The sequence below is a fragment of the Podarcis vaucheri genome (assembly GCF_965113315.1).
Source record: "Podarcis vaucheri genome assembly, chromosome: 2".
Classification (NCBI taxonomy): Eukaryota; Metazoa; Chordata; class Lepidosauria; order Squamata; family Lacertidae; genus Podarcis; species Podarcis vaucheri.
The window spans coordinates 100,989,278-101,061,366 of record NC_138760.1 but is presented as its reverse complement, the minus strand read 5'-3'; the positions used below and the strand labels follow the sequence as shown (position 1 = coordinate 101,061,366).

Below are 72,089 nucleotides of genomic sequence, written 5' to 3'. Positions count from 1 at the left end.
TTGGTATGAAACTGACACTTCTCCAGTTTCACCCACAGCCGGTTGTCTAGCAGCCTGCGCAACACTTCCCTGACGTCTCTCACATGCTGCTCCTCATTCTCAGAATACACCAACACGTCATCCAGGAAGGCCACACAATTCTTGTAAAGCAAAGGCCCTAGTACGTGGTTCATCAGCGATTGAAAGCACGCTGAGCCTGCTTGTAATCCAAATGGCATGACGAGATATTCAAATGCCCCCAAAGGGGTGAACATGGTGGTTTTCCATTCATCCCCTTTCCTTATACGTATCAGATTGTACGCCCCCCCTTAGGTCCAGCTTGGTAAAAATCTTTCCCTTCCGCACCCTGTTCAAAATGTCATCTATTCTAGGCATGGGAAAGGCCAATGGTTCTGACACTGCGTTTAAGGCCCTGAAATCACACACAAGTCTCGGCTTGTCCGTGTTTTTTTTATCCACAAAAAACACGGGACTACCTCCCACTGCCCTTGACTCTCTGATGAAACCCCTCTTCAGGTTCTTGTCAATGAATTCTCGTAACTCCTGCATTTCTCTGTCTGACATGGCATACAACTTGCCTGCGGGGAGCTGCGCCCCAGGCAGTAAATTGATTTGACAATCAAAGGGTCTATGCGGGGGTAGTTGGTCAGCTTCCCTTTCGCTGAACACATCGCTGAGATCTGCGTATTGTCGTGGTACCTTCACCTTCTCCGTTACTTCCGTCCCTGCTAGGGTAGCTTGGGCTCCTGCTGAACCCTTTCCCTCCCTGCAGTGTTCTAAGCAATGTGCAGAACCAAAGGAGACCACTCTCTGATGCCAGCCCACCAGTGGATCATGTAACGCCAGCCAGCTCATCCCCAAAATAATGGGAGCCCCTCCCAAGGTGGCCACATTAAACGCTATCAGTTCCGTGTGCCTTGCCACCCTCATTGTCATTGGGACGGTCTGCAAGCTGACTTCCCCTCCCAACAGCTCCCTGCCATTGATCGTGGTCACCTGTAGGGGGTTGCTTAAAGGGATCGTCTGTATCTGGTGTTCAGCTGCAAACTCCTTGCTCATGAAATTGCAGGAGCTGCCTGAGTCCAACAGCGCCTTAATCTTCAGAGGGTATCCGTTTTGCAACTCTAGTGACACCTCTATCACTAGGGCAGGTTTGGGAGGTTCTGGCGTGGGCACTTTCACTGCTCTTTGGCCTGGCTGCTGTGCCCCGACGGTGGCAGCCAGGCGTTGGCTTTTACTTGCTCCGATATCTCTTCCACTCCTCCCTCAACAGCTCCCACCATTCCTTGCCATTCCTTCCTCTGGGGGCAGACTCTGGCAAAGTGACCTGGCTGTTGGCAGAGATAGCATTTCCGGGCGCCTTTTCCCTCCTTCCTACCCCCTTCGCTGGGCTTTGAAACTGCGCGCGCGCGCGCTGTTCCGATTTCCATCGGCTCTGCCGGCGGGAAAGCTGGCTCAGGAATGTCTGGAATGCGGAACTCCTTCCAACGTTCCCCTTTACCTTCCCGCCTCTCCAAAGCTCTTGCCTCCTGGCGTGCTCCTATGGTCAGCGCAGATTTGGTCAGCTGATCCATAGACACCGCCCTGGGGCTCCGGGACAGTTCGTCTTTCACAGCCGAAGAAAGACCTTCTTCAAATAGCATCTGAATGGGTGCCGCCGATAAGTCCCACCCCAATCTGTGAACCAGCATGGTAAACTCAGTCCAGTACTCACGGACAGATCGGCTTCCCTGCTTGCAAGCCATTAGCTGTCTGCGCACCACTCCCTCCTCAATATCGCTGGAAAACATGATATCCATTGCACGAAAGAACTTCATAGTGTCCTTTAGGATGTCATTGTGCGTTGCCATCAGGGGTCTAACCCAGTCCCTCGCCCCCCTCTCAAGATGCCCAATCACGAAAGCAACTCGCGATTCCTCATCAGGGAACTCATCAAACTGCACATTAAGGGCATATTGCATCTCTGTCCTAAAGGCATGGTAGTCCTTGGGGTCCCCCCCAAACTTCTGCACCAATCCTGGTACCTTTCTGGTGAACTGGGTGGCTCTCCCCTTCTTGTCTGCATCCTGAGCCCTTCTCTCCTCAAGCCTCGCCGTCTGCAGCGCAAGTTGGATTTCCAACGCTCGGTATCTTTCTTCCAAGCTTGGACCAGCTCCAACCCCTGCTCCTTCGGTTCCGGCTGGGTCGCTCATGATGCCTTCTCCTGCAAAGGCAGCGTACAGAGACTGTCGGAATGCTGTGATGGGATGATTAGCTGCTTGTGCGTAAAATCGTGCTCCCTCAGAGTTTGTGCCACTCCACAAACCTCTGTGTGTGACAGAGCTCCTCAAACATGTCTGCCCTAGTCACTCGTAGATTCCGACAGTGGTTGTTTGCGGAAGCGCTTCCAGCAAAGAAGCTCCTTAACGGAAACGCGTCTTCTGGACTCACGACGTGGCAGCTTCCGGCGAAGAATGGGTCTCCCTATGGGAGCTTCTGACACCTCCCCGCTGTTCTCGCTGGACGTGTCCCTGATCCCTCCCTCTTCCCTGCTAGTTCCTGCTTTAGCTGCTGCGTCTCTCTCCGCATTCATGAGACCTTCCTCCAGAGACCCATCTCTCCCCCTGCTGGTCCCTGCTTTCGCTGCTGACTCCCTCCCAACCTCTGTGAGCCCTTCTACCAACTGTCCCTCCGATGGCAGTTCCCTGACAGACCATATTCAATGTTTTTGTTGTTGGAACTGCAAGATGCACGCTATAAATTTGGATGAGTTGGGCAAGCAGCTTGCAGAGTTGTGCTGAGAAAGGAAAGATATTGAGCAGAGGAATGTGTATCTTGGAACGGGGGAAAAGGAACAACATGGGGAAGAGCAGAATACCCGGTTTTGTAGGATAGCTAGATGGAGGAGAGCACCTATGCTCACATTTGCTATTGTGACTTCAGAGTAGTCGGAGATCGGGAACTTAACTTGTGGCCCTCCAGAAGTTCATGGATCATGGAAGGGATCCAGCAACTCCCTGCACTGCAGGTATAGATAGCTGGGATCAAACTTGCAACCTTGGCGTTGCCAGCACCATGCTCTAACCAGCTGAGCTATCCAGCTGTTGTTCCAGAAAACATGACCAACGGTCAGGGGTTGTGAGTTGTAATCCAAGAATATCTAGAGAGCCACAGATTCCCCCCTCCAAAAAAAGAGATATTCTAGGCAAGCAAAGCCGTGTGTGTGTGTGTGTGTGTGTGTGTGTAATATTGGCCCAGTGACCCTGCGCCCCAGAGCACCAACCAAGTAGATGGCACAGGTTGGTAGTGATAGGTTGTTGCTATGCCCTTGTTCTCAGTAAGGTGATAAACCTGTGTCTGGTGTGTTCCACCTTTAATGTATGAGCCCAGAAGTGATGCTTTATTGGATGATCCTCTATACCAAAAAATAGTAACCCTGCACATAGAAGACCAGCATGTCAGAGAAAAGGCTAGCTTGGAATGCATTTTCACCAACAGCTAGATTTCTACATGCAGGGATTTTTATTGTATATTTTTTAATGAGGAGTCTTTATCTGAAGTGAGATACCCAGATACAGTTTTTCCACCCCGGTGTCTCCTTGCCCAAAAGAGTACATGAGGATGGACTGGAGAATTAGAAAGGCTCTAATTTAACTCCTCTCACATTATTTACACCTCCTTGGGGAAGCTCATCTCGTAGTTTGAAAACCGCTGACCCAGATCGAACCATCCATTTCCCCCATGTATCTATTAACTATATTTCATTTCCAAGGCAGCCTGCGTCTTAATTCTGCTAATAGTATATCTTATTTTTCTCCTAGTCAGTGCTAATACATGATACACATGTATCACTTTGTTTCTGTTGCAACCTATGGTCAATACAAAATGAATTGCTACAACTGCATTCATCAGGATGAGATTTAAAGCTGCTAAATTGTACGGGGTGCACACAGCACTCCATTTACCCTGGGCGGAATTGCTACAACAAGCTGCCTGTATTGGACAAGTTATGGTCACTGGAGATGTAAATAAATTGCTTAGATGAGCCTTTTTTCTCATTACACCATTGCATCTTCTATCATTATATTCCATGTTTCTGTATACAGTTCATAGATGTGGGAGACAGCATTAAAAACAGTGACAAGAGAAGAAAAACTGTTAACAGTTGTGTTCAGTGACTTCTTACCTTGGAGAAGTCCCCCGCCAGGTAAGAATCAACGTGAACATCCAAGAGTGAGCGATAGCTGATGCTAATGTCTGCACTCAAAGCTACCAGAGCTGGGGAGGAAAGGACACATTATTCAACTTTTGTGACAAACACAACATTTCTGCTCTTCATGCAAAGACTGGACTAGCTCCATGCCCTTTGTCAATTTGCCATTGACTACTAAGGACTTGTACAAATAGCCAAATAACACTAGTCTAGATGACTCTATTTCTGTTCTATTTTTGTCTGAGCATTGGTCCATAACTATTAGTGTTGACAGACTAACTCTGGCATCTGATTAGAAAAGGTTTCTGCTAGTTAGGGTTGCTGTAGGTGAAACATCAAAAGAAATAGAAAATCCATAAATTTGGTTTATACGTAACATTTACTAGGATATATTACGACAAAGCAAGCTCATATACATGGAAAGAACAAGAAAATAAACCATTTCAGACTTCCGGAGGCGGCGCGAAGCAAGCAATGGCGGTCCTCTTTGCGCTGCGAAGAGGGGCTCCGCAGAAAAGGGTCGTTCGCTGCGGCAAAGCGACGACCCACTAAGAAAAACCACGAGCAGAGTGAGCTCGTGGCCGTGGGATCCGGCGGGCACCTAGAGCGACCCCCAAAACGAAGAAGGGACCCCGTAAGGGGCTCCGGAAGCGCGGAGGGGAAGCGGTGCTGTGGATTCATCGCTCTTTCTGCGGGAGTGAAGCCGCGCGGCTGTTGCGGATGAGCGCCGACCTTTCTTCCTTTTACATTGGATACAAACCAACTACTCGTGAGTAAGATTTACTCAAAATTGGATTACAAATTTATGAATTTGGCTGAAAGCGGGAGGCGAGAAAAAGGAAGTCCGTCTCCCGAGGATGCTAGTGATCAAAAGCAAAGATTTGACAAGCTGGAAGCAGTGCGGAGAGATTTTAAAGTGAGACATCATACGTTCGGAAAAGTCGGAAACTGAAGCAGGCAAGTTACTTTTATTTCCTTGCTATTTTCTGTACCTTAGTTGGGGACTTTCTCCTCTGCTGGACTTTTCTAAATTCTAAAGACTTTAAAACCCCCAGTCCCGGACTTGCAGTGGGACAAAAGGCTACTTTGCGGATACACTTATAAATTTGAAATGGACACTTAGAGGCATTACTGTTGGATACAATTAAACAACTGTACTTTGCACCCTTTAAGAAACTTATGGCAACACTGTGAGAGCTCTGCTAGAGGGAAAAGGTCTTTTCCAAGGATCATCGTTAATTTACTTAACTTAAGGAACTTTAATGGCGTCTGAAATTTTGTTTCTTCTTCCCTGAATTGCAACATTACTCCCTCTAGTGGAACTTGGGACTTACAATTTCCTGAGAACCAACTTTGCTTTGTCTTTCTGTGGTTAGATTGTTTACGCTTGCGCCTGCCTTTCTCATGAAACTTTTGACAGTCTGACCTTGAATCCAAAGACAGGTGTGGAATGAGCGACAGGGTAAAAACAAGAGCTGCGTCGAAGGCAGGGAAAGGCAAACTGACACAAACAACCCTGTTTTCTCAGGGACGTAGATCTTCAGTCCCTGCTGTTTTACAGACTGCACCCTCGCCAACAACACCAGCTGAAGAAGCTGAACAACCAATAGGTGAGGATATGGCATCTGGAGGATCTAACACTCTTTTAGAGGAAATGTTACAACAATTCGCAATTTTGAACAAAAAAGTGGATGATCAAACTGCAAAAATTGACTTAGCCACATCTTCAATTACCAAACTTTCGGAACAGGTGGCCAAGCATTCACAAGATATTGGAAATTTAAACGACGTAACATCTGAAAATCGAAAATTGGCGGAGGCTGCGATTGGAAAAGCAGAGGCTGCAGCCAAAGGAGTGGAGGAACTGAAAGGAGAGGTAAGACCGCTCCACAAACATATTACAGACCAGCAGGCCTACCTGTCTTTGGTGGAACTGCGAAACAGGGAAAATAACCTGAGATTACGCTCTATCCCAGAGATTGAGAAAGAGGATTTGACCGGCTTTTTAACGGCAGAATTTTCCAAATTCTGGGGTATAAACCAAGACACAGATTTCAAAATAACGACTGCATTTAGATTGGGAAGAGTCGTTGGGAAGGACAGGCCTAGAGACTGTTTGATTATTTTAAGGACTAAACAGGAGAGAGACAAGCTACTTGATTTACACTTCAATAAAGCACTTGTGATCCAGGATAGAAGAGCACAAATTTACAAAGATATCCCTAAACAATTACTGGATCTAAGAGCCAACTACACTGACCTAACTGGACTTTTGAGAGGTAACGGAATACTTTACAGGTGGGAGTTCCCACAAGGTGTCTTATTTAAATACAAAGGAAAGAAGATAAAAATCAAAACGAAAGAGGATTGCCAGAAGTTCCTACACGATCACGGAGAAGACCTACAGAAAGGAGCAGCTATTTGGCCACCACCAGAGTTAGGGAAAGAGTTACCACCTTCGGACTCGGACAAAAAAGAGGACACCCCACAAGAGTAACAACAGATTGATACAAGATGTCTCTGCAGCTGTATAGTTGGAACATTAATGGCGCGAATTCCCCAGAAAAACGCAAACGGATCTTCCACATCCTAAAGAAAGAGAATTTGGATATAATTTGTTTGCAAGAAACCCATGTGACAAGGGTACACAGGAAGGTGTTAATAAATAAAAGATTAGGCCAAGAATTCATCTCATCAGACAGAGTCAAGAAGAGAGGCGTGGTGATTTACGCCAAAGAGACTCTTTCACCGAAATTTTTGTTTAAAGATGAACAAGGAAGAATCCTGGCTATTGAGATTTCGACCCAAGGAGAGAAAATTTTGATATTAGGAATTTATGCACCAAACGAGGGGAAATCAGAATTTTATAAGAAGCTGCATGAGACATTATTGGACTATCTGGACTATTCTAACATCATTATGATGGGAGATATGAATGGGGTTGTCTCTACTTTTATGGATAAGTCACAGAACCAGAATTTGACTAAAGATGGAAGACTACCAAAAACTTTCTTTGAATTAACTGACAATATGGATTTAATTGACTCATGGAGGACGAGAAACCCCCTAGGTAAAGAAGGAACTTTCTTTTCTGAGGCCCACCTGTCATGGACAAGGATCGACCAAATTTGGACAACTAGAGGGCTGGCACCTAAGACCACAAAAATAGAAATCTGCCCAAAGACTTGCTCCGACCATAACGCTTTGAAAATGGAAATGAGATTTACTACTGCCGACTCCTTCAGATGGAAAATGAATGACAACCTGCTAAGAGATCAAGAGATTGTAAAGAAGGCCCAAAAAGCTTTAAAGGACTATTTTGAAATCAACTTGAACACCTCGGTGGAAAAAAGAACAATCTGGGACGCGAGCAAAGCTGTTATGAGAGGGTTTCTGATACAACAGAATACGATTAAGAAAAAACTCTGGAATGGTAAAAAAGACAAGATATTGGAGAAGATAAGAGACGGCGAGAAAAAATTAAGATTAAACCCAAAATCCAAAGAGACTTTAAGAGAAATTAAATTCCACCAGTCACAATATGCGCAACTGATTAACCAAGAAGTGGAATGGAGAATTAAACAAATGAAACAAAGATCATTTGAATCGGCGAATAAATGTGGGAAACTGCTAGCTTGGCAGTTGAAAAAGAGACAAAAATTAAACTATGTTACCAATCTAGAAGTTGAAGGAAAGAACATTCAGAAACCGGGAGAAATTAGAAAGTGTTTCCAGAAATATTTTAAAAAGCTGTATACACAAGGACCCGAGGATGTAACCGAGATAGAACAATTTTTGAAAGAAAATGGTCTTCCAGAAATATCTCAAGAGAAGAGATCAACCTTGAATTGTAAAATAACACAACAAGAAATCGAGGATGCCATTCAGAATATGCAGCTGGGCAAATCTCCAGGACCTGATGGACTCACCTCCAAGTATTATAGGACGTTAAAAGACTATTTGATACAACCACTAGAGGAGGTTTGTAACCAGATTATGGGGGGAGGGAAGGCACCAGATACGTGGAAAGAAGCATTCATCACATTGATACCTAAAGTGGAAACTGAAAAGACTCAACTTAAGAACTACCGTCCCATCTCACTCCTAAATGTGGATTATAAAATATTTGCGGATATTCTGGCCAACAGATTAAAAAAAGTATTAAATGAGATAATCCATAAAGACCAGGCCGGCTTTCTCCCAGGCAGACATTTGTTTGACAATACCAGGAACATTATTGATATCTTGGAACTTTTACAAACAAATATTAACACCAAAGCAGTATTGATCTTTATTGATGCGGAGAAGGCCTTTGATAACATTTCCTGGAAATTTATGAAGAAAAATTTGGAAGGGATGGGAGTGGGAAGGGGGTTTGAGAATGGAATAGAAGCAATCTATTCAGAACAAAAAGCTAAGTTGATAGTGAACAATGTGGTGACAGAAGAACTTCATATTGAAAAAGGAACACGACAGGGATGCCCCCTATCCCCCTTATTGTTTATTTCAGTCCTGGAGGTTTTGCTGAACATGTTAAGGGAGGATCGGCAGGTACAAGGAATACGGGTCGGAGCGAAACAATATAAACTGAAAGCATTTGCAGATGACCTGGTTTTAACACTACAGGAGCCAGAACCCAGTACAAAAAGAGTTTTAGAACTGATCCAGAAATTTGGTCGGGTGGCGGGTTTTAAGTTGAACAAGCAAAAAACTAAAGTCTTAGGGAAAAACTTGACGGCCATGGAAACAGAAGGGTTTCAGAAAGAGACAGAACTAAATATTGTTAAGAAAGTGAAATACCTGGGGGTCAATCTGTCTTCCAAGAATTTGAATCTATTTAAAGATAATTATGAGAAATGTTGGTTAGAAGTTAAAAAAGATTTAGAAATTTGGTCAAGACTGAAATTATCCTTGTTAGGCCGAATTGCAGCTATAAAGATGAACGTTTTGCCAAAGATGTTGTTTTTGTTTCAAGCCTTGCAGATTGTGGACAGAGTGGAATGCTTTGGAAAGTGGCAGAAGGACATTTCTAGGTTTGTCTGGCAGGGCAAAAAGCCCCGAATAAAGTTTAAGATATTAACTGATGCAAAAGAGAGAGGGGGGTTTGCCCTGCTGGACTTAAGGCTATACTATGAAGCGGCAGCCTTCTGCTGGATGAAAGATTGGATTCTATTAGAAAACACTGATGTCCTAGATCTGGAAGGCTTCAACAATTCGTTAGGTTGGCATGCGTACTTGTGGTATGACAAGGGTAAATCATATGGAATGTTTAAAAACCATATTGTCAGAAAAGCAATATATATGGTCTGGAAAAAATACAAAGACTTATTGGAAAGCAAAACTCCGAGGTGGATCTCACCAATAGAGGCCAAAGCTCGGAAAACAACCAATATGGAGGCTTATTGGCCGAAATATTGGGAAATAATAGAAAATATTGAAGGTAACTGGAGATTGCAGAGCTTTGAAAAACTAAAGGATAAGGTGCAAAATTGGCTGCATTATGCCCAAATTAATGAGGTTTTTAAGCTAGACAAAAAAACAGGTTTCCAGGTGGAAAAATCGAAACTTGAGACAGAGTTGCTTGAACCAAAGACCAAGTTATTATCGAGAATGTATAACTTGCTGCTTAAATGGAACACTCAAGATGAGACAGTTAAACCAGCAATGATAAAATGGGCTCAGGACATTGGTTATAATATTATGTCTGATGACTGGGAAAGGTTATGGACCACCGGTATGAAGTTTACTGCATGTAATGCTTTGAAAGAAAACATTATGAAAATGGTATACAGGTGGTACATGACCCCGGTTAAGCTAGCTAAGATTTACCATTTGTCCGATAACAAATGTTGGAAATGTAAGGAAGCTGAGGGAACATTCTTTCACCTCTGGTGGACCTGCCCAAGACTGAAGGCCTTCTGGGAAATGATCTATAATGAGTTAAAAAAGGTGTTTAAGTACACTTTTCCCAAGAAACCAGAGGCCTTCCTTCTGGGCATTGTCGGCCAGAAGGTGTCTAAAAAGGATAGAACTTTTTTTATGTACGCTACAACAGCAGCAAGAATTCTTATCGCTAAGCATTGGAAGATCCAAGATTTGCCCACACTGGAGGACTGGCACACGCAACTGATGAACTACATGGAATTAGCCGAGATGACTGCAAGGATTCGAGACTTGGGAGAAGAAGCAATGGAGGAGGACTGGAAAAAATTTAAAGACTATTTGCAAAAGTATTATAAGTTATATGAAACATAAGATGTCGTGTGATTGGGAATCTAGCTCCAGTAACAAAACTTAATTATTTATGAAATTTGACAAGATTTATGAAAGAATCAAGGTTTAAATGGGTAAAAACGATATTATGGTATATTGCTCAGAGTATATATTGATCAAGAGATTTAAATTTAAACTGTAATTGAAAATAGAAAGAAACATACGAAATAAGGATATAATTTGCTGATAAATTTATTGTTAAGAAATGCATTCTGCGAGGGATGGGGGAAGTCCAATGGAAATTTGAAATGAGTTATTGAAATGGTCGTGTTTTTCTTTTTCCTTTTTTTCTGGTCTTTTTTTTTTTCTTACTTTTTGATCTCTTTGTTATTTTTGTAAAAAATGTAATAAAAATTATTATAAAAAAAAAAGAAAAAAGAAAATAAACCATTTCATAGACCTGGTGAAACCTTCCAAAGGATTAAACAAGCATATAAATATATTGCATTTTGTGTTGTCTTTTTTTATAGGCCTCATTAAAAAGTCGCAAACATAAACATACACTAGGGGCTTAGACCTTGCCATACCTCTGTGACTCACCTGGATCACTCATTTGGGCGGTCCATCTGCTTGCCTTTCTTCCCTCTGGTTCCTACCTCACTTTGCCCTGGGCTTCCCACCTGCATCTCCACCCTCCTCACCACACCTGTATGTCTTCTCCATTCTTCAGTTCCCTCCTCACCTCACCTAGAGCTGCCTCTCCCTCCAGATCCCTCCTCCTCTCCTTACCTGGGCTGCCCACCCAATGGTCTAGCTCAGGGGGGGTAGGCAACCTAAGGCCTGTGGGCCGAATGCGGCCCAATCGGCTTCCTAATCCAGCCCACGGATGGTCTGGGAATTAGTCTGTTTTTACACAAGTAGAATGTGTCCTTTTATTTAAAATGCATCTCTGGGTTATTTGTGGGGCCTGCCTGGTGTTTTTACATGAGTAGAATGTGTGCTTTTATTTAAAATGCATCTCTGGGTTATTTGTGGGGCATAGGAATTCGTTCATCCCCCCCCCAAAAGAAAATATAGTCCGTCCCACCACATTGTCTGAGGGACAGTGGACCAGCCCACAGCTGAAAAAGGTTGCTGACCCCTGGTCTAGCTACTAGCAGCTTCTCACCCTGTAGTTTGCAGCGCCACCTGTCTGTGGCCAAGCAAACTGCAATGTGATGGCATCCTTAGAATTTTATATATTATAGATATCTGTTCTGAACCACAGGCCCAAGGGATAGCAAAGAAAGATGTCAAAAACAGCAGAATTGTGTAAGCTTAAATCACAATGTGCAGAGCCTCATTGCCTTTACAGACGCAGGGCGGACACTGCAACAGTGAGTGTCAAATCACCCCCAGAAATCAAGCCACAGAATGATCTCATCAGTTCTGACCTTTGGAAAGTCCCATTGTCAGCCTGAGAACTTTTCAGATTCTTAATAATAGCTGCTGCAGTAGCTAGCATCCTTGCTGGGCTGACGCATGTGAGTTTGGTAACCCGCAAGGAGATTGATGGGGCCTTAATCCTTACTTTTCAAATGTGGCTCATGGATCATGACTGAAACTGGGCCTCAAAAAAGAAGATGAAAAAAATGATCACAGAATACGGCTGGTTGCTAGGTACTCGTTGGGTTTTGGTCATGAATGTGAATCGCTGGGCTCCAAGCAGTGAAACATGGATGCATTATGGGATGCCAAGTAAAGAAGAGTGCTAACTTATCACAGTGTGTCAATTGCAAATCCCCCAAACAGGAACCTCCTCAAAACAAATGCTAAAGTACTATGTACTTTTGTGCCAGGAACCCTACTTTTGTGCCCTCGTAAGCATGTATTGACAATATCCAGCTGGTGTTCAAAGTCTTGGAGTAGGGTAGTGAAGAGGCCATGATTAGAGGTGGCAGGTGGGAATAAACATCATAGAATCATAGAATCATAGAATCATAGAGTTGGAAGAGACCACAAGGGCCATCGAGTCCAACCCCCTGCCAAGCAGGAAACACCATCAGAGCACTCCTGACATATGGTTGTCAAGCCTCTGCTTAAAGACCTCCAAAGTAGGAGACTCCACCACACTCCTTGGCAGCAAATTCCACCGTCGAACAGCTCTTACTGTCAGGAAGTTCTTCCTAATGTTTAGGTGGAATCTTCTTTCTTGTAGTTTGGCTCCATTGCTCCGTGTCCGCTTCTCTGGAGCAGCAGAAAACAACCTTTCTCCCTCCTCTATGTGACATCCTTTTATATATTTGAACATGGCTATCATATCACCCCTTAACCTCCTCTTCTCCAGGCTAAACATGCCCAGCTCCCTTAGCCGTTCCTCATAAGGCATCGTTTCCAGGCCTTTGACCATTTTGGTTGCCCTCCTCTGGACACGTTCCAGTTTGTCAGTGTCCTTCTTGAATTGTGGTGCCCAGAACTGGACACAGTACTCCAGGTGTGGTCTGACCAGAGCAGAATACAGTGGCACTATTACTTCCCTTGATCTAGATGCTATACTCCTATTGATGCAGCCCAGAATTGCATTGGCTTTTTTAGCTGCCGCGTCACACTGTTGGCTCATGTCAAGTTTGTGGTCAACCAAGACTCCTAGATCCTTTTCACATCCTTTTCACTGCTTGGAGCCCAGCTAGCAGTGAGATGCTAAGGTGAACCAAAATTGTATTGCTGGCTAAGTTCAAAGAATGATTAAAGGTGTGTTTGCTATCACTTCCATCATCTTTTCTACACAGCATCATAATGGCAGCCTAGTTGTCCAACATCTTCTGAGGATGTGGCTCCATCATGACTTCTGCCCCAAACAGACACAATTCTCAGCATGCAGTTGTTGGTGAGGGCTTAATATCTCCACACGGCCACCACTTTTTGGGAAAAGAATAAAATATATTGCTGCCATAGGCAGACCTCTTTCAGTCCATTGAAGGAGTTAATGAAACCCAGACAGATCTACGGCATGCATGCCTAACATTGTTCATTGTTTGCTGTTGGGTTTTTATTGAGATTTAATGCCTACTTTAATATTTACCGTATTTTTCACTCTATAACACGCTCCCAACCATAACACGCACGTAGTTTTTAGAGGAGGAAAACAAGAAAAAAATATTCTAAATGAAACAGTGGATGTATGATTTTTGTGGTTCATGCTGTGGCCACAGACATGTGATCTGATGGTGAATTTGAGGTGACCCAGTGCAAAAATCCTGAGGATCCATGTGGATCCGTGCTTTGTAACCACGTTTTAAGTGGGGAGGGAAGGAAAAGCACTCAAGGGACAAGGAGCAGCGTGGGGTGTGTGGAGAAGGAGCTTTTCGGGGAGCTGAGCGGGGAAGAGGGAGGGAAAGAGCACCGTTGCTTTAAAGGTATACTTGAGGTATTTGCCCTGTGCCTGGGTTTTTTTTCCATTTAACAGTTTGCAGCCTTTTCCTTCCGCTCCTTGTTTTGATGCAGAATAGATTTGAGCAAGTGAGGAGGACTTGGATTGCAGGGGATTCGCCATTAGCTGTGTAAAAGCGCTCCTCCTTGCAGCCTGAGTGATAAGCAGCCACCAGCAGCAATAGAATGGAGCACAAAATAGAGATAGGGGAACTAGGACCCAGACAATGCTCAAATCTATCCTGCCTGAAAACAAGCTGCTCTGTCCCAGCGGATCAGCTGAGTCGTGGGGGATTTGCGAAGTTTTCCCCTCTCCCTCATCCCCAGCCTTTTTTTTTTACTTCCTGGTTTTCACTGCGTGGCTCAGAGCTAGAGGTTGCTTTTATTTTGCTGCTGGTTGCTTAAATTTTATCTTTCCTGCTGTCCCTCTGCAGCCTCATTGCTCTGTTTAGAGAGCGCGCAGACCTTTGCTAGCGTCTGTCCCTCCTCCGTGTCCGCTTTGCTGCCATGGCTCTCCTTCCCTCCCTCCTCCCCTGCTCCAGGTCGCTTTAAAGCAAGCAAAGCGAGAGCCTCATAGAGCGTGTAAACGGCTCCCGCTTTGCTTGACTGACGGCAGCCATGGCTCCGATCCGTGCATTCGCTCCGTAACACGCACAAGCATTTTCCCTTACTTTCTAGGAGCAAAAAAGTGAATGTTTTGGAGTGAAAATTACGGTATTTGATTTTAGATGTTTCTAACATTTTATTCTGTGAACCACTTTGGCATCGTTGGATGAGAAGCTGTCTAATATACAATTATAAATAAATACATACTAAATAATCAGAAAGAAAAACCAGGCAGTCCCTGTTGGCCCTGGAGAGATTTGAAGACACAAAGAGGAATGCTGAGGGAGATTGCGAAGGGCGATGCAGGTAACTGCTGGCCCCTCCAGTGGAGCTTTCTTCACCCATATTTATGGAGCAGAGGACTCTGGTGAGTGGGAAAGTGCCCTTTTTTGCTTTCTTTGCTCCTGAAATATCTCTGTACAGAGCAGCGGTTTCAAGAAACAACCAAAACCCTTCACAGCTAGCATTCCTTTCATTCTTCCCCCAAATAATCCCGGGAACTGTAGTTCACCCTCATAGAGTTACAATTCCCATAATCATAAACAAACTACAGTTCATTGGATTCTTTGGGGAAACCCATGTGCCTTAAATAAAGTGTTTGAATACTCCTTTGCCTTTACAGAGCTTGAGCAGTTCCGTTCTCTGTTTTCCCATACCCTCCATTATATTTTATTTTATCCCTTCTTCCCACCCCCATTCCCAACAAATATCTTATAATTCTGTGTCTCTGCCCTCAGTCATAGATACAGTATAGGTTAAAATCCTAACTTCACTGACCTCGAACTAAGCACCACTGAATTCAATAGTGCTTCCTTTCAAAGTAGACATGGTTAGATGTCTGCTGTTAAATGACACATAAACAGTAAAGGTAGCCATGGTAGTTCATAAGGGGGTTGGTTTAAATCCACAGTTGGGCAATACATTTTTTGGGACCAACCAAAATTTCACAAAAGAGGGACAAACTTTCACGTTTTCCATAACTTTTCATAAGGCAAGATGTTACAGAAGGTACAAAAATTAGGTTGAGGTTATAGTTGTGAGGTTCAGCTTGTAGACTCCATTTCAGGTTGGAGATTGGAAGCTGAGCAAATCCCTCGCAGGTGCTAGAGATATCAGGTAACACCTGGGGTTCTGAGATCAAGAAGCAAAGGCTGCTCCCCATTTCTGAGAATTAAAAGTCTGGTTTGTGGTTGTCCACATAGTTTGCCCACATTCTGGTTCCAAACCTTCCTCAAGGCAGAGATGAGAAATCCAGGATTTTTGCATAGGTGTAACTAGGGCAAGCATGTAGTCCTCAGGCAAATGGCAGAAGCAAAGTCCTTGTCTTTGATGGTTAATGGGAGTTCCCAGAGAAGGTGAGTTATCTTAATATTATTTTGTCTTTATAGGCTCAATTGCTGTCAACATTCCCTTCCTGGGCTATTTCTTTTTTATTATTTAAATCTTTTTGTTTTAATTTGTGCAGGGATGCTTTCAAATATGCCGAAACTATTATTTGTGGGTGTGCCCATTTTACTTCCAGATCTTTATTCAACTTAGCTATAGTGGGAATACTGCTAAAAAGGTGCTGGTTAATATGACAGTTACAAAACCTGGTTTTATTTTTTTTAATTAGGTGGGGGAAAGCCTGTAATTTCATAATGTTCTCATATACAAAAGTATTCCCACTCCATGGTCTGAACTAAGCAAATCTTTAATTCACTAACATTTTTATAATACATTTTTGTACCCTGGACAGCAATTGTTCCTCTCCTTATTGGACATTACTGAAGCATAATATGCGCTGTCACCCAGAAGAATGCGAAAGATGGATGAGCCTTGTCAGTTACTTCATGGAATGACAAATTGGCTCTGCCCTCCTGAAAACTGGGGAGATGGGGTGGGGAGGTTTTCTCCATCAGCCTGGAGGATGTTTGAGAAACTACTGCCACTTGAATTGTATGATAATAACCATTAAGGTGGCTCAACAAAGACAGGCTATCATCTCAAGGTGTTATCTCTAATTCTATTCAGAGACACAGTGATATATATTAACACTTCAAGGACAGTTCGTGGGTGTTTTTTCCCCTGTTTACATCAGTGGTACTACATTTGTGTAAGGGAAGAAGTGGAGCCCCCGCCCCATCCGCAACAAAAGTGGAGGGGCAAGGGAAAAGATAAGCCACAAGCTGGTGTTTTAAAAATTAGTTTATTGTGTGAAAAAACCACCCAGTACATATGGGTTATTCTAGTCACCTGATAAAGCAACTCAGTGTACATATACAGAGTTAACTGGTGTACCAGAGTAAGAAACGTGATGGTCCTTTTTCCTTGGAAAAGACCTTCAGTAAAAACATATTGGGCAACCCAACTTAGGCTGCAGTCATGGTCCCATTTACCAGAGACTCTTGCTGGCATCCAGCTGTCTCGAGAAACAAAGGAGTGCACCTACAGGGGTGAAGTCAAACTGCTGTGTCAGGCCAGGGTGCAAGCCTGGCAAGTGTGTATGGAGATCCTGGGTTGCTCAAACAACAAGAACCACCTGCCTCAGCTTCGCTGATGTGGTCCAAAAGAAAGCGGAGCAATATGTTTGGCAACAGCTTGACTGCAGGAGTTGCCAGAAGGAAGTGTACAAGACGCCATCCAACCATCTTGGGGACTCCACTCTGTATTTGTATAGGGTTTATGCTTTAACCTTTTATTCTCCTGAAGATATCCTGCAAGGCAGCAGAGGTTTAGGACTAGAGTTTTCCTTCTCCTATGTGGGTTACCTTCCCAGGTTGACATTCCCCATTTGCCCCTCACTTCCCTCTACAGCACATGCAGAAACCACTTATTGACCATTGGACCCACTATTGTCTCATCGGTTCAATCCACCGGAGCCTGTCTTTACATGCAGAGGAAGTTCCTAACTCACTGAGGGTTTGAGACCCATCAGCTATCCTCACTTGGTTTAGCTGGCCAGCCAAAGCTGTTTCCCTGGGTGTGCTCACTATCACATGCTGACACCTAGGAGCTACAGGTGAGAGCTGAGTACAGGGTGGGGACCAAAGGTGAACAACTACCCCAGAAGGAGCATGATGTGCCCCCCTAGGCTCCACTGAATTCAATAGAACTTGCTTCTGAGTAGGCACAGATAGGATTGTACTATAAATTACCAATTTCAAGCACTAGCTTGCGCCCCCCCCCCTTTCGGCCTTACTAAATTAAAATTACATGTGACCTGCTATTTTGTCTTGGCAGCAGGATATGTGGATTTTACCTCAACAGCAAAGGGTCACAAGCACCATTACACAGACGTAGGGGACTGCACCAGAGCCACCAGAAGAGAATCCATAGAGCTAGATGAACCTAGGAGGAGGTTCCCCTCCCCAGTTATAAGCAAACTCTTTTGATGTTGGAGACTGGCTGCTCTCATGCAGGGTCTCAAGAAATTATAGGGCTCAATGGAAATAGTAGGAACCTAATTCAGTCCTTGCATATGTGGAAGGTCCCATGCTGTACTTGGAAGAAAACTGTCCTAGGCCAGTTCAGGTCTAAGATCACTAAAGATCTAATTGAAGCTTCATTACTTAAAGCAAAGCTGTCTGTGCCACCACTCAGCTAACAGACAGGGTCTCAGATGACATCAGCAATGCTTGTTGTTGTTGTTTAGTTATGTCCGACTCTTCGTGACCCCATGGACCAGAGCACGCCAGGCACTCCTGTCTTCCACTGCCTCCCGCAGTTTGGCCAAACTCATGTTGGTAGCTTCAAGAACACTGTCCAACCATATTGTCCTCTGTCGTCCCCTTCTCCTTGTGCCCTCAATCTTTCCCAACATCAGGGTCTTTTCCAGGGAGTCTTCTCTTCTCAAGAGGTGGCCAAAGTATTGGAGCCTCACCTTCCAGTGAGCACTCAGGGCTGATTTCTTTAAGAATGGAGAGGTTTGATCTTCTTGCAGTCCATGGGACTCTCAAGAGTCTCCTCCAGCACCATAATTCAAAAGCATCAATTCTTCAGCAGTCAGCCTTTTTTATGGTCCAGCTCTTACTTCCATACATCACTACTGGGAAAACCATAGCTTTAACAATACAGAACTTTGTTGGCAAGGTGATGTCTCTGCTTTTTAAGATGCTGTCTAGGTTTTTCATTGCTTTTCTCCCAAGAAGCAGGCGTCTTTTAACTTCGTGACTGCTTTCACCATCTGCAGTGATCATGGAACCCAAGAAAGTAAAATCTCTCACTGCCTCCATTTCTTCCCCTTCTATTTGCCAGGAGTTGATGGGACTAGTGGCCATGATCTTAGTTTTTTTTTATGTTGAGCTTCAGATCATATTTTGCACTCTATTTTCACCTTCATTAAAAGGTTCTTGCAGTCTACTATAAATGTGGTCCTACTATAATTGACTGTGGCCAGCCCCTAAACTATGTGTATATGTTTCTCTGTGTGTGTGTTATGAACTCAGAGGTATGAGAGGAGACAATTCAGCCCCTGATGCAATCTCCATGGTGCTGATCATAAATGTGTTGTTTGTGTGGAGTGAAATGGAAGGCACTGTGGTATAAATGGGGCTTAATTTGATACTGGGATGCACTGGAGCTTAATCCAGGGACCTGTTTTCTTTAAAAATGCAAAATAACGGCCTTCCATTTATTATTGATTTTAAACAATCAGTCAGCACATTTAGGATTGACAGTAGGATTTACTTATCAAGGGATAAGAGCAGGATTTACATTCCAAGGGTACTTTACTTTATCTCTGTCCATCACAGTCCATAAGCTCCGATGGTTGTTATTTTAGAAATTAAGCACTGGGTATATAAGAAGGTTATTAAAGCCTATCACCACAAATCAGAAGATGTGGCAGCAAATCTGTGTCTGGCTTATACCACCACAGGCTGACTTGGGACTCTCTTTATGCAATGCTATTTCATACAAAAAAATAACTGCTTATGGAAAATAGACTGGCAGGCTGATAACCAGACTAGAACCGTTCTGATAACATTTTCTGTTTACAGACTGACAGACAGACAGGCAGACAGATACTGTATATTCAACCTGAATAGGCAGAGCTGGCCCAAGACAGTTTGGCCCTGGAGGCGAAGGGGTGAGTGAAAATCTACAGCAAGAACAAAGGGAGTGGGGGTTAAATACTGGGATCTGCTGCCCCTGTGGATCCTGCCACCTGAGGTAGTTACCTCACCTTGCCTCATGGGTGGGCCAGCCCTGTGAATCCACTCAAGATTTACAACCTCATGTGCCTGCCAACTAGGCCTGAGTCTGATATAGTGAGGGAGAAATAGTAATTTTCAAAACCCTTGCTTGCCTCCATAACTATGGTATGAAATAATCCTCTTTCCAGCCCGTGTTATAGAATTAGCTGGATGCTGTAGCTGCTATTCATCAATCTATGGCCTTTCAAAGCCGGTGGGGTGTTGTTGTCTTTTTATTTTACTCTCAATACATTATGTATTTTGTGTTTTATGCTGCAAACCTTCCTGTGGTCTATTGATAAATGGTGGTATATAACAAAATCTATCTCTGCCCATCACAGGCCATTACACAACGAAAACAAATTACAAAAAATACTGTGTGTATGTCTGTGATGAGTCTCACTACTCAGCACCATTCATGAAACAGTGAACGAATTCCAGGTATAGAATGATGCAAGAACTGAAGTTCAGCTGCCCTCAAGTTTTACAACTTTATAGACTGTCTAAATACCGTAATTTTAGCGCCATCCAGCGTGAAATCCCCTCTCCTGTGTAGCTCCGTCCTTAATCTGCAAGGCGATGCGCCATTATATTCTGACGGTTGCTTTATTTCAGCTCACGCAAAAAACCGGGACGAGCACATGTGGGTGCTTTGGGGGGCACCGAAAGACCCTTGTCTGTGAGGTGGGGTGGAGAGGGGTCGTGTCTGATAGAGAGGCCGACGTAACGCCCGACGCCACCCCGCACCCAAAACACTAGCAAGGCGGGAGAGGCGCCGAGAGAGAGAAAAGCCGCACGTTTGCATCTCGGAACGTGACGCAGCCGGGAGAGTGGGCTGGGCCAGCCGAAGGTGAAAAGCGCGCCTTCCGACCAATCCCAAGCCGAGCTGCTTTGCCGGCGATGCGGCTCTCCCTGCTCGGCTGGTTTGCCCCACCCCCCGGCTGGGCGGTGACGTCATGACCGCGGTCCCTCCCCCGCCGCCTCCTCCTCCTCCCCTCTCGAGCGCGCCCCCGCCCCGGCGGGAAGAGGAGAGGCTCGTTTCGGTGCGCTTGCGAGAGGGCGTCGGGGGCGCGCACGGCGACGGCCTGGGCGCCATGTTGGAAGGTTGCTGAGCCCGGCCGCCGGGGTTTCTGTGTTTCTCTCCGTCTCTCTCTCGCTCTCTCGTCTCTGTCTGTGGTGGAGGCCGTCGCTCCCGCGGCTGCTGGTGCCTGCTTCCCGTGAGGGCCCGGGGGGCGGCAGGAGGAGGAGGAGGTGGTGGTGGTGGTGGTGGAAGAAGAAAAGGAGGCAGCGGCGGATCATGGATATCGAGAGGCTGCAGGAGGCGCTGAAAGGTGGGGGCTGCTTGTTTTTTGATGGGTTGGGGGGGTTGGTTACCCCGGGGTCACCTAGGGAAGGGGTGACCCCGGGGTAACCCACCCACCCACACCCCTCAGAAAACATGTAAGAGGTTGTAAAGGAAACCCTGAGGGAAGAGAAGGGGAACGGGGGGGGGGCAAAATGACCTGTAAAAAAAAGGGGGGGGAAAGCTGTGTGTGGATGTGGAGGAAGTCTAGTCAGAGTCTGATCAGTCTTGCTTTCCAGGCCCCTAATTTCTGGGGTGAGGGTGGTGGTATGGGGATCCTGAAACGACCCAGAGGTTTCTCTGTCTCCTCCCCCCCCGCCTTCCTTCTATCTTGATTCCCCCCTCGGAGATCCCTCTCCACTCTCAACGTGAACTGTTTCTTCTCCACAGTCCGTGGCCCCCAATGGATTCCCCATTTCCTTTCCCTTTCCCATTTCCTGTTACTTTCTGCTTCCATAATCCCCCAGCCCCACCTCCAACCCCACCCCCAAGAAATCTCTGGTTTACACTGGCTACAGCTTTCACCTCACCTGAGGCAGGTCGCCTAGTATGAGAAACCGGCTTTGAAAGGGAAGTTGGATATGAACTTTCCAGTCATTGAAGTGTATATGTTGTCCTTTGGAGGCCTATAAGGCCCTGGCCTTTTGTGTGTGGGAGTGAGTGTGTGTTTCTTTTGCTCCTTAATAACCTTTCTCCCGTTTTTCTTTACCTTTTTGCAGATTTTGAAAAGAGGGGGAAGAAGGAAGTGTGTCCTGTACTGGACCAGTTTCTTTGTCATGTTGCCAAGACTGGAGAGACAATGTGAGTGATTTTTTTAAATTGACTAACAGCTTCTTGGTGTGGTTTTGGACATGACAGAAAGTTAGTAACCAAGTGTTTTTTCCATTATAGGACTACTTAATCAGTTAAGTTTCTACAGAATTCTACACTAAGAACTCTGCAATCTGAGTTTCTCAAGTTTTTCTGTTCGGGTAACTTACTTCCAGACTTAAAAGTTGCTGCACATTCATTGAAGACTGAGAATTATCTAAGTCCCTGTGCTTCCTTATAGTATTGCTTGTCAGCCTCAATTGATCATACTGAGTACATTAAGCCTGCTGTTTTTTTCCTTTTAAGAAGACAACCATCCACACTTCTGACCTCTGCTTTTATAGTCAGAAACCAGAAAAGCATGTGTTTTGCAATCAGTTTTTGGAATTGCAAGTTAATGAAAAAGTACAGACGTTGGGTCTCAAGCCTCTTCTAAGTTTGGTTCAACTTTTCACACAAGGAGCCCCAGTGTGATGCTTCCTGCACACAGCTGTACAAAAATGATGACTTTCTGTTCTTTAATAGCTCTTGATTCACTAGCTAGCATAAGATACTGTTTCCCCCCAGATGGTTGTAATTGTGCATTGGGGCAGTGCTGGCCCTGTTTGGTAAACCTAAATAAATTTTGAGACAGCTCTACTTTAGTTACCAGCATATTGGGAGTTGTTCACACAGTAGCTGTTTTGTGCCAGTGCATCTTGATCCAGAAGTGTATTTAACCACACTTCCCAAGCCTTTGTTGGTCACCTTCAGTCCCAAGGCAAATATCTATGCTTTTCTGTTGGTCTGCCTTTTTCCTCCACACCACTTCCCTCTAATCTCTACGAAATCAGGGAGCAAATCCCTCTCTACTAGATAAGATATCCACGACTGCCTCTGCATAGGTTTTTTTTAAATGATTAAAATGTTTCTGAGCAGAATTACAGTTGTTTATTTGTTAAGATGAGAATGCCTACTATTATTTGAATTGCTCTTATTTGCCCAGGAGGATAATTTATTGGCAGCCCTCCTTCTCTAACCAGCCCTTTGAAAGGACAGTTCTTCCTTCCAAAATGGCTAGCCATGTGCCTGGGATCTACAGGACTGAGATTCCAGGTAAAACCAAGTGCTTGGTTTTCCCAGATCTCTCAGAACAATATTTATTTCATACTTGTTCATATCACCCCACACAACCAGGCAGTGGCTTCTGTTCTGGTGGTCTCCCTTGTATCCCTGTTTTATCTCGTACCTTGTACCAACTTCCAGCCTTGCCCACTACATCAGTTTCCAGAAGCAGTGAGGTTGAATTTGGATCCCTTCCATTTTAGAGAGTGTGGGTAGTGGAGATTGGCATAGTCCTGTGCATGGGACAGCATGCAGGTCATTTGTAGTAGTGTAGGGTGCCAGCTGCCCAGAGCGCTGAAGAGTCTTGTCAACAATGCTCCTGGACTCTCCTGCTTTTCTTTAAGCCGGTGTGATGCAAATCCCTGCTTCTTATACTACTTGTATAATGTCTGGCTTGAGGCAATATGGTCAGTTGTGTGTTATTTAATATCTAAAATAACATATTTATTGTTGTTACTATAGTGTCATCACTCTGCATGATCGTTTATAAAGTACAAGTCCTTGTCCCAAGGGGGTTACAGACTAATTCAGGACAAAGGGACTGTAGAGGAAGAGGCAGTAATTGACAGTAGGATTAATTAGAGGAGAAATAAATATTCCATGCATAAGGGTAACAAGAAGTAAACTGGGAAATAATTTGATGGTGCACAATGCAGACAGTGAAGAGGTGTGGGGCAAGGCCATGGTAGGATTTGAAGATAAATATGAGAAGCTCATGCTGGATACCAAGAGAGTACAGGAAGTCAGGATAGGAATTTAAGGAGGAGCTTTATGTGGTCAGAGCAACAAGAAAGGTGAGGGGTGGGTGGGAAAGATGAGACAACAGAAGACTAGAGAGGTGTTAGGACCATAGGAAGCTGCCTTACACAGAGTCACACCATTGACCCATCTTGCTCACTACTGCATAGGGTTTCAGGCAGCAGTCTTTCCCAACCTTTCCTGGAAATGCCAGGGATTGAAACTGTCTTTCTACATGCAAAGGCTCTGACACTGAGCTGCAGCCCTTCCCTAAGCCTGCAGTAGAAAAGATGAGGAAGCACAGTTATTTAACACACTTTTTATATATCTTAAGTTTTTCTTTCCTGTATTATTTATTATTATTAAAGTTATAGACTGCTTATATACTTCACTTCTCTAGAGCTTCCCTGACTTCCTTATTGTCTCACTCTTTAGCATGAAGGGGAAAGGTCTCCAGTGTGCACTGTTAGCGAGTACAAATTTTCTTGCTCCCAAGCTATCCTAGTGGGGGAGGGTAATGCAAGATGCAGGCTTCAGCAAGGAATGTTTATTTCAGTGAGTATCCTTTTAGAGTTTATGTCTAGCTTACCAGAGAAGCTTTACTTCCCTTTGTGACTGGTTTCTAGGGAAAGCTGACGTCATCAGTTTTATTTGGCTCTTTGAATTAAAGGGTTCAAGCTCAATAACAAAAGAAAGTTGCTCATGTCTTACTTTAATATATATTCAAACTAAACTACAAAGACATTATTTTTCTATACTTAGCTTCACCAGTTCACTTCGTTATTTTGTTTTTTGTCATCCTTCCATGGTTAACTGTTGACAGTGTCGCTTGCAGGATCAGTTTAATGCAATGGATGCCAGACAATTATGTCTCTACTCATGTGATGAGTCCTCCTCTCATCCCCCAGGCATCCTTCCCAAATCATCTCCCATGGTTTGGAGAACCTTCCAGAGCAGAATTGTATGGATGTGGAGAGGAGGACAGGGAAGTCCCATTGCAGAAGCAAGAGTCATAGAAGCATAGAGTTGTAGAGATGGAAAGGTGGCTCAAGGGTCATTTAGTCCAACCCCCTGCAATGCAGGAAACTCGATTTAAGCATCTGTGACAGATGGCCACCCATCCTCTGCTTAAAGCCCTGCAAGGAAGGAGAGTCCATTACCTTCTGAGGGAGTCTGTTTCTGTTCCACTATTGGAACAGCTCTTACCATCAGAAAGTTCTTCCTGATGTTTTGTTGGAATCTCTTCATTGGTTTGAGTCCTACCCTCCAGAGCAGAAGAAAACAAGCTTGCTCCATCTTCCATGTGACAGCCCTTTATACATTTGAATGTGATTATCATATCTCCTCCCAGTCTCTTCTTTTTCATGCTAAACATACCCAATACTGAATTCCCTCAGCTGTTTCTCATAAGGCTTGGCTTCCAGACACTTGATCATCTTCGTCACCCTTCTCTGCACGTTCCAGCTTGTCAAAATTGTGCCCAAAATTGAACACGGTATTCCTGGTGTGGTCTGACCAAGAGTGGTACTATTGCTTCCCTTGATTGGAACATCATACTTCTGTTGATGCAGCATAGAATAGTATTACCTTTTTTATGCTGTTGCATCACACTGTGGATTCATGTTAAGCTTGTGGACTACTAAATCTCACACAATTTTGGATATTAGCCAATGTCTATTAAAATTTGTGTCAGTATGATAGAATGGAACAATGATTGTAAAAGCTTGCATACAGGCAACCCTTGATTTGTGCAGGGATTATGTTTTGGGTCATTATGCGCAACGGTGGAGCATGTATAAGTTCACTCATTAGGCCCCTTTTCCCTGCTATTTCTATGTTCGCAGCAGTGCACATGTGCACGGTCGCACGTTATTTGAACGCACACAAAATGATCATTGCCCTGTATTTCTTATTTATATACTTAATAGTAGCCTGAATCCTATGTGGCCTTTCTTAACAAATTTTATTTGTATTTGCTTTAGTATCAGAATTAGTCCTCTTGACAGTTTGGCTTTAGAAAGTTCATATCTAGCATCTTAACATTTTGGTAACCTTAGACTACATTAGCTTTCAGGATAAAATGCCAGGACATATTTTCAGGATTATTGTTGTACCTTTTTAATGAATATTAGCCTGTTGGTTGAAAGTTGATTGAAAGAAGCACCAGTATTGAAAATGTGGCTGTTAAGTTTTTTTGTTTTAAGAAACACCTGAGAATTTCCCGATAGAAAAATGTTCTGTTGATGGTTGGCACATATACAAATGATTGTATACATGTCAACCATGAAAAAGGGTTGTATAATAAAAGAGGTGGCAAACTTGTGCCTTATAGACCATATATGCCCCTCAAGACAGTTTCAGTGGACTGCAAAGACCACACTTTTCTTTTTGATTTAATAATATGGGGGATGTGAGTGGTTTGTAGCATTATTTGTGGGTCTTACAGTCTTAGCTAAGTGCCCCAGTGCTATTTTGTGCTTTCCTCTGTTTTCATTCAAGCTTTCCCCAAGAGTCTGCTCTGATTTTAAGTGGTAAACTTCTGTATTCACAGGATTTCTTGAGCCCTCTTGAACACTGCACACGGTCGGTCGTAGCCTTGTCTTTGGCTGTTTCCAGTAGCTGCGATGTGGGGAGGGGGCAGCTTGGAGCCCCATCATGGCAGGATTCCATTCATTCCCTTTTCCCTCCTCACCATCTGATTCAGTGAGCAGAGACATCCCCTTTAACTGCACAGGGGGCTGCATTTTCTCCTCCCTCCCCCGATTTCTTTAGTGTAGCCACCAATATTGTCACCACTCTTGTACCAAAGGAAAGGTCACTTTTTTTCTTTACCTGTGCTCATCAGGGCAGAAGGATTGCAGAGACCTCGGATCTTATAAATCCAATGCTACCATGCTGGGACCTCCTTGAGACTTGGTTCTTGAACCTTGAAGATATTGGCAGGAATGCAGCCAGTAAAAGTGAGGGCAGGGAAGCATAGAGAGAGTAAGGAGGCAGAAAGTGGGGAGGAAGTGGGTCCTGCTGAGGGATCTGTTTCTGCTTGCTTGTTTCCTTCCCCCACCCCCTGTGTGTCATGTCTATGTGCTATGTGGGTTGGGGCATGTACACATGAGATATGCATGTTGGAATGAAGCCTTTGAAGGTGAGGCCTGTACTTTGAAGTGAAACAGGCTAGGCAAAGGCTTGTAACCTCACTGAGAATTGCGTATCTGTGCTGCAAGCGTTCGTAGGATGAAGATGTGCAGTTCCCTTTCAACAGTTTGAACAGGAATGTGTTGTATATTATTAGGTAGTACATTGAATAGAGGTATGGCCTGCTTTAACAACAGATAATGCACTTACTGGTTTCCATGGGTTAATCAATTAGGAAAAATGATTGTTCTGGAAACTTGGTGGGGGCATAGCAAAGCTTGAGGCAAGACCTGTTCATAAAGCCAGTTATTGTCTGACACAGAGACTTCACAAAATTAATGCTTTGTTGATGCTATTGGTTAGACTTGTACAATGCATTCTGTTGTGCATTCTGCAGACATTTTGAAGGAAGATAAACAGATAGTAAATGTGTATGTTTAACTGTGGTGTTAAGCCATAACAACAATTCAAAAAAGTACAAAATTTCAGTCACTCAGTTTAGTTTATTTGGTCTTCAGACGATAAACAGCAGATACAATACAGTGTTAAGACAACCATAGGGAAGAAACACAGCATGAATGCACACATACTGTGCCTTTAAAATAAGAGTATAACAAAATCCACGAGCAATCAAAAGTAGTTTAAAAATGCAGACATCTTTAACTCTGAAGACATCTAGCTGTGGTCTAGTTTTAAAGGCTACAGCCAGGGACTTTGCTATATTTTCATTAATTTTGGGGTTAGTGCCTGTCATTAAAATTGAAACATAAAATTCATCTTAGTTCCCCAAGTGTAAGGAAAGTACTGGGGAGATAGAGTAGGAGTTTATATTCTTATAAACATTACAGTATAGAAGAGCATTGGCCATGTTTCAGCTGAGCCAGTTTCACAAGGACAAACTATTAAATGCCAGGGCAGCATGATAAATCAACTTTTCGTAACTGCTTATGGTGAAACAATGGATTTTTCATTTCTTATATATTGTATTGAATTACAACTTGAATTCCAAAGAATTCAAATTATAGTGCAATAAAATACAACATAAAATATTAAAAAGCTAAAAATACAATTTAAATGTATATGAATTTAAATGTGATGGATATGCCATGTCCTGTCTTCAACCACAAATTCATATACGGTACATGTCATTGACCACTGAATGAAACTGGTTGGTCACTGCTGGTCTTCAAATCAGTTTGCAACCCCCTGTGTAGATCAAGGTACAGTAGTGTGCAAACCCTTTTTGCCAGAGCTAATGAATTTTGCAAGTTAATAGCTAGAAATTTAATGTACAGTGGTGCCTCGTAAGACAAAATTAATTCGTTCTGTGAGTTTTTTTGTCTAGCGAATTTTTTGTATTGCGAAGCACGGTGTTGGAAAAGTTTTGGAAAAGCTTCAAAAATCACCAAAAACCTCGAAAAAGGCTACTCACCGCGTTCTATGAGTTGCTCCTCGAAGTCAAGTCAGAACTGTATTAACGGTGTTAAGAAAAAGGAAACAAACTTGCAAAAAACGCAAGAAGTTTTTGTCTTGCGAAGCAAGCCCATAGGGAAATTCGTCTTGCGAAGCAGCTCAAAAACCGCAAAACCCTTTCATCTAGCGAGTTTTTCGTCTTGTGAGGCATTCGTTTTGCGGGGCACCACTGTAGTTGTTTCTTTTTCTAACCCAGGTTTCTGAAAATGGGATAGTGAGTAGCCAATGGTATGAAGTTTGTTATTAACAAATTTTAGCCAAGAGCAAGCAAAATTAGTAAGCAAAGCCAGGGATAGGTAACTCAAATGGGTTGAGGATAAATATAGGTGAGGCCAGTAACATATTACAAGGAATAACACTAATATTTCCAAAGGAAAAATGCCTGCCTCAAGTTGTGCTTGCAATGTAGTTTTACATCTAGCTGCACAGAAGAAGCGTCTTTTTCAAAAAGTGGTTTGCCTGTCTTTAAGGATCAATTAAGCCCTAGTATCCAAAGTTGATAATCTTGGTAACTGCTTTGACTTAATACAACTTCAAAACTGAAGGTATATGCTGTTGTCCTTAAACCTTAAGAGCAGTACTTCTTTAGGAAACTTACTATGAGTTTTTTAAAAAATGAACTGCTCCCCCCCCCACTGTTTCAAAGCAATATAGTGGTACCTCTGGTTACGGATGGGATCTGTTCTGGAGGCCCGGCTGTATGCAGAAAAGTCTGTAACTGGAGGTGCCCTTCTGCGCCCGTGCAAGGTACGATTGAGTGCTTCTGCGCACACACATCTGGCATGCAGATCGCCTGTGCGCAACGCGCAGGTCGCTTTTGTGCATGCTTCTGCTCAAGGTGAAGATTACGTATCCAGAGGGATACGTAACCTGAGGTACCACTGTAAAACATGCAAGCAATTAGCCTTCATAGGTATCCATTTAACTTTTTTATTTTTTTAAGACTAAATGGGTGAATCCTTTTCCATACATAATCAGTTATGTAGACACAGCCCCCAAAATTAACTTATTCCCTTGGAAATTATAGTAGCTCTCTTATCCTCACCTGCATTAGTCATTTGTGGAACACTGTGGTTAGAGTGTTGGACTGGGACCTGGGAGATGAGGGTTCATATCTCAGCTATGCAGCTCTTGGCTTTTCAGCCTAGCCCTACCTCATTGTGGGGATAAAATAGGGAGGAGAGCAATCTATGCAAGTGTGAGCTCCTTGAAGGAAAGATGAATTATAAACGTAATAAATAATATTTGCCTGGAAGTGTATGGAGGGAGTGGGGGATGGTAACATTTCCAATTTCATAAAGCTTCTTTTGTTGGAAGATTCTCACATCCCATGAATGACTAGGTTGGTGTGACTATTTACAAGAATGCATTTAATTATTGTTAAGTATCTTAGGCAAGCTAAAGTTCATATGTGAAAGTAGATAAACAGGACTTGAGCTGCCAAGTGTTGCAAAATTATGCTCCCTAGGAGTACCTGTTAGACTCACAACTCCTTTCAGCCTTTGCCTATATGACCAGTGATCAGGAATGAAGAGAGAGTTGTAATCCGAAGCATTTGGTGGGCATCATTTTGGGGAAGCATGCAGCACACGGTGTAGTTTAAACTTGCTTGATTTCTTTGGCAGTGTAAACATTATTGCTACCAAAACAATAGATCAAAGCTTCATGCATGAGGACATCTCTCCTGTGTGCATAATAATGTCTTTGGGTTCTGGCTTTTAACTACAGGATCCTTATTTGACAAGGTTTCTTAGAAGATTATCCAACTTGGATGCAAAACCTGTATTGTCTTATATTATTTATTGAGCTTATAAACCACCCTTTCTTCAAAGGAATCCCAGGGTGTTTTACAACAGCAATTAAAAACAACATATGCAACGAAAATCCAGTAGCAGACATGATACTCTAAAACTTTGCAGACTCTAAATTAGTATCACCAGAAATGGGTGAAAAATTGTGTTTCGGTTGATTCTGGAAATCCATGAAAATTGAGGCTAACCATACCTCCTAAGAGGAAGGAATTCTGTAAATGGAGCACTGTCACAGAGATTACCCTGTCCTGTGTCACAGCACAGTGACCTATCCCCAATTAAGGCCACAACAAGAAGGGCCACCTCTGCCAATCTCGGAGGATAGCTGTAATTTCATTTTAGAAACTGAAAGTTTGGATCACATCGAGATATCACTCTGCTTTTTGGACAATATTGGGAATAGCTCAGTCGGTAGAGCATGTGATTCTTAATCTCAGGATCGTGGGTTCACGTTGGGCAAGATATTCCTGCACTGAAGGGGGTTGGACTAGATGATCCCTGGGGTCTCTTCCAGCTCCATAATTCTTAGGTCCCATGGTAGCATGTAAAACTCTACATAATCAATAAATAACAGTAGTGACCATGTCGTTGATGGGGGCAAACAGGGTAAAGGGTGTGGGTTTTTTGGTTACTTTCATATCACTTCAGATACTTTTGTATTTGATGCAGAGTAACTTTTATCGTGAACATTTTTTTCAGCTGAACTGTTGAACAGCTTCCATTATCAAATTGTTGGTTTCTGATAATGAGCGTATGCTTTTTAAATGTACTGTAGTTTTTTAAAACTTAAAATGTTGCCAATTTGCTGCTAGTGAAGCATCAGTGCAGTTCTTCTAAACTGAAGGCTGTGCATGTGGGGAATGCATTTTTAATCTGTCAGTCTGTTTTATCAGCCACATTATTTCAAGGGAATGTGTGAAAGGCATGTCACATTTTGTGCTTTTTTGCACTAGAGGATTTCCTTGCACATAAATGAGCCTCAAGTGATAGATGCTTTGAAAAAGCGAACAGACCCAATGCTTTTGCTGCTGTTTCAGAGCTGGTTGCTGTACCAAACACTATTGAAAATTTGTTTTGTGGAATTTTTCATTTTGGCTCTTAATTCTTATTGAGGAAATAAGAGCATTGTAACAAATTGTTCTGATTCACACAGCTTTCTTTAAGTATAAAGGCATTTTCACAATCTTTGAATGAAGTTCTTGTTTGTACCGGAAATAAAACTGCATGCCTGGACATGTCAGTGAGTTGAAGCTCTACCCAATTTTATGTTCCTTGTAGTTGCACATATTGTGTCTGGTGTGAATTATAGAGGAGCATGTGACAAAACACGAAGCAATCAGAGCACCTCTTGTGTCTGCTAATTTAGTTGCATGCTAATTCATTCTCTTTCATTCTCCTGCACTTATTTGACTCTAAGAATGAACATGAACAACTTGTCTATCTTGTATCTGTTTACTTCTGTTGTTTTTTTTAACTACTGTATTTTAACTATCATGTTGGACTTTCAATGTACAGTGGTACCTCGCAAGACGAACGCCTCGCAAGACGGAAAACCCGCTAGACGAAAGGGTTTTCCGTTTTGGAGGCGCTTCACAAGACAAATTTCCCTATGGGCTTGCTTCGCAAGACGACAGCCCATAGGGAAATATCCGGGACAGCGGGGAAGCGCAGCGCGTCTTCCCCACTGTCCTCGGACCTCCTCCGAAGCCGGGCGGTGGGGCGGGAACGCCTCCTCCCGCCGTCGCCGGGCTTCGGAACGATGCTCCGAAGCCGGGCGGCGGGGCGGGAACACCTTCTGAAGGCGGGCGGGGGGCGAAAGTCTTTGCTCCCCCCTGCCTGCCTGTCCCAGAGGGCTTTTGAAGGCAGGCGGGGGGGAGCAAAGACTTTCGCCCCCCGCCCGCCTTCAGAAGAGGTCCAGGACCTCTTCTGAAGGCTGGCGGGGGGCAAAAGTCTTTGTCCCCCCTGCCTGCCTTCCCAGGGGCTTTTAAATCGCCCCGGACAGCGGAGAAGTCCTCTGCTGTCCCGGGGCGATTTTAAAATGCCGCCCGCCAGCATTTTAAGATCGCCCGGACAGCGGAGAAGTCCTCCGCTGTCCCGGGGTTTTTTAAAATGCTGGGGGTGGGAAGAAAAGCCCTTGTCCCCCCCCCCAGCCTTCAGAAGAGGTCCGGGGACAGTCTGTCCCTGGTCTGAAGGCAGTTTCCCTAGGAACGCATTAATTGATTTTCAATGCATTCCTATGGGAAACCGTGCATCGCAAGACGAAAAACTCGCAAGACGAAGAGACTTGCGGAACAAATTAATTTCGTCTTGCGAGGCACCACTGTACTTTTCAATGTTTGCATATCCAGATGGGTCAAAATTAACTGCCAATGGTGGGTATTTGTCAATTTTACGTTTACTTATGCTGCCCAGATACTGTTGAGTGCAGTTATGAGTTCAGATGTTGTGAGAATACACCTTAATAGTGTTGTTTTTTTTAATTGACTGGCAAGTTTCCTTCTGCAGGTTCTAGCATGGAGCTGGCGATACATTTCAAGTTGTATTTCACAAAATTATCCTGTTTGAGCAGCAGAACTTCCTCTCTTCATGTGGCCTCCCCCCCCCCCGATCTTATTTGGAGGTGGGGGGGGACCAGGATATATTGGGTGGATGAAAGGGAGGGGTTCTGTTGTGCAAGTGGAAATTGTTGTGGCAAAAGTACAATTTCATTGGATACAGCCCTTAGTGGTTTTCCTTATTTATTTAACACGTCCTTTTCCCAGTAAAAACTCAAAAATAAAATGCAACACATAATAATAATTTTCAGTGCATTTTACAAGAAAAGTTTCTAAGCAACTTATAAAGCATTAAAATTTCAAAGATGCCCTAAATGTTTTTAAAATACAAAATATTAAGAGTGTTTATCAACTTACAAGACAATAACAATGAAAAATATTCTTCCCTATCCTACTTAAAGATTAAAAGAAACCCTACTAAAATCAGTTTGCCTTAATTCCTAGTATTGCTTAAGTTGAGGTACTATTCTTCCTTAAATGCACAGAACCCATGCATGTGCATGCAGTACAACAGGCCATCTTGTGATCTGGGAAGTCTGCGCATGCTTCCTATGTGCACTCAGAGGTTCTCTTACAATCAGGTAGTATATAAATTTACTTAAAAAGAAATCCCCATTTTGCCTTTTTCTTCTCAGCCTTGTTACATTATAATTATTATGTTTTAGTAGCTGTTGTTATTTATAAACTACCCTTCAAACAAGGATCGCAGGATAGTTTACAGTATAAAAACACAAAATATGTAACATAGTAGCAAACAGAGCAATAACACACATGGATAACACACACACACAGAGAGAGAGAGAGAGAGAGAGAGAGAGAGAGAGTTTAAAAGGCCATCAATTGTTTAATTAGCCAAAAACCTGGGAGAAGAGGAATGCTTTTTCTTGGCACCTAACGATAATAGCTTGGAGTACACATTATCATCATTATCATTTACTTGCCCTTCACCTTAACGTTCCAAGGTGGGTTGCAACAATTCAAACACAATATTGAAAGACAGTTCAAACAACTTAAACCTGATCATGTGGAATAAGAGGATTGTATAGGGATGGGGGAAGTATGCACAGATGTTTCATTGTCTGGCCTTACATGCTAGGAGGGGTGTGTGTGGAATAGAGCTCTTTTAAGCTCAGTGGGGATCCTTCCACACACGGGCAGAGATTATCATTAATTATCACTCTAGATACTTTACAGCATTTTGTTTGCTCTTATCCTTCTATTGTGTCTGTTTATGCATTTTATGAAAGCTTTAATCAATTGCAGTAATTCATAATTAGGTGTAAGAGAAATTACCACAGAACATATGCATATTACTGAAAAAATTAGTAGTAGTAATAGTACTATCTAAAGCTCATGGATTTGGTTCCATTTGAAATGATCCCACATGCTGCAAACACTGTCTAATCAGTGCCTGTATGTCTGTGTTCCTGATTACTCTTTGTTCCAGAAATCACAGTTGCACTCTTGACGTTTTCAGCAGCTAGTGTTAATTTTTAATCTGACCCCCCAAAATATGTGGTTTTCTCAGATAATGTATGGCAGTCGCAGGTGGCACTGTGGTGTAAACCACTGAGCCTTAGGGTTGCCGATCAAAAGGTCGGCGGTTCGAATCCCCACGATGGGGTGAGCTCCCATTGCTCAGTCCCAGCTCCTGCCAAACTAGCAGTTCAAAAGCACACCAAAAGTAGATTACCGTATTTTTTGCACCATAACACTCACTTTTTTCCTCCTAAAAAGTAAGGGGAAATGTCTGCGCATGTTATGGAGGGAATGCCTACGGGTGGCATGCCTACGGATTTTCCTCTAAAAACTACATGCGTGTTATGGTCGGGTGTGTGTTATAGAGTGAAAAATACGGTAATAGGTACCACTCCTGCGGGATGGTAAACGGCGTTTCCACGTGCTGCTCTGGTTTCAGTGTTTGTTGCGCCAGAAGCTGCTTAGTCATGCTGGCCACATGACCCGGAAAAACTGTCTGCGGACAAACACCGGCTCCCTCAGCGTGTAAAGCAAGATGAGCACTGCAACACCAGAGTTGTTCACAACTGGACTTAACTGTCAGGGGTCCCTTTACCTAACTGGTGTTGAAGGGATTGTAGATGCTCATTCATACCTGTAAACTGCTTATCCAAAATAATTGGTATTAATAAAAATTGTCTTAGCCCAGTCTATTAAAAAAAATGATAATTTAGATAGTCCTTGATAATTTGCTTCAGTTTCTTCAATCTTTGAACAAGGAGGCTTGTATTAATGGAGTGTGTCCCAGAAATGTGAATGATGTATTTGGAAAGTTAGTTCTTCCCTGTTGTCATAGATTTCATGCATGTGCACAACATGTGAAACAGTAATTTACCGGTAATTTGGACAACTATATTTGGTGACCAATTTTATTTCCAATCAAATAAAGTAATATCCCTTAAGCCAGTGAACTCTCAGTAAATTCATTAATCTATTCTTCTTTGTCAGGTGATTTGCAGCCTAAGTAAGGTGCTACTTAGTATTGGCCACTTCTGTCACAGTGGTTTCCCCACTTGCCCAAACACTTCAGAAGCAGAGAACTCTGGGGCTCAGAGATGAAACATCACAGTATTGTTTGAGAAATGAGGAATTTACCATGTTCACTAATAGCACCATTACTTTGAGCACAAACAATGATGAAAGTGACTGTTTTGCAACGTAAGGGGGAGTGACTAAAGAGAATGTTTAATCAGTTTAGGGGACTAAATACTTCTGGTCAAGAATCTTTCACTGACAACAAAGAGACAATTCAATTTAAAAAAGAATGAAATTTGAAGAAGCTGGCTCAGATGAGAGAATGCAGAATATCATCTGCTGCCACATAAAAAAAAAAAAAATTAAAATGACCAGCATGTGCAAATTCTATCTGAGTGGCATCTCAACATCTACAAGAACATATAGGGAGATCACAATTTAACTTGTTTGCTTTAAAATGCTTGTAAAATGACTTGTTAAGGTAGTTTAGAAGTCTGTCAATTGGTGGGAATGTGTTGGAACGAGGAGATGTAAAACTTATCTAAAGATATAATAAGCTCCTGTAAGACTTGATGAAGGCACATGGGGTGGATTCCCCCCCCTCCACCCATCAGTGTCTAAAAGACAGTTGAGGGTTGTTACGAAACTGAAGAGACATTGAGGATTCAATCTGAATAAAAAGGCTTGATTGCTAGAGTATTGGGGATCTTGTGATAAACTATCCAAAGCTGTCAATATAAGGGAGTAGTTAATGGAGCCTTTGTTGTGGCTGTACTTCTGTCTCTTGCTATTCTACAGATTTCCATTGGCATATTTATTTTACTTGCACACAGCAATCCGTAATGCTGAAATGAATAGGAAGCCTTCCTTCCCACAGGAACTTCTGCACATCATAGCACCAACGTAATTTTTAAAATCGGGATGAATGAGAATCTAATCTTTAGAATAGATGGAAATGAAAGCAGTTACTTGATAAATGAGACTCAGTTCCCTTTTTCTAGGATGAATGAATTACTACTAATTATGGTGCCAGCCCAATATTGTTATAAGTGGGAAATATGTCGAGCTTTTTTAAAAGATGTATTTATTATACATCCTCTAAATGGGGCTCCAGGGGCTCTTATGTAAAGAGGCAGATTGCTACAGCTAAAGATTCTTCCAGACCGCTCACTGGATCACTGCTTTCTTTTAATGCTGTGTGTAAAACTGTTTACACAATATGTTGTGTAAAGAATATAATACCACAAATTATACTAGCTAAGATACTTTGAAATCCTGAATTCACAAAAGGTGGTCAGTAGTCACTGCCATATAATCCAACTTAACTGTTGCCTGCCACTCTCATAAACACCCACCAAAAGGTGAGAGACCCCTGACTCCCAATTCTGTATGAAGCCTGTGGGGAGAAGGGGGGGGGTCTCTCATTTCTAAGTAAACTTTAAGGAAAGGCAGAGCAAGCAGGCTTGCGGGTTTCCAATCTTTGCTGATTGCTAGTACAAGTCACTCTCACTTTGAGTGATGACAGAACAGGACAGCTGCCATGAAAAACCAAATTTTGGGAATCCCTGCTTACAATACAAAGCAAACATCCAACAGATCAAAGTTTTAAAGATATAAAAACTCTATACCTGCCTTGTAGAAGAAGCTGTGATGCAACTCTCCTACCACTACTGAACAGGGAAAATATTTTATCTGCTAGTGAAGACAAAATTACCTCCCCGCCCACCCAAAAAAACACCTTTAATGTGGGACGCCCACCTTATTCCTGTATGAGATTATGATGATTTCATCCCCCCCCCCACAAAATAGCCACAGATCTTACTGTGGTGATGAACAGATCCCTGGCAAATACATCCACAAAAATATGATCTTGGTGGTAAATAGCTCTTTAGACAAATTGTACATATTTGTTATCTGAATAAATTAAAGAGGAAAAACTAAAAAGTTAGAAATGGATCTAGTGGCACAGTTGCAAAGTATCAGCATTCAGAAAGTTCAAATAAGATAAGGAATAAATGGTGGTACCTCGGCTTAAGAACTTAATTTGTTCCGAAGGTCCGTTCTTAACCTGAAACTGTTCTTAACCTGAGGTACCACTTCAGCTAATGGGCCCCCCACTGCTGCTGCCATCCCGCTGCTGCACAATTTCTGTTCTCATCCTGAAGCAAAGTTCTTAACCCGAGGTACTATTTCTGGGTTAGCGGGGTCTGTAACCTGAAGCGTCTGTAACCTGAGGTACCACTGTACTATTAAATGTTGGAATTATATGTGCTGAAATATGCTTGGCTTCTCTGCTACATTATTTTCATTTTTCTTCCATGGAACTTGAGGATTACCAGGCAATCTTCCATTCATGCATTGACAAAACCAGATATGCTTAGCTGCTTCATCACTTGCCTTCTGACTATGCCCAGAAACACTAAAATTAGTTCTCTGTTTGTGTTCATTTAGATCTGGATGGGTGGTTCACAGCAGTTCTTGCTTCATGCTTCCAGGGTTCTGTGGTGTTGATTATAGTTTGGTAATACTTAATGACTTTTGATGTATATTTCAGCTTTTAGGGGAAAATGAGAAATAATAAAAAAGTTGGCAGATATTTTAAATTGCTTGCACATCATGGGTAGCTAATATTGAAAATACAGGAAATTAATACAGATCATGTGACTTGCCCAAAGACTGCCACAGTTACTCTGTAGCAGAATCATTAGTCTTTTACCCGTCTTTCACATCCCACATCTAAACTTGACTATTCATTATCTATATATGCTCCTCTTCACCATAGTATGAACTGTATTCTGTATAGGCTTTACCCTGAATCTTCTCACTTATCACATTAACTTTGACCATGAAAACCATTGCATTCTTCCATGTAAAATATATATAATAGAAGATAACTAAAGAAGATATTAATGTAAAGCATTTTAGGTTATTTTCGGGATTATAAAGAGCAGATCTGCTGTACTGACATGAGCCTGAAAAATATTAGTTATCTGGAAAATTAGCATTGCCAATGACAAATCGCAAGATCTAACCAAGTGAAAGAAGCTTCCCAACTTTTCATCTTAGTAACTTGTAAGGATAGCAGTAGGGTTTCCCCCATAAGATAAAAGGCAAATAAGAAGGAACTTTTCAGTCTGTAAAATTTAAATGAAAAACATAGAAGCCTCAACAGCTTAGAAGCCGGGGGTATGCCCACACCCTCTCCTACTGCCACCTCGTTACCCCAGTTGCCTAAAGAATAGGAGAATAGCAGGATGACAAGGCTCATTGTATGTGCAGTAGAACTTTGAATTTTCTATATGCATAGGATAGCATCATGCATTATGCATGATCTGGCCAAACTTGGGGATAACTCTGAAAAGCAAGTGTGGTACACAAAGAATTTGTGCTAATTGTTTTTGCATTAAAATATAGCCCTTGGTTGCTGAATAAGCTACTGTACTGTTTTCCATGCATTCCTCTGAGAGGCTGGTTGCAGCATTGTTGTGATGAAGCCATGGTAACAAGAAGAATGAAAATGTCAGTAGGCAGAATCAAGTTAAGGGTGAAAGTGGCCAGCAAGGAAAACAGTCTCTCAATCAAACTGATAAAACCGCTAAGCTGGTTTAAGCTTATGCTGGCGCTGACAATAGCTAAAAGTTTACTACAGTATCTTCTAATCGGTTTTTGTAGATGTTAGTGTTTTGAGACAAGCTGGATTACTTTTGATGCCTTCTAAAAAGCATGTTCTAAAAATATTGCTGCTTTCTTGTAGTTGAGTCTTGTGTTGCATAAAATTCACAAGTTTGTAAGATCACGTGCCCTTGCACAAGTGCACTACAGGTGTTGGTGCTGCCCCAGTAGAACACACCACCAAGGCTTTTGCATGGGTGCAGCAACCTGGTTCGGTTCACATGTGGACAAAAAGTGGGTAGACTGCCTCTTTCCTTGCGGGACTGCAAGTATGCTGCTAAACACAAGTGCCAGCTGCTCAAACCAGGCATTTATTTTAGCTTTGAAGAGGCTGGTATATCCTCCTTCCTACTGGTTGCAGAGACTTAGGAGCCTTTTGATACTCAAACTGCAAGGGAAAAATCAGTAGGCATGTACTTGCCCCAACACTACCCTTTCCCTTACAGCCTGAAGGAGATAGAGCAAGGATGGGGGAATCTCTGGTCCACAAGATTGGCAGGTGAGTATGGTTCTGGGGAACAATCAGCTGCCATCAGGGAACTGTGATGGGTGCTGTTTCGCCAACACAAATAACTTGGAACATATTTAGGGGGTTGCAGGTAGAGGGAGTCTTCCCGGACTCCAAAGCTTGAACCTTATAAGTATAGCACAGGATAACCACATGGGGGAACGACAAGTCATACCACCTGTTGGATAGATTGCCTGGATTAAGTAATTCATCAGAATTTACCCAGAGTGGGTCTAAACTCTGGCATGAATGGCATTGGGTAGGTATGCTTCACTATGCCACGGATCTCCAGAACAGATACAGCCAGAAAAAGTAATACTGGGTTGGTTCACAACATCTGATAGAAGTTAAAAATAACCGTCTTGATTGCTCATCTGCTTAGCTCTGAAAAAGGTTCAGTTCTGACTCATGCTTTAGAAATTAAATGTCTCATTTTGTGTGTGAATAAATTACATGCAAGGTAAATATGCAGGTTTGTACATGTTGAATTACAAGTATATATGAAATTGCTTTTCAGCATTAAAAACCTAAGGCAGGTAAGTAATGGGGTCACAAAGAGTCAGACACGACTAAACGACTAAACAACAACAGCAACAACAAAGTGTCAATGGGGAAGATATGAACATAAAACCTTTTAAAAAATACTTCTGTTCCTAAGTGTTTCCTGCAACTGTATAGCACTTTTTTTTTGCATGATGAAAGACCAAATCAAGTTAAACTGCCTAGTTTGTCTTCAAAATAGGAAACCCTCCTAATTGCTTCCTACTAGATAGACATGCTAACAATAGTCTTGCTTGAGTACCCACTGCAGAGTGGCCACTATTGAATTTTCAGCTTTTATTGCCTTTTAGCTTCTTTAACAGAAGGTTTTTGGTTAATATATTGTACTATGAAGGTGGCAATATCTTTAATAGGTTCCTTTTTCTGTACTTTTACGAGAAATAGCTTTGCTAAACATGAGACTTGAGCTAAATTTTGAAAGTTGCGATTTCCATGGCAAAATCTACATATTTCTTCAGAGTGTTAAGCAAATCACATGAAAATTAAAAACAAAACAAAACATTTTCTCATCTTCATCTAGGTCTTGGACTCACAGCTCAGATGAGCTGTGCAAAAGTCTCGGAAGTGTGGTTTCTAGGGTTCTTGGAAGCTGTACATTCCCTGACGTAGCTATTGGGGCACAGCTCAAGGAAAAAACATCTGAGATACTTAACAGAGCCCTTAGAATTAACATGGCTTAGTAGTTTAGTTTACTAATACAGGACATGAAATCTGATTGCAATAGAATTAAGGAACCAGAAATAATTTCCAATTCAAAATTTTCCAGAAAGCTCACATCACAGCTTGCATTCCTTCTAGTCCATGTGACCACCTATTGCTCAGAACCTGGATGAGAAAGACAAAAATTTGAGGGCAGAGTCAAAAGTACATAGAAAAGTTTAGGGGCTTTTTGACAAAAGCAAAACTTAAAGCTGTTCCATCTTTGAAGAACCTCCAATTTCTATTTTAAAAATGACGTTCTTTTTAAACTTGGGTGATGGCAGAAAGGTGACAGGCAGGTAGTATTTATCATTGGATCATACATCATACATCATATGATGTATGAATATGTATGTGTACAATGCAAAACTGCTTCCGTATTGGTCTGTGCATTAAAAGTTCTATAATAGGTATGACTAACCTGTGGCCCTGAAGATGTTGGATTTCAGTTCCCACCACCTGTGTAGCATTGGCCATACTTGCTAGGGCTTGTGGGAGTTGGAGGATCACAGGTTTTCAAACCATGTTCTAAAACATTTGCATCTTACTCTTGAATGAGTCAACTAACTTTTTCTCGGAGAAGACCCATTGATATTACTAGATCTAGGTTAGCCATGGTCATTAATTTAAATGGTTCTATTCTGAGTAAAGGTTAGCTGAACACAACCTCTTGTTTTTATCTGGCCTTCATTGTCTTTTATCTCTTCTTAGCCATAAAGTGAACAGGTGTCAGGTGCCTGCCCTTATTATGCATCTCAGATGCTCACTTCTGTGTATGAGGCAGACACACCAAGTGGCAGTGAGCAGCAGAGGTGGAAGGAGAACCTCAAAGAGCTCTTTGCCTGTGGGTTGGCCTGCTCAAGTGAAAGTGGGTGAACTACCTAATAGGAGGATATACTTAAGTTGGGTGTTGGTGGGGATATGCTAGATGGAAAGACCCTGGAAGTGAATTGAGACATGGGTTCTGATTTAGCCATCCATAGTTTAAAAGCTAGCCCTACCTACACAAGAATAAATGACTCATATCTAGTCAGGTGATTCCCTCCCCCCTCTTTGTAAGTACTGTGTGCTTTAGTTGGTTTAGTTAGCTTGAACGTGATAAAATAGAGACAATAAATCTTCCATGTTTTCTCATATGTTAGAGAATATGCTTTGTGCTGGGCTAGCAGGCACAATTATTTGAGGATACTTGCGTGCATTATGGTTGAAAGTCAACAGAAATCTAATATGGGCTGTTCCAGGCACAGGGAAGTAGATTTTCTGTGACATAATTCTACAACTGGTGTCTAGATTACCTGCCAGTTGCAAGTGTGATACTGGAGATTTATATCCCTTATGAGAATTCAAAGTGGTTTTCAGTGAGAGAATACATTAATCCCTCGTTCAGCTCTTCTTTCCACTGAGAGTAAGGACAGTCATGCCCCTCTGCATACCAACTGGTCTTCAGCTGGATAAAATTCATGCCTCACTGGAACAACAAAGGAGCTGCTTCTCTGAACCTGCTCCTAAACTACTCTGGTAATGCCTGAATGGAGGAACCACATGAAAGGTCAAACAACTTTGTGTATTGTCATTTGAATATCTGGAGTAAACCAAGCTTGACTGGGGGGAAGTGAGTGGTGGACAAGAGTTTTATTAGAAAGCAGAAAGTGCCCTTTGACTCGTATCCCCCTCTCTGTGAATGCATTTGCTGTTCAGGATTGAGGCATCCCTGCTTTCAAGTCTTATTTGAGCCTTGTTTTCATCTGATGTTTGACCTTATTTCTCTTAGCAAAATTTAATATCACTACCCTTTACTATCACTTGCATCTTCATGTAATAGTTCTGGTTTTGGGGGCATAATGACGAAACCTGCCCTGTTTGTCAGTGATTTAAATTTGGTATTATGGCTCAGGTATAACAGAAAATACTTTTTATTTAATCACTGCTTGGAAGGCAGCTATACTCACCACTCTACCCAGGTTCAGATCTAACAATCCATAGTTTAGAACCTAGCCCTACCTACACAGGATTGAATAAATGGCTCAGATACCTGATCATGTGATTTTCTCTCTCTTTCTCTCTCTCTGTTTGTCTTGTTTTGCCTGCAGGTATTTTTAAAGCTAACTGTGCTGTGCATGCTTTATTGCTTTAATATAAATATGGTTAGCATGTGTTTTTTTGTGTGCTGTTAAGCAAGCTGTGTGTGTTTCTTTTTTTAGGATCCAGTGGTCGCAATTCAAAGGCTATTTTATTTTCAAATTGGAGAAAGTGATGGATGACTTCAGAACTTCTGCTCCTGAGCCAAGAGGCCCTCCTAACCCCAACGTGGAGTATATTCCCTTTGAGGAGATGAAAGAACGTATTCTGAAAATAGTCACTGGCTTTAATGGGTATGCAATCTTAGATCAAACCTCACTTGTTGTTCAGACCGCATGATTTATTATCAAACTTAGACATTCTGTTTCTGTCTTTCATATTGTAGTAATTTTCTGCCATATGTTCAGCAAAATGAATAATTTCTATAAATAAATGTTTCTTGGCAAAGTTCAAACCATTGTGGTAAGCTTTCTGAATTGTCCTCATGCAAAAATCACTTGCTTACATTCTTTCAGTTCATATCAGGCTCTTCAAAGGTTGCGCCTTCTAATTTGCATGATAGCTTTTAAATAACTTACTAGATGACTAAGTTCCATGTGAACCTGCAGTGAGGACAGAATAGGAATCTAAGCTACTAATTCTTCTAGTTAGTATTGCAGGTCAGAAAGCTCTGTGTCCTTTTCCACTACAGCTCAGACTATGAACATAGCTTCTGAAATTCACTTGGTTTTAGTTCATAGGAACAAATGCAGGAAGCTACATTATACTGAGTCAGTCAAGCTCAATGTGGCCTGTGCTGACTGGGAACTTCACAGTCATAGAATCATAGAATTGTAGAGCTGGAAAGGACCCTGAGCATCATCTAGTCCAGCCCCCTGCAATGCAGGAATATGAAGCTGCCCCCTATGGGGATCAACTTTCAACTTTGGTATTATCAGAATCATACTGCAGATTGAACCTGAGACCTTGCTAGGCAAAGTGGTGCTCTACCAGTGAGCTGCTGCTCTTTTAATGATTTTGTGCCTGTTTTTAAGGCTTGCATGTTCAGGTACAGTGGGCTGGTGCGGACAGAATGCTGACTTCATGTTAAGTGTGGTTAAGAAATAAGGAGACAGCCCCTGGACTGCGAGTCTCTTGCCCTTAGCTGTGGTTAAGCAGTTTTTGATACTACTAGGCACAATTAAGGTTAAGCAGGATGTCCTCTAACCTCCTCCAACCTCAAACAATGGGGTGATAATGGTTAGTCAACCCCAGAGTAGACCTATTGAAGTCTGTGGACTTGAGATCTGTTGAAATAAATGGGCTTCTTTGGTTAAATGAAACCCAGACTAATGTTGGTATCAGTGAGCAGCATAAACATGGTTAAGGGGTGGGGGTGGAGAATGTTTTGTGAGGAAAGAGCAGGTTTCCAGTATTGGCTCCCAGTTTTTAGTGCAGTTACAGTGGTACCTTGGTTGTTGAACTTAATCTGTTCTGGGAGTCCGTTGGCTTCCAAAACATTTGGAAACCAAAGCACAGCTTCTAGTTGGAAGCCTGGGAAGCTGTGCCGGATGTTTGGCTTCCAAAAATTGGAACACTCACTTCCGGGTTTCGATTGTTCGGGAGCCGAAGCCGATTTGTTTGGAAGCCAAGGCATTTGAGATCCGAGGTACGACTGTATCTTGGAGCCAGAGTTGTTGTCTCTATACCAATCATTTGTAGCAATATATTAAGCATCTCCTTGAATAGTATTTGTTTGCTTGAGGTGGTCAGATGTTTGTGGCAGTTGAAGCCAAGTTAAAACTGAGCTTCTCAACCTATTCTCTGATTTAGAAATCCTACATCAGTATTAAATTTATTCCACCATACTAGCATTGAATTCTGTCCACCAAGAACACCATCATATCCAATTAACATTGCAGCTTCCTGGCTCAGCAAATCCAAATACCAAAATATTTTATTGCAAATTCTAATTGGGATCCCACTGGCTTAGCTCAGTACTGGAATTATTATCTGCCCTTATTTAATAGAAGAATGGATCTTAAGGCATCCTCTAATGCGCAAACTCATAAATGCATGAGCCTTTTTATTGTTCAAAATTGGACTGTCTTGCCATAAGACATGAAACGGTGGTTAAGAAAAACTCATGTTATTTTCTAAAGTATTCTTTGATCTTGAAATTCAGAAATTTCAACCAGCAGAGGGAATAAGATTCTATAAAACATAGCCTAGAAGAATTATAAAATTCAGAGCATTTGGAACTGTGCAGCTAACAGTGTAGAGTTTAAAATAAATATTATAGGGCTAAGTTTTTCTAGGTTTTTCATGAAAGGCGCTGACATCCTTTTTGCAACCCTTCCAGAAATGTAAACTCATAAAAAATAATATTTACATTAGGATTTTGGGAGTTGTACTGTGCCACATACCTTAATAATTGGACACAAGTTATTCAGTTCTTCTACATTTGAGATTTATATGGAGAGAGAGAGAGAAACATGCTTTGAGTGATTTGGTGTGGTAGGCATTAGACAAATGTAACAATTTTTTCTTGCTTTTATTCAGGCTGCAAATAGCTGATTGCCAAGTAATTCTTTCTCCTCAGTTTTAAGCAATATGGCTTACACTTTCAAAGAACTATGACATTCAGATTGCAGTCTGCTGACATCTTATGACACTTAGGAGTCCAAAAGAAATTAGCAGTTTTGATAGACCCAAATTCCATTTTCCCTATTAAACTTTAGAGGATTTTTGTGCTGTCTTTAGAACTAAAGTGGTACCTTGGTTCGCAAACGGCTTAGTTGTTGAACAAATCAGCTGCCGAGCGCTACAAACCCAGAAGTGAGTGTTCCAGTTTGCAAACGTTTTTCGGATGTCGAATGTCCAATGCAGCTTGCACAGCTTCCAATTGAGTGCAGGAAGCTCCTGCAGCCAATCGGAAGCCGCACCTTGGTTTCCGAACAGTTTCGGGAGTCGAACAGACTCCTGGAATTGATTAAGTTTGAGAACCAAGATACCACTGTATAAACACCACTTGCAATATAAGAAAATTGCGAAGATTTTTGGATCCAGTGACTCTGCCCTGTGTAGTACCATTCTCTTCAGGGTCTAATAATTTGAGAATTGTGTTGGCACTAGTATATAAACCTTTGTCATGTTCTTTTTTTAACCTGGCTTCATCCAGCTCTCATTACATATTATTGCTGACCTTCTTTTAAAAATGTTAATCTCAAAGTAGAAAGTGTGTGTGGGGGGGATTCAATTTCCATTAGCCTCATAGAGCAAGGTTTTTTGGGTATTTTATGTGGTGGGGTTATTAGGCTCAGATATCTTTGCACATGTTTTTCAAAAACAAACCAAATACCTGTGTGGTGGAAGAGCTTGTTTGAAACCAGTAGTCTGTCCTTTATATTGTTCTTTATGGTACCATTTGTACCTTGAAGTTTACACTGTTAGCTTATTATTATTTGTTTTTTTTTAAAAAAAACCCTAATGAAAACCCTGGGCTGCTTTTCACATTAATTTAGTGTGAGGTGTATATGAGATTTTTAGGCCTTACCTTTTTCCCACTAAAATTTTGAACAATCTTTCAGAAGAAGCAGGTGATGAGGACGTTATCTAATTTATGATGGAGGCACCAAAATAATGCTTACTGGTACATAACTCCTGATCATGTGAACCTTTTCTGATTACCTTGAGCATCCTGAGGAATTCTGAAGTGAATTCATTGGCCAGCAAATGAGTTTGTGGTGCTACAGTGCCATCTATTGTCCATAAAGCCTAGCACACTCCTAGAGCTACTAAATGGGAAAGTGTTGAATTCATGTGTAGTTAACCACTCAGATAAGTGCAAAGTGGTATACAGTGGACAAAATTATCAGGGTTGTTCCTTCTCCATTAATTAAAAATAAAATCTAACTAGTTTGTATTTTGTTCCAGTATCCCCTTTACTATTCAGCGACTCTGTGAACTTCTGACAGATCCAAGGAGGAATTACACAGGAACAGACAAATTTCTCAGAGGAGTAGAAAAGGTAATGTCGTCTTATGGCCAAAATTGCAGTTGTACCATTTAACAAATATCCTCAGGATGGCTGTGTTATGGTCAACAATAATTTTACCCCAAATGAGTGGTAGCCATTGTTTAGAGTTCGGCATTATTTGCCTTCTACTTTGTGGTTCATTCATGTTCAATATTCTCATGTACAAAGTGGTATGGAGGAGGTAGCATGTGACTCCCAGGAGCAAGCCAGCAAAAAATTATAACACTTCCTTAGCAAAAGCAAGATCTGCCCTGGAGTGTCAGGTCTAATGAGCACAGCAACTCATCTCCAGCAGGTCTTGCCCCCATGAAGCAGTTACTCATACTGAAGGTCCCCACCTCCCCACAGTTGCCTGTCCCCTCCTCTCCAGGGTTTCTCTCAAGCAATATGAGACTGTGCCCGCATGCAGCTATCTTCTCTGCCCTCTTCATGCCTCTCCTGCTTCTGGGAGACCAGCGGGGAGGGGAGCTTGTCGCAGCAGGAGACACCCTCGCCTCTGCCTCTTGACCTCCTTCCTCTCCTGTTTCAGCTTCTGATCCTGGACTACTCCCTACCACAGACTGTTCCCGCTCACTAAGCCCTGTTACTTCCTCAGTTTCTGACACCTCCTCCCAGTCTTCCCCCTCTTTGTCGTCCCACCACCAATCTCCTGTCTCTGAGCCTTCTTCACTTGGGGTTTCCCCAGCTACTTCCTCTTCCCTGGGTGGGCCAGAACCGCCAACCTTCTGGTTAGTAACCAGGCACACTGACCCATTGTGCCAGTAGTGTAGGGTGGAAGATGAACGTTGCTTACATGTTTGAAGAAACTAGCCAGATTTTTGCCTGCAAGTTTCTAATTTGAACTGTCTTCATGGTTTGTAAATTCTGTTTTGACTTTCCAATATTACTGAAGACTTTTTCCTCGATAGACTTTATTTAAAAGATGCTGTTCAGGACCTCACATGGGGCTCTGGTGTTCATTTCTGGAAGAAGTGTATGTTGCAAAAGGCACAATCACTCCATAGCAAGGATGAAAGCCAGAAATACTTTCCTTTGTCTAAAAATCCTGACCTCTTGTCTTTTTTTGTCTTACAGAATGTCATGGTTGTCAGTTGTGTATATCCATCTTCAGAGTAAGTGTGACCTTGTTTTCCGTAGTTTGACTAGCCACTGCATAAAGAAATGCTTTCTTTTATCTTCCCTGAATCTTCCAGCAGTCAGCTTCATGGGATGTCCATGAGTTCCAGTGTTATGAGATGGGGAAAAAACCTTTTCTCGACTTTCTCCATGTGTGCCATGGACAATTTTATAAACTATCATGTTGCCTCTTACTCACCTTTTCTATTAAAAAAAGACCAAAAAGTCCCAAACCCTGCAATCTTTCTTCATAGGGGAGTCGTTCTACCCCTTTGTAATTTTGGTTGCCCCTTTTCTGAACTTTTTCCACTCCACAATGCTCCTCTTTGGGGGGGGGGGGGCGGAGTTGAGGCAACCAGAACTTTACACAGTAGTCTGAATATGGTCTCACCATAGATTGGTATAATGGTATTATGATACTGGCAGTTTTGTTTTTATTGCAAATGGGACGACTTGCCACATGGAGCTGCTTGCATATTTGCATGCGTTTCATCTTTTGTCTCGTGGAGGGGAGCATTTTGAGGCCCAAAAGCACATAACTTGGAGAGGACAGACATTCAAAATGAAAAAATACTGGTTGGCAAATAATTACACTGTTTTGATATGTGTGTGTTAACATAAGGAATGAAGAGAGTTCTGAAACTCTGGAGGTTTTTTTTGTTTTTTGTTTTTAAAATCATCTTGGTTAGAAGCATTCCACAAGCAGTTCGCAAGACTTAACAACACTTTCATTTATTGTAGGAAAAACAATTCCAATAGTTTAAACAGGATGAATGGTGTGATGTTTCCTGGAAACTCGCCAAGCTATTCTGAGAGGTAAGAGAAAGTGCTTAAGGAAAACAAATGCTCTGAAAAATAAAATCTTCTGATCTTTTTTGATCAGTCCTTTATCCTGTCATTCCAAGGTAACCTCTGTGAAGGACCAGGTTTATTCATTGCAAGGGCTATTGGTGTCCTATTCCTTTTATAGCTTATTTAGAGTCTCTTAGATTGAAAGAAATGTAAAACTCCCAAAAATGGTTTGACATGTTGAGAAAAATGATGAAAATTTAAATGCAATTAGACAAGATGAGTCAGGGAGAAAATTTTTAGATTTCAGAATAATAATATAAAAGTTAAAAGAATGGGAAGTGGCTTCATCTAATAATACAGCAATACCTCTGCGAACATCTGCCGCGTCTCAAGCGTCCATTTCGGCGAACCTAGAAGTACCGGAACGGGTTACTTCCGGGTTTGCTACTCGCGCATGCGCAGAAGCACAAACTGCTCTGCTTGTGTGCGCAGTGCGGCACTTTGTCGAGCGTCCCTTTCGCCAAGTGTCCGGGGCTCCGGAATGGATCCTGGACTCAAAACAAGGTACCACTGTAGTATGTTTGGCACTCCAGACATTTTCTAAAACATTTCCATTGTTTCCTGAAGTTAAGAGATCCATGCTGCAATCTATACTCGCTCATTAGGTGGAAGTCCCATGCAGTGCAATGGAACTTACTTCTGAATAGCTGTACTTAAGATTATACTTTTAGATTCTCCCTGCTTCATTATGTGATCATATTCAAAACAGTCCAAATACAAGCATGTAGCTATCGTTCTGTCAAAAATAGTATGAAGCAAAAGAACCTCCTTGTCTTGAACCACAGATCCAACATGTCTTGGGATTCAGTAGCAATTTGTTTACTAAGATGTAAAATTTCCCTGCTTTTGCAGATCCAATATAAATGGTCCTGGAACACCCCGACCCATCAATCGACCAAATGTTTCTTTGTCACCTCCAATGACAACGAACGGTTTACCAGACAGCCCAGAAAATAAAGAGTCAGGTCTCCCACAAGCAGAAGAGAAAATTAGCAGGTTTGTAAGAGGAGTATTTGGTTGGTTTTTGTGTTTCCCATAGACAGGTTTATAACTTTCAATCCACCTTCCATCAGTCAAGCTGTATGTTTACTTTCTTTTGAACTCTTGACATGCTTCTGCTCTGAACTGGATGTACTCTGTATACATGCAAAGATTTCTTGTGGACATGGGCTATCCCTAAAGTTGAACCTGTTCTATAAATCACTAGATACCACGAACATCAGTACGGTTACTAGATTACGTCTGAGGATAGTGAGGAAATTTATAAAGTGTTAACTGAAGAACTAATAACCTTAACTATTGATTTTTTTTATAACGATATTTATCGAAAAAAGAATTTTTTAAAATTACAAAGAAAAAAGACAAAATTACAAAGAAAAAAGACAAAAACAGAAAAAACACACAAAACCATCACTTTCAAATTCTCCACTTTCTTTACCTTCTTTCCATGACCTCCTCCTCCTCCTCCCATCTCTTGTATCTTGATTAATAATTGTCACAGCAAACCCTTTCCATAATTCATAATATTCTGTCATTATAATACCTTACTCTATTTTCATCTAATCTTATAAAAAACCTTAAAACTTAAGACATAAATCTTATTTTTACCAGCTTCTCATAACCATTACCTTTTTACCTAATTCTTTAAACATTTTTACAGGAGCCAAGTAATTTCATTTCAACATTTTTCCAACGTTCATAAAACATTACTGATGATAAGAAAAAAGAGAATAAAAACAATCCAATCTTCTTCCTGCGTCCCCTCCCCCCGGTCCCGGGATTGTCAGTCCTTTTTATCCCTTTAGTCTGGCACATTAACCTGGTGATCTTATATCCGAGGCCTTCAAATCTCTTCCATGTCCCTTCCGCAGCCCTTCTTTATATTTTCCTTTCTCTCGTGGGAGCTCCAGCTTGGTAGTGTTTTTGACCCTTAACTATTGAGATCCCTAGCAGAGTTTTATTGGTAGATAGTCCTGTCATAGAACACAAACTATGCAGATGGGGCACCACAATCTTGCTTTCATCCTTTATAAATTGTAATAAACACACATTTGAGCAGAGTAGCAGATATTGAAACGACCCAAGGAGACTAGTTCTGTAAAAGCCACATGCCTCTGCCTGCCTGTTGATATGAGATATAAAGATTTTTGTCCACATCAATTCTTTGTCTTTCAGTGAAACGTCGGCATCTGAACCCGAAAGGGTCCAAAGCAGTTCTGTGAAAAATAAACACCCTGAAGAAGATCCGGCCGAAGTTGAGGGACGCGAGGTAAAAAGACTGAAATTTGACAAAGAGGAGGAAGCTGAAGGGACCTCCAACCAAAGTGGCTCCAGCGAAGTTTGTTCAGCAATGGTAGAAGAGACCGAGACGCCCTCTGCATCTCAAGAGAAAGAGAAAGAAACCGTTTGTGAGAGGCAGCATTGTAAAGAAGAAGAGGAAGAGGAGGAAGGTATATCGCTAATTGAATATCACTATTTTGTATAGGGAAGTTTCTTTGTATTTAGGAATATGGCTTGAATTCAGCTTTTAAATTTTGCATCTCTTAGAAACTCCATCACTCTAACATTTGAAGATGCTTAACATTGAATTAAATACTTAACTGTGGGGAAGAAGTGAAGGAATGAGAGGATCTTAATGTTGGTCTTGTTGCTAGGCTATTGTACATATGTTATGTGTGGTAGTGGAGAAACCAGTATTCATAGAGACTGCCCCTTAAACTCTGTGCAGAATCTGTTGCATTCAGTAACTTATCCAAAATTACAGGTAGCTCAGCTCATGCCAGCACACAAATTTGAAGGTATGTTTGTAGATTAGGTTTGGGAATATGCGCCTCCAGTAGTATTCCCACAAACCCTGAGTTCACCCAGGTATGGTTTGCTACTTGGTCACCCTGATGGAGATTTTCCCCATCTTGGCCTTACGTCACAGTGCAGCTGCAACAGATTAATTCTTGCCTCTCCTTTCCCCTGTTGGGTAGGTTCAGAACTGACTTTACCATTGGGCCAGGTGAAGTGAACCACCTCAGTTGACAAGCTGCTATTAAATCACAGCAAATTGTCAAGGACTCCCTTTATTATAGTTCTATCACTGAGGGGCAGTGTAGAATTTGCTTGCTCAGGCTACAAGATACCACAACCTATCTCTGGTTGAGCAACTCAGTGTGTGTATGTGTGCTGCAGGAAACTCACAATTTACGCGGGGGTAACGTTCCGAGGCACCACATGTTTAAGTGAAATCGCATATACCGTATTTTTCGCTCTAAGACGCACCAGACCACAAGACGCACCTAGTTTTTGGAGGAGGAAAACAAGAAAAAAAATATTCTGAATCTCAGAAGCCAGAACAGCAAGAGGGATCGCTGCGCAGTGAAAGCAGCAATCCCTCTTGCTGTTCTGGCTTCTGGGGTAGCTGTGCAGCCTGCATTCGCTCCATAAGATGCACACACATTTCCCCTTACTTTTTAGGAGGGAAAAAGTGAGTCTCTTAGAGCAAAAAAAATGGTATTTGAAAAAGCTTGCAAACACCCTGTTCTGCCCCCGCCCCATTCTGCCCCTTTTTGTGATATTTCTGGGTCACTTCTGGGTTCGGCCCAATGCTCGCAGTTGCGGTCGCACACAGATGTACCTAAAACGGTTGCTGTGCTAATTGGTTCCTTTACAGCAGAGATGATGACAATGGATGCATATGCATGGATAGGGAGGAGAGAGCATTATTGTGTGTGTTCTGCACACAGTTGCTACTTTGGTGAAGGAAAATAAAGAAATATTCCTGGGTATAACAACTATATATCGCTTGGGTTGAACTTGAACTCTCAATACTTAACGCTGAATTCTAACCCTATTCCAGAATCCCTCATGACGCCCAGAGAGATTATTCCGGAAAGAAAAGATCAAGATAAAGACAATAACACATCCTTAACTGTGAAAGAAGACGTTTCTGAGGAGAATAATCAAATGGAGGAATCTGACGAGACTCAAGCAGAGAAGGACTTGCCTTCTGAAGACAGTGAAAGCAGTGGGTCTGTCAATAGCAGAGCTGGCTGCAGTGAAACAGAAGAATTGGGCTTGTATGCCAGTGAAACTCCTGAAATGGCGGCAGAGACCCCTATGGAAAACAGCGACGAAGCCACAGAAGCTGCAGAAGAACCTATGGAACAGGATTAATATTTAAATACACTTAGAGGCAGTATTTTCCATAAGGCTCTGGTTTTACACTGTATAAATAATTTTATGTAATAAAAGTGGACCTTTAGTTTTACAACAAAAGCAGGCTGTAAATTGAACTTGTCAATGAATTAAATCCTGAAGAGCTGTACTAATTAAGAACTGTGAAATACCAGCTCCTTTCAGGTCCTGCTTTACCGCTGAAATTTCAGTATGGTCAAATCAGTGGTCTGTGTATAGTTTTTTTATTTAGAATTAAAAGTTTTTAAACTGGAAGGTAATTATAATTTTGACAACTTTTTGGAGATTACCATGCTTAGCTATCTGTACGCAAGGAAGCTTTTGTCCCATCTGTCTCTTCTTCCCCAATCCCCCTCCAAGTAATAATAATGCTATAGCAATTATTTTTCCTCTTCTTTGGTTAGAGTTTCAACATTCAACATGTGAATTGTAGGCTTCTTTTTGGTTTTCAGGTTTTCATTTGACTGCATTGTGTACTTTTTTAAAAAGCTACACACCTGACACACAATACTTGAAAACATGCTAATCTAAAGAGAACCTATTATCGCACTCTTACGATGTATGGTGTTGTTGTTTTTAATGGAAATAATTGAGCTCATTTCACAGAAGGCAACATTTTCACCTCTGAATAAACCAAATAAAATTTGGCCCGCCTGGAATCCTGAAGATCCGAAAGCCGTTGAAAGTACCGGGTTTAAATACATTCCAACAGAAATGCTCTAGCAAAACACTTGTGTACGTTTCTGAGGTGCCTGAATAAAAGTTTTAGTTCTGAGAAAATGTGTTGAGGACAGCCTTCAGTTTCAGCTTTCTGTAGGGGGAATGTTTGCAAGCCTGAGGAAGACAGTATCTCTGAACTGGAGCATTTTTTTCTGGCCTTTCTCAGATGGCTTTTTCAAAGTAGTCAGATCAGACTGGTATAAGAGACTGCAACATTTTCAAGACTATTCCCCTAGTTATGTACCTGAGGTGAACGGCTGACTAGCGTTTGTAGGCGTACATAGGAAAACTACCATAATTTGTACATCATTTTGAAAGTGCACTAAATATTTTTAAACATGTTACTTTGACAGCCAGTGTTAACCCTTTCTTTTCCAAAGCCAGCTCAAAGCACAATGACTGCTTTAAATTCTTCATATTGTCTCCCCTCCCCCCTCCGCCCCCGGCACCAAATGTGTAAAAACATTCAAGACGCAACCTCCAGTCTCATTTACTGGCTGCCAAATTTATACCTGTTTCTTCAACTGTACCTTTTTGATATTTAGAATTTTTAAATTTCTGTAAAGTAGATTTTTGTAGATTGTAAAGAGTGCTCACTGCCATTGTGAAACGGTATATAATTGTATAATTTGTGTGTAAACTGAATGCTTGGGCTTTCAATACAGTATTCATATAAAGCAATAAATATTAATGTTATAAAATGTTTGAGTACATTTTAATCGAAATATAAAAGGAATTCCCCCCTTTTGGAGGTGAAGTCACGCACCATGGAGTACAAAAATAACCATCAAAAATGCATGCTGACAATTCTTGTACTTCCACGGTGTGCTTCCTTTTGGAGAAGGGTGGGACTGAATTCTGTTTGTATTCCAGAATAATTTGGCTGAGCTTGCATATTTATATGGTGGTAATAAACTGTGCTGTCTTGTCAGGTTCAGACAAGGGGATGCTTATGAAAAAAGTTCAGTTGCTGTTCTGTATACAAAGGAAAAATCAGTTATTCTCCATTTCCTCTTCTGCAGAGGGTTGGGTGTGTGTAATAAGCATTAAGTAGCACTAAAACCAAACTTAGAAATTAGAATTTCTTTCCAAAAGTCCAAGGCTATAAAACATTTTTCTCCCCTCACCTCCCCCTTTTTGCTCTTTTTTTCCTTCAGGGATATTTTGCCAATGAGAACAAATTTTAAGTTTTAGAGATTTCTGATTTTTTCTTTAGATGTTTGTTTGTGAAAATATTGTTAATAAACCTATTCTTTAAGCACCTGTGCTCTTTTGACATTGTTATTTTTAACAGAACTCACTGATGCCAGATTTCAACTGTCTTGTAAATAATGAATTTATAAATGTACTAATGCAATGGCAGCAGGAGCTTGGAAAATAAATTCTTAACAGCGCAGTGTTGTAAATGTCTACTGAGAAGTAAATCCTGTTGACTCAAATGAGACTTCCCCCCCCTTCTAAGATGGCAGCCTGAATTGAGTCCACCAGTATTAGTTAGATGGCGGAGCTAATTTCAATCAGCCTGCCTTGGACAGTACAGTTGAGATTTGGTTTTGAAGGCACAATTTAGTTGCTGACTCCATACAAACTAGTTGGCACCTGGGAGCTTGCATTCATTGTCAGTGCTTAGTCTCTGTCGATTTATGTTCCTATGGCCTATCTTTGGGATGGTGGTTAGAGTCCATGAGTTCTGCTGCCCAGGCAATCCCCATTCTCTTATTTGCAGAAAAAAGAATTCAAAAAGTGCAGCGCAACGTTCTCTGAAGCACTTCCTCCTGCAAGAGAATAGATTGCCCAGGCATCGACACTGGCTATTCACAAAGATGGCACCTTGTTATTGAGCAGTTCCATTCAAACCAGGGGCACTTGCTTCCAAGTAAATGTGTTTAGATCTGGAGCAAGTCAGATCCCTAATTGCAATGCTCATTGCTGGGGTGTGGCTGTGTTCTGAGCAAATGATTCAGCAAAGGAAACACAGCCCAGAATAACTAAGGAGATAGTACAAGAATATTTGGCTAGTTTAGATGTATTCAAGTCTCCAGGGCCAGATGAACTGCATCCAAGAGTATTAAAAGAACTGGCAGATGTGATCTCAGAACCACTGGCAGTCATCTTTGAGAATTCCTGGAGAACAGGCGAAGTCCCGGCAGACTGGAGGAGGGCAAATGTTGTCCCTATTTTCAAAAAGGGGAAAAGAGAGGACCCAAATAATTACCGCCCAGTCAGTCTGACATCAATAGCAGGGAAGATTCTGGAACAGATCATTAAGCAAACAGTCTGTGAGCACCTAGAAAGGAATGCTGTGATCACCAATAGTCAGCATGGATTTCTGAAAAATAAGTCATGTCAGACTAACCTGATCTCGTTTTTTGACAGAATTACAAGCCTGGTAGATGAAGGGAACGCAGTGGATGTAGCCTACCTTGATTTCAGCAAGGCATTTGACAAGGTGCCCCATGATATTCTTGTAAAGAAGCTGGTAAAATGCAGTCTTGACTATGCTACCACTCAGTGGATTTGTAACTGGCTGACTGACCGAACCCAAAGGGTGCTCATCAATGGTTCCTCTTCATCCTGGAGAAGAGTGACTAGTGGGGTGCCACAGGGTTCTGTCTTGGGCCCGGTCTTATTCAACATCTTTATCAACGACTTGGATGATGGACTCAAGGGCATCCTGATCAAATTTGCAGATGACACCAAACTGGGAGGGGTGGCTAACACCCCAGAGGACAGGATCACACTTCAAAACGACCTTGACAGATTAGAGAACTGGGCAAAAACAAACAAGATGAATTTTAACAGGAAGAAATGTAAAGTATTGCACTTGGGCAAAAAAAAAAGGGGGGGAGGCACAAATACAAGATGGGTGACACCTGGCTTGAGAGCAGTACATGTGAAAAGGATCTAGGAGTCTTGGTTGACCACAAACTTGACATGAGCCAACAGTGTGACGCGGCAGCTAAAAAAGCCAATGCAATTCTGGGCTGCATCAATAGGAGTATAGCATCTAGATCAAGGGAAGTAATAGTGCCACTGTATTCTGCTCTGGTCAGACCACACCTGGAGTACTGTGTCCAGTTCTGGGCACCACAATTCAAGAAGGACACTGACAAACTGGAACGTGTCCAGAGGAGGGCAACCAAAATGGTCAAAGGCCTGGAAACGATGCCTTATGAGGAACGGCTAAGGGAGCTGGGCATGTTTAGCCTGGAGAAGAGGAGGTTAAGGGGTGATATGATAGCCATGTTCAGATATATAAAAGGATGTCACATAGAGGAGGGAGAAAGGTTGTTTTCTGCTGCTCCGGAGAAGCGGACACGGAGCAATGGATCCAAACTACAAGAAAGAAGATTCCACCTAAACATTAGGAAGAACTTCCTGACAGTAAGAGCTGTTCGACAGTGGAATTTGCTGCCAAGGAGTGTGGTGGAGTCTCCTACTTTGGAGGTCTTTAAGCAGAGGCTTGACAACCATATGTCAGGAGTGCTCTGATGGTGTTTCCTGCTTGGCAGGGGGTTGGACTCGATGGCCCTTGTGGTCTCTCCCAATTCTATGATTCTAACTTAAATTAATCACAATGAGTTACTATGGAATGTAGCCAAGCCACAAATGCTATTGCCCTATAAAAATGCAATGACTCCTCCTGACAGTAGACAGCTATGTAAACTGCCTTACACACAATTCATATTTCGTTTGGAAATAATAAAAAAAGCCGTGATCTCTGCAATTGGGAATGAATCACAACATATCCAGGCTGAGATATTTCTGTGTGTTCTTGACTACCACCTTATATAGGAATGCTGGGGACACATCCAAGTTAATTGTTTCTGACTTTTGGTGATCGCCTGCATTGCTTCCAGTGGATCACGTCCAAAGCTTCTGTTGCACAAGCAGTCCAGACTTTGCTTGTGTAACAGAACTTCCTCTCCCTTCTACAGCCTCAAAACCTGCTCCAGAGAGTTGGGGGACCCTCTAGAACAGGTGTTTTTGGGGTTGCAGAGGTAGAAGTAGAAGTTGTTGGCTTACAACCCAATATGGGTTGCAGTCTTCCAGGGAGACGTGGCCTACCATTGAGGCATGGTGAGGCAACCCCCTCTGCTTGGCCCTCCTCCGCTCCTGTTGCAGTGGCAGTGCTGTGGTGAACCCCATGAAGACCAAATCTGTCACTCAGCAGCCCCCGCCCCCAATGCTGCCTCTACAGTGGGCTCTTGCCACAATAGGAAGTGCTGCTGGCCTCCTCCCACAACTGTTCCCATTGCAGATCTTTACACCCCTCCTTGTTCCTTATGTAGATCTTCACTCACCCCCCTCTCTTCCCTGGAGGAAGGGGTGCCATTTTATAGTTGCTTTAGGTGCCAAAAGGTATTGGGCTGGCCCTGCTTCCAGGGTATTCTCAACCCCTGCCCTAGAATCAACGAACTGACCTGCCACAAATACTACAAGAAGAAGAGGAGGAGTTTGGACTTGATATCCCACCTTTCACTCCCCTTAGGGAGTCTCAAAGCGGCTAACCTCCTTTCCCTTCACAAACACTCTGTGAGGTGAGTGGGGCTGAGAGACTTCAGAGAAGTGTGACTGGCCCAAGGTCACCCAGCAGCTGCATGTGGAGGAGAGGGAAGCGAACCCTATTCACCAGATTACAAGTCTACCGCTCTTAACCGTCACACCACACTGGCTCTCAATGGTCAGGAGATGTGCATAAAATGCCAAGCTTTGAGTTAATCTTCTGTATTTTCCTGTAAAACTGTATTTTCCTAAAACCAAGAAAGATGGTGGTAAAAATGAATCCAACAGCATCCGCTGGAATTTTTAAAAAATTTAATAGTCTCTTGCGGAAGAGTGAAAGAAAGCAAGACTTGTGTGTATCACTGACCCATTTTCTCGCATCTCGGTAACAAACCTGTTGCTGTGGCATATGGAAGAAGCATAGCCGATTCATACAGGACCATTCTGCCCTCTGCTGGGAAATGGGGCTCTCTTCAGCCAGAGAGGTGCCTCACTAATTTTGGTGACTCCATATGTTTTCAGTCAGCAAGCAGTTTTGAAATCCTGACAGTTCAGTCAAAACAATATAATTCAAGGGACTTAAAAGCAACCACAACAGAGGAGCCACAGGGAGCATTCAAGTGTTGTGTGTGTGTGTGTGTTTTTAGTGCAAATGCTTGTTTTATTAGAGGAGCCAAAATATTTTTGAAAGAAAAAGGAAAAAAGAATGCTGGAAAGAAAAGAAAAGGGTTGTATCAGCAAGGGAGAAGCAAAATGGGATAAGATGAAGCCCTTCGGATGTGAAATAAAAATTTCCGGACCAAAAGAAAAAAAAATGCAAACCTTCCAGGAAGGATAAAAGGGTGGGAAAGGGGGTCTCAACAAGTAGTTTCAGTTGTGCGGGGAGACACAGACACAATCCTCCCCTCATCACTGATCCAGAAAAGCAGTAAACGAAAAGCCTAGTTGAAATGGCTGCCAAATATTCCAGCTAATGGAGTATTCTGCCCCATGGCTGCTAATAACTGGAACTGGTGGCTGGGGGTGTGTCTCACCAGGGCTCCACTAGCCTCCGGTCTGTTTTTGAAACCTTCCATGGCTCAAGACCTGGATACCTGAAAAAGTGACTATTCCCACAACATTGTGTCTCTGCACGTAGGTCATTCACTGTTGTTGTTGTTGTTATTATTATTTATTGTTATTTATTAAATTACTACCCCGGCAGCAAAGACCAAGAAGTTTTTAAAAATCTCAAAACGTTAAAAACATTTTATTCATTCATTCATTCATTCCAGGTACTGCTTAATATTCAGAATTTCTCCATATGCTTTCTTTAAAGAATAAGAGCAATTGAAATTCACGACAGAGTCAGAAATCACCTTAAAATGCTTGCTGAAATAGGAACGTCTTTGTCCAGCACATTCTCAGTTGAGAGGGCCTTTCACAGGTATGGGCCACAATATATGAATGTATTGGGGGGGGGGGTTGGTAGCTGCAAGCTGTGCATCTGAACCACAGGCGACCACTAACATCTAAAAACAATCACTTACCCTCCCAGGCAAAAAATTTCAAGGCTGCCAGGAACAGTTTCAGCCATCAAATGCCTGGGTAAACAGGAATATTTTTAAGTTCCTGCTGAATGTGAACAATGAGTGAGACAGATGCATCACACCAGGAGGGCATTCTATAAGTGCGGAGCCACCACCAAGAAGGCCCTGTCGTGGGTTCACACCAACTGAGTAGCACAATCACCAACAGGGCCTCTCCGGCTGATTGTAGGGCCAGAAGTGGTTGCTGTTGAGGCTCTCCGCTAGTTGCCTCTACTGCCTTGGGTGAGCTGGATGGTGGCTTGGAAAGAGGCTCTACCTTCCCTGTTCTCTTTTAGGGCTATTAGGTGTATGGGGGCAGGGAGGTGGCAACATTACACACCACAGAATCTGGTTGCTTCCTGGAAGCTGTAGTTTCTGCCTTACAGATTACTAATGTTGCCAATGGAAGTTCTCTCTCTCATCTGAAGCCAGCCCTGTTTAGGGAAGTTTTTTAATGGCTGATGTTTTAATGTATTTTTAATCTCCTGTTGGAAGCTTCCCAGAGTAGCTGGGGAAACCCAGCCGGATGGGTGGGTATAAGCAAATAATAATAATAATAATAATAATAATAATAATAATAATAATAATATCTGACTTTTTGTGTAGAAATAAATTCTCAGCACACACAAAAATAAGTTTTAAAGCTTTACTTGCAGAAACTTGGCTTAAATGTTACAATAAACGGCACATTGTCTCAGTTATAAATTTCTGTTCTTGCATGCATTGATCCCAGTATAAGGCACAAGAGCAAATCTTTGCCAAAAACCAGCATTTTCAGCTAAAAAGCAAAATAACTCCTGCTTTCCCAACTTGCTGCATTTTGGTCAAGGCCCAGGGAGATCTGTGCCTGCTTGCAAAATGACTCATGACTCTTGAGCGCTGTGGGCTACTTCATTAACATAAGTAAACACCTTGAAACTCTATCCATAAACCTGAGGCTCAAGTCATATGGTTTAGCTCACCCCACCTTTGCAATGGAAAACTACAAGCCTTCATCCTTTGTTCAAACATTCTTCACAGTAACTTGACTACAATTATAATTATACACCATTTTAAGTAACATTAAATAATTTCAACTTGCCCTACCTGCCCCTGCCCCTATTCTGACTTAGTTGTTGAGGTTACTCAGCGATGAGGTTAAAGAAAAAAATTATTGGAGACAATCTAGAATGCTGAGCTGGGAGGCCAGACTCAATCCCACTTAGCCGTGAAGCTCTCTGCCAGACAGGAATTCAGTGCTATTTTTCTAGAAAAAGAGGTGCCAGAATTTACCATGAACGCCTCCCTCCTTCTCTTGGAATGACTGGTACTTATTAAAGACTGGAACACACTTAGGATATTTGCCTAGGTTAATTAACTCTTCACAGGCTAATTGCTGATGCTCAGAAGTAGGTCCACACATTCCAAGACACATGGCTCTTGATTATATCCTCAAAGTCTGACACACAGTCTCTACACATAAACACTAATTAAACCCCTTGCATAGCTGCCTTTCTAATACACACTGAGACGGTCTTATATCCCAGTAATAACATACAAGTTCTAATTAAATCCTAATATTTAGTATACCTAAACATTTAGCACCACAGATCTACTACAATGTTATTTTTTTCCATTTCTTTGCTCCCTGCTGCAGCAGTTGAAAATATTCAGTGGTGAACAGGCTATAAAATACTGTAGAGAAATAATAAATAAAAACTGGGGAAAAGAAATATTGACAGACGCTTCCATTACTACCCGAGACTCACAGAAAACGTATGAAATATGAACAGAATAAATGAAGTTACCCTGCTCAAACACACTGCTAGGACGCCACAGGTTTCAAGCCCTGCACTTGAAATTGGTTCCTGCCTTTGAAATGGTCTTGGTATTCATGCCAGCTGGGTAGACTGTGTACTCATTACCATTTTACTCGGGCTACGGTGTGCTCCCGTCGCTGGCTTTTGAATCCTTGTACACACAGCGTTACCCACAATTCGGTGCTATCCTGTAGTTTCTTGAGAAATACTGCTGTTTGGTGCATTTTCGTTCAAAGCAGCTTCCAAATGTTATAAGAAAAAACTGCTCCTTTCCCCTTATGGGGTACCCAAGAGCCCGTATAGAGTCCTTATGTAGGTTCTCTATGGGTAGGAGAAAAATTAACAGAGGCCAACCAGAGAATATTGAGAAGCAAAGCAGCTTGAAAGCCTGATCTTTATTAAACTGTTGCAACAGGGTGTTCACCCCCCCCCACGCAGGAAGTTGCCCACACTTTTGAAATTGCCCACTCTGTAGCCCAAGGCCACACAGTCTGGGGGTAGGGCACGCTGCCTGCAGGGGCATGGCGCATGTCCTGGGGGCGTGACGTGTGTCCTGCAGGGTGGGGCACCCAGCGCGACTGGAGGGGGGAGCCACGATGGCACCCTGGGGATCACGCTGCCAGGGGCAGTGCGCTGCCCCCACACTCTTCTTCCTCCGCCAGTGAGACCACCCCCATGAAACATCATACATACATCACTGAAGGAGGCGGTCAATAGCAGAGGAGGCGGTCTACAGCAGAAATTGTGTCTGTCAGATACCTGATAATGGTCACTGATTGCATTTTCTGGGCAGCCTGGGCAGTCTGGCCATTCTTTTGTGATGGTAAATACTCCGTTCCTGAATCTCTTATGCATATTGCTAGTGTGCTCAGCTTAACAAATACTTGCCAGCTTGTATTCGAAAAGGGAGTTGTGAGCCCCTACAGTCCAAAGGCAATTAGAAAGCTTTTCCCATTTCCTTCCTTCTTGCAGAGAAATATTTGAGGTCAATTTGGGAGTCAAAATGGCTTCAGGATTGTTCTCCTGTACTATTTCGGGCACATGGTTTATATACTTATGTATGTGTTTGCCTGGTACATTTATTAACATTTATTTTATATCTTAGACCTTATAATTCTCCTAATACAAGCAAAAGGAAAACCTGAGCCATTGCACATGCACAGATGAACAGCTTCGTGAATAGGAGTTCAGAGGGCTGCTGGGGGGTGGAGAAACTAAGCAAGAGATGTGTATCGGGTGAAGACACCCCTGTCCCTTCTCTGGTGTGCATGGCAATGTGCAAATATGCCTTGAAACACAGCTAATGTGTGCATAGCCTATATGTCCATTGAGCCCAATATGACATGATCAGTTGTGGCTCTCAAGAGTTTTCCACAAAGGTCTTCCCCATCACTTGGAGGAGGGGATTATTGGGTTGCTCTTGTTTTTGCTTTTATTATGTCTTTTGTGTTTTTACATTGTGATTTTATGCTGCGAACCACCCTGAGACCTGTGGGTATAGGGCGGTACACAAATTTAATAAACAATAAAATACTATAATGGCTCCCTAAGAACATTTTACTGGAGGCTGTGAGGACTGAACTTTGGGGCTTCCAGCACATAAAACACCTTGTTATGGCTCCTCTCATAAAGGAGTAGGGGAAAGGCCACAGCTCAGTGGTAGAGCATCTGCACTGCCTGCAGAAGGTCCCAGGTTCAATCCCTGGCGTCTCCATGTAAGACTGGGAGAGAACCCTATCTAAAATCCTGGAGAGGTGTTGTTTGTCAGTGTAGACAATACTGAACTAAATAATAATAATAATAATAATAATAATAATAATAATAATAATTTATTATTTATACCCCGCCCATCTGGCTGGGTCCCCCTAGCCACTCCTCGCGGCTTCCAACAAAACACTAAAATACAATAACCTATTAAACATTAAAAGCTTCCCTAAACAGGGCTGCCTTTAGATGTCTTCTAAAAGTTTGGTAGTTATTTTTCTCTTTGACATCTGGTGGGAAGGCATTCCACAGGGCAGGAGCCACTACCGAGGCGGCCCTCTGCCTAGTTCCCTGTAACTTCACTTCTCGCAGGGAGGGAACCGCCAGAAGGCCCTCGGCGCTGGACCTCAGTGTCCGGGCAGAATGATGGAGGCGGAGACGCTCCTTCAGGTATACTGGACCGAGGCCGTTAATGGTCTGGCTCAGTATAAGGCAGTTTCCCATGTTCCTGACCAGGGCCGTCTTAAGCATATCTGACGCCGTGGTGCAAAGATCCCTCCGGTACCCCACCCCCCCATTTCCCAGAGTTGTCAACCTTTTCCCAAGCCTCTGCGGGGATCGCTCTCCTCCCACGGAGGCTTGGGAAGGAACCTGCATGCCCACCAGCCATATAGTTGGCGGGGCGCAGCTTCCATCCTAAGCCTCTGCAGGGATCGCTCTCCTCCTGTGGAGGCCGGGAGGCAAGCTGCACGCCCACCAGCCATACAGTTGACGGGGCGCAGCTGGCGGACTTGCAGGAGGGAAAGGGGAGGCCACCGGCAAAGCCACACAGCTCCCCCACTCGCTGGGGTGCCCCTGAAAGGCTGGCGCCCTGGCGCAACACGCCAGTAAACCCAATGGGAAAGACGGCTCTGTTCCCGACTCTTCAGTAAAGAGCTGAGATGTTGTCACAGCAAAAGAAATGTGGAACAATGCAACTGAGGACCAGGAGCAAAGTGTCTCTTGCTGCCGATGAATGGCACGAGTACAGTGTGTTGTCTGGCAATGCTTATTCAGCCAAGCCATTGACAGGTTGACATTAAACAGCCTGTAAATCAAGAACATCTCTCTGATTTTTTACAAACAACCTGTCTGGTGCCTGCGCCTTTGTGCACTCCCTTGGGTGACGGCTGGATGGCTTAGTAGCAGCTAATTATTTAACTAGAGGAGAAGTTTGATCTCCGTAATTGTCTGATGGTATCAGGACGGTGTTTTGTGTCTCCCAGCAATTCTCCAGGGAGGTCCGTGTGGCAGCGCAGCAAAAGGCACACTGTAGTTTGCTAATCCAGAGTTTGGTTCCGCAATGCACAGAAATAAGTGCTTGCTACTTGCTGTTTAAATAGGTGAACTGATTAATTCCGGCACTCCGTTTAAGATGGTGAGTAATAGCAATATGTACATTCTCAACAAAATCTGAAGCTAAGGGATTAGCAGGGCTTTGTTAATACTGGCAGCGTTATTTTGGAAATGCCTGAGAGGCAGCCATACAAATTTGTATTGAAAGGCAGCCATTGCTAAGCCTACTGACAGACCACTTGTGTTGTATTCCTTCTCCTCCTTTTTTAAAAAAATGTTGTTTTTTTAAAAAAATAAGAATAACATGAAGCAATGCAAACAGCAAATAATGGGTATTGGTTAGCAGAGTAAATACAGTGCATTAATACACATGTTTCTGGGGATAAAATTCATATATTTATTTATTTATCTATCTGCTGAATGGACAGCTTCACACACTTTTTCCTGGTTCTGGATATGGGAGCTAAATTTACATAATAATAATTTATAATAATAATACATCTGGCTGGGTTTCCTCATTTCAAGTATAGGCTTGCCATACGTCAGGAAAATTCCTGACATGTCCTGGTTTTTGGGTGTAAAAATGGCGTGGGGGGCCAATTTCGCTGAATTGGCAAAGTGTCAGGGAAAACCCAGATGTATGGCAATGCGATGGAAGAAGCAGCGGAATCAGCTCCAATAGCTGAAAATCACTTGTTTTTTGGGGGGAGATGTTTCCCCCAAAAAGCTCCACAACTTTGCGGGTGTCAGAAATTTTACATGGCAACCCTAAAGTTACATCCCCACTCCCAAAAAATTCAAAACACTAAAAGTATAAGCAGGAAGTCTATTTTTACATGCCATTACCAATGTATGAACTGAAAATGACAAGAGGTACCTGCAACAAAATATGACAGCATAGAGTTCATTGTTCCAGTCAGTCAGCAATGCCTTTCTTCAATTTGTTGCAGAATTCCATCTTCCATCTGGTTTTCCACCACATAACCACCAGTTAGCATTCTATAACCACTGAGTATGCTTATACCTTACTGGACTGTTTTGGGGTTCTGTCTTGGAGTTTTTTCCTATAGCTTTTTTTTTTTAATCTTCTGCAAACCTTGCACTTCTCCCAAGCCTTCTGACACCTCCCTTTCTGCATGAGTATGAGCTATGTAAGAGCAACACTCACCCCTGAGCACTGTGAAATAGATGAAATGATGCGTGTAAAATTATTGATAAGAAATTCGACAACTTATTGACTACTGGACGGTTTTGCTATCTGGAAGGCTCGCTCCCATGCACATAAAAGGGTGCTTTCCTCATTTATTTGAACGGCTTTTGCTGGGCAAGATCACCAATGACCAGTAGAGGGAGCACCATGTTTGGAAATTGGAGGAAGAATGATTTGTTATGCAAAAAAATATCACAAGGAACATCGAGGCAAAGAGACGTTTTCTGCCTCCTATGTCCTAAACCCAAGAAAGTAAGTAAAAAGTATTTTTTTGATTACCTGGCATGCAGTTTATACCTTTTCCCCTGAACCCCCTCATCTACCTATGTCAGGGTCAGCCCAAGACATTTTGACACCTGATGCAGACTCCCAAATGATGCCCCCTCCCCACCAGGGAAGAAAGAGTGAGGAAATACCAACATCAGGAGCAAGAGAAGAAGGAAGGTTGACATCTGGATCTGCTGCCCCTGTAGATCCTGCCGCCTGAGGCTGCTGTCTCATCTTGCCCCATGGGTGAGCCGGCACTAACCTATGTAACAGGTGACAGCTTTTCAGCGAGCTGGGGGCAGTATCTCCCAGCTGTTGGCCTCTTGTTAACATGCACGCCTTGCCAGGTTTTCTGGCAATTACTGGCGGTGCCGACTTTTCTAGAACTTCAAGCTCTGCTTGTTCCAGAAGCATGTGACAGAGCTTGCCACAAGTTAAGTGTGTACCTTTCGGTGCAACTGTTGTGGATGCCCTGTGCACAGTGCACTTTTGGAACTGTTTTTAAACTTATTTAAAAAGTACACAGCAGTGTGGGATCCATGTACATGATTGATCACTGCGCCAGTTCAAAAATGGGTGTACACAGAGTTAATCCTCTAAGTAACATCCTGCCATTCCAAAACATTTTAATTCCCTTATTACTTTTCTTAAAGCATCTCTTAGGAGCATGGAAATTAACTAGATCAGAGGCTGATTATAACGTGGTTTAGCAAAACACATTGACTTGCATGAGATATTTAGAGGTTGGTGCCATGAGTCCTTAGAGAAATGGGTGAAACTTCCTTCCCCTCTGCACCTTCCCCCGCCATACGAGATGGTTGGATAGTGTTCTCGAAGCCACAAACATGAGTTTGACCAAACTGTGGGAGGCAGTGGAAGACAGGAGTGCCTGGTGTGCTCTGGTCCAGGGGGTCACGAAGAGTCGGACATGACTAAACGACTAAACAACAACACTGTATATTCTTTCTGCTGCTTCATACAAGCATTTAAACATATTTAAACCACACGGCTCCCCTCAAAGAATCCTGGGATCTATAGCTTACCCCCTCACAGAGCTACAGTTCCGAGCACCCTTAACATAACACAGTTCCCAGAATTCTTGGGGGGGGGGGAGTCATGTGCTTTAAATGCATGGTGTTTATGTTGCTAGTGTGTTGTTTTCAGGCAGAGTGAATCAACAGTGTGGGGAGAGATTCCTACCAGAAATCCTGGAGAACCACTGCCAGTCAGTGCAGACAATACAGAACTAGATAGATCAATGGTCTGAGTAGTATAAGGCGGCTTTCGCTGTCCTTGCCCCTTAAGCCCAGTCTTGCTGTCCTCTTAGTATGTTTTAAATGTTTTCATTTTATTGAAACCATATCCTGTCCTTTCCTTTTAAAAAAACAAACCCTCTAGGCAGCTAATGAGAAAGGAAAAATACAAGAGAATTTTTAAAGCAACCAGCCATCTGCACTATACGTTTAAAGCATCATCATTCCACTTTAAAGAGTTGTGACTCCCCCCCCAAAAAAATAATAATCATGGAAATCAAAGTTTGTTAAGGGTGCTGAGAGATCTTGGGGACCCTTATTCTCCTCACAGAGTTAAAATCCTCAGAGTGGTTTAATAGTGAATCGATCTTCGCAGGAAACTCTGGGAATTGTTTCTCTGTGAGGGGAATAGGGGTCTCTATCAGCACTCCCAGCAAACCATAGTTCCCAGGACTCTTTGGGAAGTGGGGAATCCATGATTGTGGCATGTGGTATGATACCACTTTAAATATACAGTGGTACCTCGGTTTTTGAGCAGAATCTGTTCTGGAAGTCTGTTTGAGTTCTGAAACGTTCAAAAACCAAAAACCAAAAGCGGAAGCCTCAGAACGCAAGCCTCAATATGGAAAATTCAAAGTGGAAGCCGTGTTTCCTTACTTCTGGGTTTTCGGGGTTCAAGTTCCAAAACGTTCAACTACAGAGGTGTTCAAAAACTGAGGTACCACTGTATAGTAAATGCGGGGCCTCTATTATAAACCTGTTTAATTATAAACCTGTTGTATTGTTGCTGATGTTGATTTAATTTCTTGGTTCCTACCAGAGAAAGCCTCAAAATGACCTTCAGTGTGCTAATGCAATTCAGAACAAACATGTTGCTTAAAAAACAGTAACAACGCACTAAAAGTATTCACCCACAACAATCAATTTAGGAATAAATTATCTTTCCCATAAAACCCATGAAGAACATCAAAATATAAGCCAAAATAGTCACAGAAACAACAAGGCTATATCTGCCCACATGTCTGGGAGAATGAGGATGTTATCTGCAGGGTGAGTCTTTTAAAAGAGGCTCCATGGAACATGTGTACTCTGTATCCATGGAGCCTCTTTTAAAGGTCTCACTCTGTACTTTACCAGACAAAGCTGGCCATTCCTGTGTGAGGAACCGGACTCCATTAGTCAAGGTTCAAGAGGCAAGACGCACGTTCCACCGTGTACATTTAAAGCACATGCCTTAAAGGATCCTCGTGACCATTGCTTTCCCCTCCCAGAGCTACCATTCTCAGCAACCTTCACAAGCTACAGTTCCCAAGATTCTTTGTGGGAAGCAATGTGCTTTAAATGCATGGCGTAGATGTGACCTCAAACTACTCGTGTTGAATTAGAGCAGGGCCGGCCCACCCATGAGGTAGGGTGAAGCAACTACCCCGGGTGGAGGAAGATGAAGAGGCAGCGCCTCCAAGGGTGCACCAGTGGAGAAATGGCTCTAGCAATGGCACCGGTTTCTGGTGAAACCTTGCCCATGGGGCACTGCCTCTTCAGCTTCCCAGGTATGGCTTCCCAGAGGTGGGGAAACTGCGGCACATTCCCATTTTGCCTCAGGCGGTGAAATGGGATGCAGCCCCTCTGGATCAGAGCCAGGACTGCAATGGCGTTCAGAGGTGGAACGGCTTCTGTTGCTCCACCAGAAAAGCTTGCCTGTCCACAACCTCGCTTTCCTCAGGCTTAGACATCTCTTACTTTTGCAGGGGAAACTCGCCTCACTTGTCATGCCGGTGAAGTATCTTTGAAAAGGCGCAGGAGTGTGTTGAAAAAACCCTCTGAATAATGGAAAAGCAGCATTCAATCACCAACTCTGCCTTATACAGGAGCAGCTAATGAGATAAACCTTAAGGGCTCTTCTCTAACACTTTGGAGAATTTTTAGCATAAACACAACCAATGTGCATACATTAGCTGCTTTGAATAATTAATGGGCAGAGTGTAACTATATGAGTAAGGTAAGATCCTTAATTGTTCGATGTCGAGATGCATACTTATCGCTTAATGAATAAATGAAAGGCCCCCTGCCTCACAGGTCTGGCTGTTGTGCCGCGCAAAGTGTCGTAAACAAATATCAATTAATATCAGCTTAACATGCGGTATCTCAATCTGATGATCACTCTCATGGATTTATAATGGCTGTTCAGGGACCAGGGTGGGGTGAGCTCTTGGCTGAGAGCAAAATGTGTCTGTTGAGTGTGTGGGTTGAGAGCCAGCCTCGCTCGAGGAAGGACATCCAGGAGGAACGAGGAGGACCAGAGCAAGTTTGGGAGACCCACGGCCTCCCCAATGTTGCTGAACTATAATTCCCACCATCGCTGGCCATGCTGTCTTAGGCAGATGGAAACAAGCAACCTGTGGAGGGACACAGGTTTCCTCAGGAGTGGAAAAAATGGATTCAAAGATTGTTTAATGGGCTGTACTTTCTGTGGGTGATACAGGTCAGCGGCTACACTGGGTGAGCAGTGAAAGGAATGCAAGTTGTGAATGGATTGTATGGTGGGTATTATGCAGGTGAAGGAATGGCTGGGTAGTGAAGGTATCTTGCTTGCTTATTCAGCACTCTTATCATTATAACGCCTGAAAATTCCTGTCCTCATAAAATTGCCATTTCAATATGAAATCTGGCATGACCGCTCAGGTTTCCGTGAAATGACAGATTGTAAAAAGACCTCTTAGTTGAACTCTATTAAAAGGTGCGGGACGCGGGTGGCGCTGTGGGTAAAAGCCTCAGCGCCTAGGGCTTGCCGATCGAAAGGTCGGCGGTTCGAATCCCCGCGGCGGGGTGCGCTCCCGCTGCTCGGTCCCAGCGCCTGCCAACCTAGCAGTTCGAAAGCACCCCCGGGTGCAAGTAGATAAATAGGTACCGCTTACCAGCGGGAAGGTAAACGGCGTTCCGTGTGCTGCGCTGGCTCGCCAGAGCAGCGTTGTCACGCTGGCCACGTGACCCGGAAAGTGTCTCCGGACAGCGCTGGCCCCCGGCCTATAGATGTGAGATGGGCGCACAAACCTCAGAGTCTGTCAAGACTGGCCCGCTCGGGCAGGGGTACCTTTACCTTTTATTAAAAGGTGCAGACTCCAACATTCCTCAGGTGAAAATTGGGACACTCCCCACCAACTGACACCCTCCCATTTTTTGCCCCCTCATAGCATTTCCCATCAGAAGAAAGGCAAGTGGCGCCACCACTGTGCCCATGGGACTCAGAAGTAAGTCCCACTGAGTTTAATGGGATTTACTGTCCGGTATTTTCCCGATCATTCTCACACTTTCTATTATTATTATTATTATTATTATTATTATTATTATTATTATTATTATTCTATCCTGCCACAATGCAGCTTACAGTTGAAATTTTATTTCATTCCATTTATCTGCAGAATGTGTTGTACACGATCCCTTCCCTCACACCTTTCTTCTTTATGGCAGTCCTGTGAGGCAGGTTAGGCTGAAAGGTTGTAATTGGCTCAAGGTGACAGAGGTATATATGTGTACAAGGCATGTGTGTGCGTGTGTGCATGTGTAGCAAGTTGAAACGTGGGAGAAATCTCCTGATGTAGAATAGGATGTCCCTATTTTCATCAGAGAAATGTTGGAGGGCATGGAAGGGTCATGTCTGGTCTTGGGCTGCCCACCAGGAATTGAAATCAGTAGGCCTCAGCCTATAGGCCCTTTCTCACCCAGATCTTGCCTAAAGCTCATAATACTAAAATGGAAGACCACAGCCTGAGCAGCACCTCACAAAAACCTCCTTCCCTTTGTCTTCCATGTTTATGCTACACACAAACCCACAGCAATACTCTCTGCATTTTGCATTGCAGGGTATTAGCTTTTCACCTGCCCTCACTTTAGGACCACAAGCAATCGGCCTCTTGCCGACCATTATTTAGATGGCTTAAAGCTTTTATTGCAAAAGGGCAAAGGATCGTTTTTATATTTACATTTTTTTATTTTTTTAAAAGCATGTTCATATATTTGGGGCAATAAAAACTGGGAGGTGACAGGATGACCAGTAAGGAGAACATAGTTAGCACCCTGCTGGCCTTTATGGAAAGCTTATTTATACGCTCCCTCTCAAAAGGCTTAGTCTGGTAGAGTGGCTCTAAGGTAAGCTATAAAGTAAGGATAAGAAGTGCCCGAGTGGTGAGCTGAGGGCTCCCAAACCTTTGCCGCTTGTGACCTTAGCGGGGCTTAAGTGTAGGCCTCACAAGGTGAAAGGTTAGTTGCCTTCGCTCGGCGCTCGGCAGAAGCCAGCCCTCTGCCATTTCATTTCCTGACATGACATTATACCAAGGGTTTTTGCAGAGCGTTTTCCTGAAAGTCACACTCTGCTGTGAAAGGTTATTGTGGAGCTGAAATTATTTTCAGAGGCTCAGCTGGACTGTGTCAATAAGATGCACCATCGGCTTTAGCAGTGGCAGGCAAGCATCCTTCTAAAAGCTTGTAAATTGGGATCACGTTTACGACGTGGCAATAGAAGGGCTCGGGTGGCGTGAACCGTTCCAGCAATTTATCTTGTTTTCAGAAATGAGGTGTGCCATAAGCAGCCGAGAAGTAATTTGATGTATCACCGTTTTACTCTTTAGACAGGACTAAGAGCTATGTATCCTAACAACATGAGTGAGAGTTATACAATTCCCAATGAGTTTTAACTGGCAGGGCCAGCACCTTGTATCTTTGTACTCTTAACCTCCCCACCCCACCCCACCCCACCTTAGTGATCCAATTAGTACTGAGCAGCTGGGTGTAGCTGCCATTTGAATTCCCTCCTCTGATACCCCTAATTCAAGGGCATTGTGGGAAATTTTAATGGTGGCCCCTCCAGCCACTACTCCTACCTGCCACTACTTTCTGGTAAGTGCCTCACAAAAAGAGAACACTGGATGTCGAGAAACGAAAGTCACTTTTCCATTTCCAAGGAATGTTGCTAATCTAATAATGTTCACC

General features: G+C 42.7%; 1 protein-coding gene across 5 annotated transcripts; it reads left to right on the top strand.

Moving 5' to 3' along the window:
- The first annotated feature begins 20,534 nt into the window (after positions 1 to 20,534).
- PPP4R2 (protein phosphatase 4 regulatory subunit 2) lies at positions 20,535 to 53,905 on the top strand. Of its 5 annotated transcripts, XM_082210360.1 has the most exons (10): positions 21,655 to 21,736; positions 26,139 to 26,290; positions 39,170 to 39,222; positions 42,693 to 42,863; positions 46,486 to 46,579; positions 47,663 to 47,700; positions 48,446 to 48,520; positions 49,409 to 49,552; positions 50,732 to 51,006; positions 52,404 to 53,905. In XM_082210360.1, exons 2-10 carry the CDS (start codon positions 26,243 to 26,245, stop codon positions 52,718 to 52,720), a joined length of 1,215 nt encoding a protein of 404 aa, XP_082066486.1. In that variant the 5' UTR covers positions 21,655 to 21,736; positions 26,139 to 26,242; the 3' UTR covers positions 52,721 to 53,905. The 5 variants fall into 5 exon arrangements, with proteins under 5 accessions (XP_082066489.1, XP_082066485.1, XP_082066486.1 ...); XM_082210363.1 differs by lacking the exons at positions 26,139 to 26,290; positions 39,170 to 39,222 and adding an exon at positions 20,535 to 20,697; XM_082210359.1 differs by lacking the exons at positions 26,139 to 26,290; positions 39,170 to 39,222 and adding an exon at positions 20,705 to 20,924.
- The last annotated feature ends 18,184 nt before the right edge of the window (positions 53,906 to 72,089 follow it).

Bases quoted from the DNA above. Each gene is read 5' to 3' on its own strand.
- PPP4R2 (XM_082210363.1), top strand. From the start codon at position 20,550: ATGACCGCGGTCCCTCCCCCGCCGCCTCCTCCTCCTCCCCTCTCGAGC. The intron at 42,864-46,485 runs GTATGCAATCTT...ATTTTGTTCCAG, and splicing joins ATAGTCACTGGCTTTAATGG to TATCCCCTTTACTATTCAGC. The intron at 46,580-47,662 runs GTAATGTCGTCT...TTTGTCTTACAG, and splicing joins TTCTCAGAGGAGTAGAAAAG to AATGTCATGGTTGTCAGTTG.